This window comes from Hyla sarda, chromosome 2 (genome assembly GCF_029499605.1).
Source record: "Hyla sarda isolate aHylSar1 chromosome 2, aHylSar1.hap1, whole genome shotgun sequence".
Taxonomy (NCBI): Eukaryota; Metazoa; Chordata; class Amphibia; order Anura; family Hylidae; genus Hyla; species Hyla sarda.
The window spans coordinates 513,158,543-513,230,631 of record NC_079190.1 but is presented as its reverse complement, the minus strand read 5'-3'; the positions used below and the strand labels follow the sequence as shown (position 1 = coordinate 513,230,631).

At 45.8% G+C, this 72,089-nt stretch overlaps 1 protein-coding gene across 2 annotated transcripts; it reads right to left on the bottom strand.

Annotated features, from left to right (window-relative positions):
• Window positions 1–28,823: 28,823 nt before the first annotated feature.
• On the bottom strand, window positions 28,824–64,962 carry NAA50 (N-alpha-acetyltransferase 50, NatE catalytic subunit). 2 transcript variants are annotated; one of them, XM_056559947.1, is made up of 5 exons: window positions 64,643–64,962; window positions 46,523–46,656; window positions 45,004–45,123; window positions 31,693–31,759; window positions 28,824–29,385 (listed from the first exon to the last, which is right to left on the bottom strand). In XM_056559947.1, exons 1-5 carry the CDS (start codon window positions 64,648–64,650, stop codon window positions 29,205–29,207), a joined length of 510 nt encoding a protein of 169 aa, XP_056415922.1. In that variant the 5' UTR covers window positions 64,651–64,962; the 3' UTR covers window positions 28,824–29,204. The 2 variants fall into 2 exon arrangements, with proteins under 2 accessions (XP_056415922.1, XP_056415921.1); XM_056559946.1 differs by having other exon boundaries at window positions 28,826–29,385; window positions 46,523–46,659; window positions 64,643–64,959.
• Window positions 64,963–72,089: the final 7,127 nt, after the last annotated feature.

Sequence of the window (72,089 nt, the reverse complement as noted above, 5' to 3'; positions counted from 1 at the left end):
AGATCTCTGTGGAGAAACATGTCCTGGTCAAATGGATCCAAATCTCTGTGGAGAAACATGTCCTGGTCAGATGGATCCAGATCTCTATAGAGAAACATGACCTGGTCAGATGGATCCAGATCTCTATAGAGAAACATGACCTGGTCAGATGGATCCAGATCTCTATAGAGAAACATGTCCTGGTAAGATGGATCCAGATCTCTGTGAAGAAACATGTCCTGGTCAGATGAATCCAGATCTCTATAGAGAAACATGACCTGGTCCGCTGGATCCAGATCTCTATAGAGAAACATGACCTGGTCAGATGGATCCAGATCTCTATAGAGAAACATGTCCTGGTGAGATGGATCCAGATCTCTGTGGAAAAACATGTCCTGGTCAGATGGATCCAGATCTCTATAGAGAAACATGGCCTAGTCCAATGGATCCAGATCTCTATAGAGAAACATGTCCTGGTCAGATGGATCCACATCTCTATAGAGAAACATGACCTGGTCAGATGGATCCAGATCTCTATAGAGGAACATGGCCTGGTCAGATGGATCCAGATCTCTATAGAGAAACATGGCCTGGTCGGATGGATCCAGATCTCTATAGAGAAACATGTCCTGGTGAGATGGATCCAGATCTCTGTGGAGAAACATGTCCTGGTGAGATGGATCCAGATCTCTATAGAGAAACATGTCCTGGTGAGATGGATCCAGATCTCTATAGAGAAACATGGCCTGGTCAGGTGGATTCAGATCTCCGTAGAGAAACATGGCCTGGTCAGATGGATCCAAATCTCTATAGAGAAACATGTCCTGGTGAGATGGATCCAGATCTCTATAGAGAAACATGTCCGGGTCAGATGGATCCAGATCTCTATAGAGAAACATGACCTGGTCAGATGGATCCAGATCTCTATAGAGAAACATGTCCTGGTCAGATGGATCCAGATCTCTATAGAGAAACATGACCTGGTCAGATGGATCCAGATCTCTATAGAGAAATATGTCCTGGTCAGATGGATCCAGATCTCTACAGAGAAACATGGCCTGGTCAGATGGATCCAGATCTCTATAGAGAAACATGGCCTGGTCAGATGGATCTAGATCTCTATAGAGAAACATGGCCTGGCCAGATGGATCCAGATCTCTATAGAGAAACATGGCCTGGTCAGATGGATCCAGATCTCTATAGAGAAACATGGCCTGGTCAGATGGATCCAAATCTCTGTGGAGAAACATGGCCTGGTTCAATGGATCCAGATCTCTATGGAGAAACATGGTCTGGTCAGATGGATCCAGATCTCTATAGAGAAACATGGCCTGGTCAGATGGATCCAGATCTCTATAGAGAAACATGGCCTGGCCAGATGGATCCAGATCTCTATAGAGAAACATGGCCTGGTCAAATGGGTCCAGATCTCTATAGAGAAACATGGTCTGGTCAAATGGGTCCAGATCTCTATAGAGAAACATGACCTGGTCAGATGGATCCAGATCTGTATAGAGAAACATGGCCTGGTCAGATAGATTCAGATCTCTATAGAGAAACATGGCCTGATTAGATAGATCCAGATCTCTATAGATAAACATGTCCTGGTCAGATGGATCCAGATCTCTGTGTAGAAACATGACCTGGTCCAATGGATCCAGATCTCTATAGAGAAACATGTCCTGGTCAGATGGATCCAGATCTCTATAGAGAAACATGGCCTGATTAGATAGATCCAGATCTCTATAGAGAAACATGGCCTGATTAGATAGATCCAGATCTCTATAGATAAACATGTCCTGGTCAGATGGATCCAGATCTCTGTGTAGAAACATGACCTGGTCCAATGGATCCAGATCTCTATAGAGAAACATGTCCTGGTCAGATGGATCCAGATCTCTATAGAGAAACATGGCCTGATTAGATAGATCCAGATCTCTATAGAGAAACATGGCCTGGTCAGATGGATCCAGATCTCTATAGAGAAACATGGCCTGGTCAGATGGATCCAGATCTCTATAGAGAAACATGGCCTGGTCAGATGGATCTAGATCTCTATAGAGAAACATGGCTTGGCCAGATGGATCCAGATCTCTATAGAGAAACATGGCCTGGTCAGATGGATCCAGATCTCTATAGAGAAACATGGCCTGGTCAGATGGATCCAGATCTTTGTGGAGAAACATGGCCTGGTTCAATGGATCCAGATCTCTATGGAGAAACATGGCCTGGTCAGATGAATCCAGATCTCTATAGAGAAACATGGCCTGGTCAGATGGATCCAGATCTCTATAGAGAAACATGACCTGGTCAGATGGATCCAGATCTCTATAGAGAAACATGTCCTGGTAAGATGGATCCAGATCTCTGTGAAGAAACATGTCCTGGTCAGATGAATCCAGATCTCTATAGAGAAACATGACCTGGTCAGATGGATCCAGATCTCTATGGAGAAACATGGCCTGGTCAGATAGATCCAGATCTCTATAGAGAAACATGACCTGGTCAGATGGATCCAGATCTCTATAGAGAAACATGGCCTAATCAGATAGATCCAGATCTCTATAGAGAAACATGTCCTGGTCAGATGGATCCAGATCTCTATGGAGAAACATGACCTGGTCAGATGGATCCTGATCTCTATAGAGAAACATGGCCTGGTCAGATGGATCCAGATCTCTATAGAGAAACATGGCCTGGTCAGATGGATCCAGATCTCTATAGAGAAACATGTCCTGGTGAGATGGATCCAGATCTCTGTGGAGAAACATGACCTGGTCCAATGGATCCAGATCTCTATAGAGAAACATGTCCTGGTCAGATGGATCCAGATCTCTATAGAGAAACATGGCCTGATTAGATAGATCCAGATCTCTATAGAGAAACATGGCCTGATTAGATAGATCCAGATCTCTATAGATAAACATGTCCTGGTCAGATGGATCCAGATCTCTGTGTAGAAACATGACCTGGTCCAATAGATCCAGATCTCTATAGAGAAACATGACCTGGTCAGATGGATCCAGATCTCTATAGAGAAACATGTCCTGGTCAGATGGATCCAGATCTCTATAGAGAAACATGGCCTGGTCAGATGGATCCAGATCTCTATAGAGAAACATGGCCTGGTCAGATGGATCCAGATCTCTATAGAGAAACATGGCCTGGTCAGATGGATCTAGATCTCTATAGAGAAACATGGCTTGGCCAGATGGATCCAGATCTCTATAGAGAAACATGGCCTGGTCAGATGGATCCAGATCTCTATAGATAAACATGGTCTGGTCAGATGGATCCAGATCTCTGTGGAGAAACATGGCCTGGTTCAATGGATCCAGATCTCTATGGAGAAACATGGCCTGGTCAGATGGATCCAGATCTCTATAGAGAAACATGGCCTGGTCAGATGGATCCAGATCTCTATAGAGAAACATGACCTGGTCAGATGGATCCAGATCTCTATAGAGAAACATGTCCTGGAAAGATGGATCCAGATCTCTGTGAAGAAACATGTCCTGGTCAGATGAATCCAGATCTCTATAGAGAAACATGACCTGGTCAGATGGATCCAGATCTCTATGGAGAAACATGGCCTGGTCAGATAGATCCAGATCTCTATAGAGAAACATGACCTGGTCAGATGGATCCAGATCTCTATAGAGAAACATGGCCTGGTCAGATAGATCCAGATCTCTATAGAGAAACATGTCCTGGTCAGATGGATCCAGATCTCTATGGAGAAACATGACCTGGTCAGATGGATCCTGATCTCTATAGAGAAACATGGCCTGGTCAGATGGATCCAGATCTCTATAGAGAAACATGTCCTGGTCAGATGGATCCAGATCTCTATAGAGAAACATGTCCTGGTGAGATGGATCCAGATCTCTGTGAAGAAACATGTCCTGGTCAGATGGATCCAGATCTCTATAGAGAAACATGACCTGGTCAGATGGATCCAGATCTCTATAGAGAAACATGTCCTGGTCAGATGGATCCAGATCTCTATAGAGAAACATGCCCTGGTCAGATGGATCCAGATCTCTATAGAGAAACATGACCTGGTCAGATGGATCCAGATCTCTATAGAGAAACATGGCCTGGTCAGATGGATCCAGATCTCTGTGGAGAAACCTGTCCTGGTCAGATGGATCCAGATCTCTGTGGAGAAACATGGCCTGGTCAGATGGATCCAGATCTCTATAGAGAAACATGGCCTGGTCAGATGGATCCAGATTTCTATAGAGAAACATGGCCTGGTCAGATGTATCCAGATCTCTATGGAGAAACATGACCTGGTCAGATGGATCCAGATCTCTATAGAGAAACATGGCCTGGTCAGATGGATCCAGATCTCTATAGAGAAACATGGCCTGGTCAGATGGATCCAGATCTCTATAGAAAAACATGGCCTGGTCAGATGGATCCAGATCTCTATAGAGAAACATGGCCTGGTCAGATGGATCTAGTTCTCTATGGAGAAACATGACCTGGTCAGATGGATCCCGATCTCTATAGAGAAACATGGCCTGGTCAGATGGATCCAGATCTCTATAGAGAAACATGACCTGGTCAGATGGATCCAGATCTCTATAGATGCGCGTTCTGTGCCCATGGCAGAGGTCACAGAATAGAAAATCAGATACTCATCTGGCGCTCGCAGGATCCGTCCAGGTGGTCAATAAGGTAAAAGACTACAGGTGTGGTAAAGAGTTCAGTCTTTATTTCTTCATAAAGGACAGACATTTATGAAGAAATAAAGACTGAACTCTTTACCACACCTGTAGTCTTTTACCTTATTGACCACCTGGACGGATCCTGCGAGCGCCAGATGAGTATCTGATTTTCTATTCTGTGACCTCTGCCATGGGCACAGAACGCGCATCTTGACAAAACCGCCTCGACTATCTCGAGAAACGGAAGGATACAGGCTGCCGCGGATCGCACTATTTCGATACCAAGCCCACAACGGTGTCGCGCTCGCAGCGCGATGCAATAAGGTGAGCAACTTCCCACCCCCATTTCTTCTCTTGTCCCCACGAGGTAACGGCACAGGGTGCGCTGGTCTTTTGTTCCCTTTTTCTCCTCCCTTTCTACAGATCTCTATAGAGAAACATGACCTGATCAGATGGATCCAGATCTCTATAGAGGAACATGGCCTGGTCAGATGGATCCAGATCTCTATAGAGAAACATGTCCTGGTCAGATGGACCCAGATCTCTATAGAGAAACATGGCCTGGTCAGATAGATCCAGATCTATAGAGAAACATGGCCTGGTCAGATGTATCCAGATCTCTATAGAGAAACATGTCCTGGTCAGATGGATCCAGATCTCTATAGAGAAACAAGTCCTGGTCAGATGGATCCAGATCTCTATAGAGAAACATGTCCTGGTCAGATGGATCCAGATCTCTATGGAGAAACATGACCTGGTCAGATGGATCCAGATCTCTATGGAGAAACATGACCTGGTCAGATGGATCCAGATCTCTATAGAGAAACATGACCTGGTCAGATGGATCCAGATCTCTATAGAGAAACATGACCTGGTCAGATGGATCCAGATCTCTATAGAGAAACATGACCTGGTCAGATGGATCCCGATCTCTATAGAGAAACATGACCTGGTCAGATGGATCCAGATCTCTATAGAAAAACATGACCTGTCAGATGGATCCAGATCTCTATAGAGAAACATGTCCTGGTCAGATGGATCCAGATCTCTATAGAGAAACATGACCTGGTCAGATGGATCCAGATCTCTATGGAGAAACATGGCCTGTCAGATAGATCCAGATCTCTATAGAGAAACATGACCTGGTCAGATGGATCCAGATCTCTATAGAGAATCATGGCCTGGTCAGATAGATCCAGATCTCTATAGAGAAACATGTCCTGGTCAGATGGATCCAGATCTCTATGGAGAAACATGACCTGGTCAGATGGATCCAGATCTCTATAGAGAAACATGGCCTGGTCAGATGGATCCAGATCTCTATAGAGAAACATGGCCTGGTCAGATGGATCCAGATCTCTATAGAGAAACATGGCCTGGTCAGATGGATCCAGATCTCTATAGAGAAACATGGCCTGGTCAGATGGATCCAGATCTCTGTGGAGAAACATGGCCTGGTTCAATGGATCCAGATCTCTGTGGAGAAACATGGCCTGGTCAGATGGATCCAGATCTCTATAGAGAAACATGGCCTGGTCAGATGGATCCAGATCTCTATAGAGAAACATGACCTGGTCAGATGGATCCAGATCTCTATAGAGAAACATGTCCTGGTAAGATGGATCCAGATCTCTGTGAAGAAACATGTCCTGGTCAGATGAATCCAGATCTCTATAGAGAAACATGACCTGGTCCGATGGATCCAGATCTCTATGGAGAAACATGGCCTGGTCAGATAGATCCAGATCTCTATAGAGAAACATGACCTGGTCAGATGGATCCTGATCTCTATAGAGAAACATGGCCTGGTCAGATGGATCCAGATCTCTATAGAGAAACATAGCCTGGTCAGATGGATCCAGATCTCTATAGAGAAACATGTCCTGGTGAGATGGATCCAGATCTCTGTGGAGAAACATGTCCTGGTCAGATGGATCCAGATCTCTGTGGAGAAACATGGCCTGGTCAGATGGATCCAGATCTCTATAGAGAAACATGGCCTGGTCAGATGGATCCAGATTTCTATAGAGAAACATGCCCTGGTCAGATGTATCCAGATTTCTATGGAGAAACATGACCTGGTCAGATGGATCCAGATCTCTATAGAGAAACATGGCCTGGTCAGATGGATCCAGGTCTCTATAGAGAAACATGGCCTGGTCAGATGGATCCAGATCTCTATAGAAAAACATGGCCTGGTCAGATGGATCCAGATCTCTATAGAGAAACATGGCCTGGTCAGATGGATCTAGTTCTCTATGGAGAAACATTACCTGGTCAGATGGATCCAGATCTCTATAGAGAAACATGGCCTGGTCAGATGGATCCAGATCTCTATAGAGAAACATGACCTGGTCCGATGTATCCAGATCTCTATTGAGAAACATGGCCTGGTCAGATGGATCCAGATCTCTATAGAGAAACATGGCCTGGTCAGATGGATCCAGATATCTGTAGAGAAACATGGCCTGGTCAGATGGATCCAGATCTGTATAGAGAAACATGTCCTGGTCAGATAGATCAGGATCTCTATAGAGAAACATGTCCTGGTCAGATGGACCCAGATCTCTATAGAGAAACATGTCCTGGTCAGATGGATCCAGATCTATAGAGAAACATGTCCTGGTCAGATGGATCCAGATCTCTGTAGAGAAACATGGCCTGGTCAGATGGATCCAGATCTATATAGAGAAACATGGCCTGGTCAGATGAATCCAGATCTCTATAGAGAAACATGGCCTGGTCAGATGGATCCAGATCTCTGTAGAGAAACATGTCCTGGTCAGATGGATCCAGATCTATATAGAGAAACATGGCCTGGTCAGATGGATCCAGATCTCTATAGAGAAACATGACCTGGTCAGATGGATCCAGATCTCTATAGATGCGCGTTCTGTGCCCATGGCAGAGGTCACAGAATAGAAAATCAGATACTCATCTGGCGCTCGCAGGATCCGTCCAGGTGGTCAATAAGGTAAAAGACTACAGGTGTGGTAAAGAGTTCAGTCTTTATTTCTTCATAAATGTCTGTCCTTTATGAAGAAATAAAGACTGAACTCTTTACCACACCTGTAGTCTTTTACCTTATTGACCACCTGGACGGATCCTGCGAGTGCCAGATGAGTATCTGATTTTCTATTCTGTGACCTCTGCCATTGGCACAGAACGCGCATCTTGACAAAACCGCCTCGACTATCTCGAGAAACGGAAAGATACAGGCTGCGGCGGATCGCACTATTTCGATACCAAGCCCACAACGGTGTCGCGCTCGCAGCGCGACGCAATAAGGTGAGCAACTTCCCACCCCCATTTCTTCTCTTGTCCCCACGAGGTAACGGCACAGGGTGCGCTGGTCTTTTGTTCCCTTTTTCTCCTCCCTTTCTACAGATCTCTATAGAGAAACATGACCTGATCAGATGGATCCAGATCTCTATAGAGGAACATGGCCTGGTCAGATGGATCCAGATCTCTATAGAGAAACATGTCCTGGTCAGATGGACCCAGATCTCTATAGAGAAACATGGCCTGGTCAGATAGATCCAGATCTATAGAGAAACATGGCCTGGTCAGATGTATCCAGATCTCTATAGAGAAACATGTCCTGGTCAGATGGATCCAGATCTCTATAGAGAAACAAGTCCTGGTCAGATGGATCCAGATCTCTATAGAGAAACATGTCCTGGTCAGATGGATCCAGATCTCTATAGAGAAACATGTCCTGGTCAGATGGATCCAGATCTCTATAGAGAAACATGTCCTGGTCAGATAGATCCAGATCTCTATAGAGAAACATGTCCTGGTCAGATAGATCCAGATCTATAGAGAAACATGGCCTGGTCAGATGTATCCAGATCTCTATAGAGAAACATGTCCTGGTCAGATGGATCCAGATCTCTATAGAGAAACAAGTCCTGGTCAGATGGATCCAGATCTCTATAGAGAAACATGTCCTGGTCAGATGGATCCAGATCTCTATGGAGAAACATGACCTGGTCAGATGGATCCAGATCTCTATGGAGAAACATGACCTGGTCAGATGGATCCAGATCTCTATAGAGAAACATGACCTGGTCAGATGGATCCAGATCTCTATAGAGAAACATGACCTGGTCAGATGGATCCAGATCTCTATAGAGAAACATGACCTGGTCAGATGGATCCCGATCTCTATAGAGAAACATGACCTGGTCAGATGGATCCAGATCTCTATAGAGAAACATGACCTGTCAGATGGATCCAGATCTCTATAGAGAAACATGTCCTGGTCAGATGGATCCAGATCTCTATGGAGAAACATGGCCTGGTCAGATAGATCCATATCTCTATAGAGAAACATGACCTGGTCAGATGGATCCAGATCTCTATAGAGAAACATGGCCTGGTCAGATAGATCCAGATCTCTATAGAGAAACATGTCCTGGTCAGATGGATCCAGATCTCTATGGAGAAACATGACCTGGTCAGATGGATCCAGATCTCTATAGAGAAACATGGCCTGGTCAGATGGATCCAGATCTCTATAGAGAAACATGGCCTGGTCAGATGGATCCAGATCTCTATAGAGAAACATGTCCTGGTGAGATGGATCCAGATCTCTGTGGAGAAACATGTCCTGGTCAGATGGATCCAGATCTCTATAGAGAAACATGACCTGGTCAGATTGATCCAGATCTCTATAGATAAACATGTCCTGGTCAGATGGATCCAGATCTCTATAGAGAAACATGCCCTGGTCAGATGGATCCAGATCTCTATAGAGAAACATGACCTGGTCAGATGGATCCAGATCTCTATAGAGAAACATGGCCTGGTCAGATGGATCCAGATCTCTGTGGAGAAACATGTCCTGGTCAGATGGATCCAGATCTCTGTGGAGAAACATGGCCTGGTCAGATGGATCCAGATCTCTATAGAGAAACATGGCCTGGTCAGATGGATCCAGATTTCTATAGAGAAACATGGCCTGGTCAGATGTATCCAGATCTCTATGGAGAAACATGACCTGGTCAGATGGATCCAGATCTCTATAGAGAAACATGGCCTGGTCAGATGGATCCAGATCTCTATAGAGAAACATAGCCTGGTCAGATGGATCCAGATCTCTATAGAGAAACATGTCCTGGTGAGATGGATCCAGATCTCTATAGAGAAACATGACCTGGTCAGATGGATCCAGATCTCTATAGAGAAACATGTTCTGGTCAGATGGATCCAGATCTCTATAGAAAAACATGAACTGGTCAGATGGCTCCAGATCTCTATAGAGAAACATGACCTGGTCAGATGGATCCAGATCTCTATAGAGAAACATGACCTGGTCAGATGGATCCCGATCTCTATAGAGAAACATGACCTGGTCAGATGGATCCAGATCTCTATAGAGAAACATGACCTGTCAGATGGATCCAGATCTCTATAGAGAAACATGTCCTGGTCAGATGGATCCAGATCTCTATAGAGAAACATGACCTGGTCAGATGGATCCAGATCTCTATGGAGAAACATGGCCTGGTCAGATAGATCCAGATCTCTATAGAGAAACATGACCTGGTCAGAGAGATCCAGATGTCTATAGAGAAACATGGCCTGGTCAGATAGATCCAGATCTCTATAGAGAAACATGTCCTGGTCAGATGGATCCAGATCTCTATGGAGAAACATGACCTGGTCAGATGGATCCAGATCTCTGTAGAGAAACATGGCCTGGTCAGATGGATCCAGATCTCTATAGAGAAACATGGCCTGGTCAGATGGATCCAGATCTCTATAGAGAAACATGTCCTGGTGAGATGGATCCAGATCTCTGTGGAGAAACATGTCCTGGTCAGATGGATCCAGATCTCTATAGAGAAACATGACCTGGTCAGATTGATCCAGATCTCTATAGAGAAACATGTCCTGGTCAGATGGATCCAGATCTCTATAGAGAAACATGTCCTGGTGAAATGGATCCAGATCTCTGTGGAGAAACATGACCTGGTCAGATGGATCCAGATCTCTATGGAGAAACATGACCTGGTCAGATGGATCCAGATCTCTATAGAGAAACATGAACTGGTTAGATGGATCCAGATCTCTATAGAGAAACATGACCTGGTCAGATGGATCCAGATCTCTATAGAGAAACATGACCTGGTCAGATGGATCCCGATCTCTATAGAGAAACATGACCTGGTCAGATGGATCCATATCTCTATAGAGAAACATGACCTGTCAGATGGATCCAGATCTCTATAGAGAAACATGTCCTGGTTAGATGGATCCAGATCTCTATAGAGAAACATGACCTGGTCAGATGGATCCAGATCTCTATGGAGAAACATGGCCTGGTCAGATAGATCCAGATCTCTATAGAGAAACATGACCTGGTCAGATGGATCCAGATCTCTATAGAGAAACATGAACTGGTCAGATAAATCCAGATCTCTGTGGAGAAACATGTCCTGGTCAGATGGATCCAGATCTCTATAGAGAAACATGACCTGGTCAGATGGATCCCGATCTCTATAGAGAAACATGACCTGGTCAGATGGATCCAGATCTCTATAGAGAAACATGTCCTGTTCAGATGGATCCAGATCTCTATAGAGAAACATGACCTGGTCAGATGGATCCAGATCTCTATGGAGAAACATGGCCTGGTCAGATAGATCCAGATCTCTATAGAGAAACATGACCTGGTCAGATGGATCCAGATCTCTATAGAGAAACATGACCTGGTCAGATGGATCCAGATCTCTATAGAGAAACATGGCCTGGTCAGATAGATCCAGATCTCTATAGAGAAACATGTCCTGGTCAGATGGATCCAGATCTCTATGGAGAAACATGACCTGGTCAGATGGATCCAGATCTCTATAGAGAAACATGGCCTGGTCAGATCGATCCAGATCTCTATAGAGAAACATGGCCTGGTCAGATGGATCCAGATCTCTATAGAGAAACATGTCCTGGCGAGATGGATCCAGATCTCTGTGGAGAAACATGTCCTGGTCAGATGGATCCAGATCTCTATAGAGAAACATGACCTGGTCAGATTGATCCAGATCTCTATAGAGAAACATGTCCTGGTCAGATGGATCCAGATCTCTATACAGAAACATGCCCTGGTCAGATGGATCCAGATCTCTATAGAGAAACATGACCTGGTCAGATGGATCCAGATCTCTATAGAGAAACATGGCCTGGTCAGATGGATCCAGATCTCTGTGGAGAAACATGGCCTTGTCAGATGGATCCAGATCTCTATAGAGAAACATGGCCTGGTCAGATGGATCCAGATTTCTATAGAGAAACATGGCCTGGTCAGATGTATCCAGATCTCTATGGAGAAACATGACCTGGTCAGATGGATCCAGATCTCTATAGAGAAACATGGCCTGGTCAGATGGATCCAGATCTCTATAGAGAAACATGGCCTGGTCAGATGGATCCAGATCTCTATAGAAAAACATGGCCTGGTCAGATGGATCCAGATCTCTAAAGAGAAACATGGCCCGGTCAGATGGATCCAGATCTCTATAGAAAAACATGGCCTGGTCAGATGGATCCAGATCTCTATAGAGAAACATGACCTGGTCAGATGGATCCAGATCTCTGTGGAGAAACATGTCCTGGTCAGATGGATCCAGATCTCTGTGGAGAAACATGTCCTGGTCAGATGGATCCAGATCTCTATAGAGAAACATGACCTGGTCAGATGGATCCAGATCTCTATAGAGAAACATGACCTGGTCAGATGGATCCAGATCTCTATAGAGAAACATGTCCTGGTAAGATGGATCCAGATCTCTGTGAAGAAACATGTCCTGGTCAGATGAATCCAGATCTCTATAGAGAAACATGACCTGGTCCGATGGATCCAGATCTCTATAGAGAAACATGACCTGGTCAGATGGATCCAGATCTCTATAGAGAAACATGTCCTGGTGAGATGGATCCAGATCTCTGTGGAGAAACATGTCCTGGTCAGATGGATCCAGATCTTTAAAGAGAAAGATGGCCTAGTCCAATGGATCCAGATCTCTATAGAGAAACATGTCCTGGTCAGATGGATCCAGATCTCTATAGAGAAACATGACCTGGTCAGATGGATCCAGATCTCTATAGAGGAACATGGCCTGGTCAGATGGATCCAGATCTCTATAGAGAAACATGGCCTGGTCAGATGGATCCAGATCTCTATAGAGAAACATGTCCTGGTGAGATGGATACAGATCTCTGTGGAGAAACATGTCCTGGTGAGATGGATCCAGATCTCTATAGAGAAACATGTCCTGGTGAGATGGATCCAGATCTCTATAGAGAAACATGGCCTGGTCAGGTGGATTCAGATCTCTATAGAGAAACATGGCCTGGTCAGATGGATCCAGATCTCTATAGAGAAACATGTCCTGGTGAGATGGATCCAGATCTCTATAGAGAAACATGTCCTGGTCAGATGGATCCAGATCTCTATAGAGAAACATGACCTGGTCAGATGGATCCAGATCTCTATAGAGAAACATGTCCTGGTCAGATGGATCCAGATCTCTATAGAGAAACATGACCTGGTCAGATGGATCCAGATCTCTATAGAGAAACATGTCCTGGTCAGATGGATCCAGATCTCTATAGAGAAACATGTCCTGGTGAGATGGATCCAGATCTCTGTGGAGAAACATGTCCTGGTCAGATGGATCCAGATCTCTATAGAGAAACATGGCCTAGTCCAATGGATCCAGATCTCTATAGAGAAACATGTCCTGGTCAGATGGATCCAGATCTCTATAGAGAAACATGACCTGGTCAGATGGATCCAGATCTCTATAGAGGAACATGGCCTGGTCAGATGGATCCAGATCTCTGTGGAGAAACATGTCCTGGTGAGATGGATCCAGATCTCTATAGAGAAACATGTCCTGGTGAGATGGATCCAGATCTCTATAGAGAAACATGGCCTGGTCAGGTGGATTCAGATCTCTATAGAGAAACATGGCCTGGTCAGATGGATCCAGATCTCTATAGAGAAACATGTCCTGGTGAGATGGATCCAGATCTCTATAGAGAAACATGTCCTGGTCAGATGGATCCAGATCTCTATAGAGAAATATGACCTGGTCAGATGGATCCAGATCTCTATAGAGAAACATGTCCTGGTCAGATGGATCCAGATCTCTATAGAGAAACATGACCTGGTCAGATGGATCCAGATCTCTATAGAGAAACATGACCTGGTCAGAGAGATCCAGATGTCTATAGAGAAACATGGCCTGGTCAGATAGATCCAGATCTCTATAGAGAAACATGTCCTGGTCAGATGGATCCAGATCTCTATGGAGAAACATGACCTGGTCAGATGGATCCAGATCTCTGTAGAGAAACATGGCCTGGTCAGATGGATCCAGATCTCTATAGAGAAACATGGCCTGGTCAGATGGATCCAGATCTCTGTGGAGAAACATGTCCTGGTCAGATGGATCCAGATCTCTGTGGAGAAACATGTCCTGGTCAGATGGATCCAGATCTCTATAGAGAAACATGACCTGGTCAGATGGATCCAGATCTCTATAGAGAAACATGACCTGGTCAGATGGATCCAGATCTCTATAGAGAAACATGTCCTGGTAAGATGGATCCAGATCTCTGTGAAGAAACATGTCCTGGTCAGATGAATCCAGATCTCTATAGAGAAACATGACCTGGTCCGATGGATCCAGATCTCTATAGAGAAACATGACCTGGTCAGATGGATCCAGATCTCTATAGAGAAACATGTCCTGGAGAGATGGATCCAGATCTCTGTGGAGAAACATGTCCTGGTCAGATGGATCCAGATCTTTAAAGAGAAAGATGGCCTAGTCCAATGGATCCAGATCTCTATAGAGAAACATGTCCTGGTCAGATGGATCCAGATCTCTATAGAGAAACATGACCTGGTCAGATGGATCCAGATCTCTATAGAGGAACATGGCCTGGTCAGATGGATCCAGATCTCTATAGAGAAACATGGCCTGGTCAGATGGATCCAGATCTCTATAGAGAAACATGTCCTGGTGAGATGGATACAGATCTCTGTGGAGAAACATGTCCTGGTGAGATGGATCCAGATCTCTATAGAGAAACATGTCCTGGTGAGATGGATCCAGATCTCTATAGAGAAACATGGCCTGGTCAGGTGGATTCAGATCTCTATAGAGAAACATGGCCTGGTCAGATGGATCCAGATCTCTATAGAGAAACATGTCCTGGTGAGATGGATCCAGATCTCTATAGAGAAACATGTCCTGGTCAGATGGATCCAGATCTCTATAGAGAAACATGACCTGGTCAGATGGATCCAGATCTCTATAGAGAAACATGTCCTGGTCAGATGGATCCAGATCTCTATAGAGAAACATGACCTGGTCAGATGGATCCAGATCTCTATAGAGAAACATGTCCTGGTCAGATGGATCCAGATCTCTATAGAGAAACATGTCCTGGTGAGATGGATCCAGATCTCTGTGGAGAAACATGTCCTGGTCAGATGGATCCAGATCTCTATAGAGAAACATGGCCTAGTCCAATGGATCCAGATCTCTATAGAGAAACATGTCCTGGTCAGATGGATCCAGATCTCTATAGAGAAACATGACCTGGTCAGATGGATCCAGATCTCTATAGAAAAACATGAACTGGTCAGATGGCTCCAGATCTCTATAGAGAAACATGACCTGGTCAGATGGATCCAGATCTCTATAGAGAAACATGACCTGGTCAGATGGATCCCGATCTCTATAGAGAAACATGACCTGGTCAGATGGATCCAGATCTCTATGGAGAAACATGTCCTGGTGAGATGGATCCAGATCTCTATAGAGAAACATGTCCTGGTGAGATGGATCCAGATCTCTATAGAGAAACATGGCCTGGTCAGGTGGATTCAGATCTCTATAGAGAAACATGGCCTGGTCAGATGGATCCAGATCTCTATAGAGAAACATGTCCTGGTGAGATGGATCCAGATCTCTATAGAGAAACATGTCCTGGTCAGATGGATCCAGATCTCTATAGAGAAATATGACCTGGTCAGATGGATCCAGATCTCTATAGAGAAACATGTCCTGGTCAGATGGATCCAGATCTCTATAGAGAAACATGACCTGGTCAGATGGATCCAGATCTCTATAGAGAAACATGACCTGGTCAGAGAGATCCAGATGTCTATAGAGAAACATGGCCTGGTCAGATAGATCCAGATCTCTATAGAGAAACATGTCCTGGTCAGATGGATCCAGATCTCTATGGAGAAACATGACCTGGTCAGATGGATCCAGATCTCTGTAGAGAAACATGGCCTGGTCAGATGGATCCAGATCTCTATAGAGAAACATGGCCTGGTCAGATGGATCCAGATCTCTATAGAGAAACATGTCCTGGTGAGATGGATCCAGATCTCTGTGGAGAAACATGTCCTGGTCAGATGGATCCAGATCTCTATAGAGAAACATGACCTGGTCAGATTGATCCAGATCTCTATAGAGAAACATGTCCTGGTCAGATGGATCCAGATCTCTATAGAGAAACATGTCCTGGTGAAATGGATCCAGATCTCTGTGGAGAAACATGACCTGGTCAGATGGATCCAGATCTCTATGGAGAAACATGACCTGGTCAGATGGATCCAGATCTCTATAGAGAAACATGAACTGGTTAGATGGATCCAGATCTCTATAGAGAAACATGACCTGGTCAGATGGATCCAGATCTCTATAGAGAAACATGACCTGGTCAGATGGATCCCGATCTCTATAGAGAAACATGACCTGGTCAGATGGATCCATATCTCTATAGAGAAACATGACCTGTCAGATGGATCCAGATCTCTATAGAGAAACATGTCCTGGTTAGATGGATCCAGATCTCTATAGAGAAACATGACCTGGTCAGATGGATCCAGATCTCTATGGAGAAACATGGCCTGGTCAGATAGATCCAGATCTCTATAGAGAAACATGACCTGGTCAGATGGATCCAGATCTCTATAGAGAAACATGAACTGGTCAGATAAATCCAGATCTCTGTGGAGAAACATGTCCTGGTCAGATGGATCCAGATCTCTATAGAGAAACATGACCTGGTCAGATGGATCCCGATCTCTATAGAGAAACATGACCTGGTCAGATGGATCCAGATCTCTATAGAGAAACATGTCCTGTTCAGATGGATCCAGATCTCTATAGAGAAACATGACCTGGTCAGATGGATCCAGATCTCTATGGAGAAACATGGCCTGGTCAGATAGATCCAGATCTCTATAGAGAAACATGACCTGGTCAGATGGATCCAGATCTCTATAGAGAAACATGACCTGGTCAGATGGATCCAGATCTCTATAGAGAAACATGGCCTGGTCAGATAGATCCAGATCTCTATAGAGAAACATGTCCTGGTCAGATGGATCCAGATCTCTATGGAGAAACATGACCTGGTCAGATGGATCCAGATCTCTATAGAGAAACATGGCCTGGTCAGATCGATCCAGATCTCTATAGAGAAACATGGCCTGGTCAGATGGATCCAGATCTCTATAGAGAAACATGTCCTGGTGAGATGGATCCAGATCTCTGTGGAGAAACATGTCCTGGTCAGATGGATCCAGATCTCTATAGAGAAACATGACCTGGTCAGATTGATCCAGATCTCTATAGAGAAACATGTCCTGGTCAGATGGATCCAGATCTCTATACAGAAACATGCCCTGGTCAGATGGATCCAGATCTCTATAGAGAAACATGACCTGGTCAGATGGATCCAGATCTCTATAGAGAAACATGGCCTGGTCAGATGGATCCAGATCTCTGTGGAGAAACATGGCCTTGTCAGATGGATCCAGATCTCTATAGAGAAACATGGCCTGGTCAGATGGATCCAGATTTCTATAGAGAAACATGGCCTGGTCAGATGTATCCAGATCTCTATGGAGAAACATGACCTGGTCAGATGGATCCAGATCTCTATAGAGAAACATGGCCTGGTCAGATGGATCCAGATCTCTATAGAGAAACATGGCCTGGTCAGATGGATCCAGATCTCTATAGAAAAACATGGCCTGGTCAGATGGATCCAGATCTCTAAAGAGAAACATGGCCCGGTCAGATGGATCCAGATCTCTATAGAAAAACATGGCCTGGTCAGATGGATCCAGATCTCTATAGAGAAACATGGCCTGGTCAGATGGATCCAGATCTCTGTGGAGAAACATGTCCTGGTCAGATGGATCCAGATCTCTGTGGAGAAACATGTCCTGGTCAGATGGATCCAGATCTCTATAGAGAAACATGACCTGGTCAGATGGATCCAGATCTCTATAGAGAAACATGACCTGGTCAGATGGATCCAGATCTCTATAGAGAAACATGTCCTGGTAAGATGGATCCAGATCTCTGTGAAGAAACATGTCCTGGTCAGATGAATCCAGATCTCTATAGAGAAACATGACCTGGTCCGATGGATCCAGATCTCTATAGAGAAACATGACCTGGTCAGATGGATCCAGATCTCTATAGAGAAACATGTCCTGGTGAGATGGATCCAGATCTCTGTGGAGAAACATGTCCTGGTCAGATGGATCCAGATCTTTAAAGAGAAAGATGGCCTAGTCCAATGGATCCAGATCTCTATAGAGAAACATGTCCTGGTCAGATGGATCCAGATCTCTTTAGAGAAACATGACCTGGTCAGATGGATCCAGATCTCTATAGAGGAACATGGCCTGGTCAGATGGATCCAGATCTCTATAGAGAAACATGGCCTGGTCAGATGGATCCAGATCTCTATAGAGAAACATGTCCTGGTGAGATGGATACAGATCTCTGTGGAGAAACATGTCCTGGTGAGATGGATCCAGATCTCTATAGAGAAACATGTCCTGGTGAGATGGATCCAGATCTCTATAGAGAAACATGTCCTGGTGAGATGGATCCAGATCTCTATAGAGAAACATGGCCTGGTCAGGTGGATTCAGATCTCTATAGAGAAACATGGCCTGGTCAGATGGATCCAGATCTCTATAGAGAAACATGTCCTGGTGAGATGGATCCAGATCTCTATAGAGAAACATGTCCTGGTCAGATGGATCCAGATCTCTATAGAGAAACATGACCTGGTCAGATGGATCCAGATCTCTATAGAGAAACATGTCCTGGTCAGATGGATCCAGATCTCTATAGAGAAACATGACCTGGTCAGATGGATCCAGATCTCTATAGAGAAACATGTCCTGGTCAGATGGATCCAGATCTCTATAGAGAAACATGTCCTGGTGAGATGGATCCAGATCTCTGTGGAGAAACATGTCCTGGTCAGATGGATCCAGATCTCTATAGAGAAACATGGCCTAGTCCAATGGATCCAGATCTCTATAGAGAAACATGTCCTGGTCAGATGGATCCAGATCTCTATAGAGAAACATGACCTGGTCAGATGGATCCAGATCTCTATAGAGGAACATGGCCTGGTCAGATGGATCCAGATCTCTGTGGAGAAACATGTCCTGGTGAGATGGATCCAGATCTCTATAGAGAAACATGTCCTGGTGAGATGGATCCAGATCTCTATAGAGAAACATGGCCTGGTCAGGTGGATTCAGATCTCTATAGAGAAACATGGCCTGGTCAGATGGATCCAGATCTCTACAGAGAAACATGTCCTGGTGAGATGGATCCAGATCTCTATAGAGAAACATGTCCTGGTCAGATGGATCCAGATCTCTATAGAGAAATATGACCTGGTCAGATGGATCCAGATCTCTATAGAGAAACATGTCCTGGTCAGATGGATCCAGATCTCTATAGAGAAACATGACCTGGTCAGATGGATCCAGATCTCTATAGAGAAACATGTCCTGGTCAGATGGATCCAGATCTCTATAGAGAAACATGTCCTGGTCAGATGGATCCAGATCTCTATAGAGAAACATGGCCTGGTCAGATGGATCTAGATCTCTATAGAGAAACATGGCCTGGTCAGCTGGATCTAGATCTCTATAGAGAAACATGGCCTGGCCAGATGGATCCAGATCTCTATAGAGAAACATGGCCTGGTCAGATGGATCCAGATCTCTATAGAGAAACATGGCCTGCTCAGATGGATCCAGATCTCTGTGGAGAAACATGGCCTGGTTCAATGGATCCAGATCTCTATGGAGAAACATGGCCTGGTCAGATGGATCCAGATCTCTATAGAGAAACATGGCCTGGTCAGATGGATCCAGATCTCTATAGAGAAACATGGCCTGGCCAGATGGATCCAGATCTCTATAGAGAAACATGGCCTGGTCAAATGGGTCCAGATCTCTATAGAGAAACATGGCCTGGTCAAATGGGTCCAGATCTCTATAGAGAAACATGACCTGGTCCAATGGATCCAGATCTCTATAGAGAAACATGGCCTGGTCCAATGGATCCAGATCTCTATAGAGAAACATGACCTGGTCAGATAGATCCAGATCTCTATAGAGAAACATGACCTGGTCAGATGGATCCAGATCTCTATAGAGAAACATGGCCTGGTCAGATGGATCCAGATCTCTATAGAGAAACATGGCCCGGTCAGATGGGTCCATTTGGCACAAGCAGCATGAATCAATTAAGCCTTCCTGTCAAGTGTGAACAGTAGTTCAGGCTGGTGGAGGAAGTAATAATACTCACTGACAGTAGCGGGACACAAGATGACAGTGGGAGGATTTTTCCTCCAGCTCTGAGCCCTGCACTCACAGCTGTCAGTCAAGGAAGTGTGTCCATGACATAGGTGATGACGCATGGACACAGCAGGACTAGTAAGTGTCCAAGCAGGCGGGGGCAGTTTGACAGACATTTTCAGTATGAATTATTGAAAATTTTGTAATGAAAGCAATTGCAAAACCTATTGGTTATACATGCTTTACACCATATCAAAAGTTTTTGAATCTAACAGTGCCCATTTAAGGGGTTAAATGTCTTTCTAAATGACGGAATACTGTTCTGTACTCACTCCAGAGTGTAATTACCTACAAAACACGATAAAATAGCTAAATATAAATAAATCGTTTTGCACTGTAATAAGGCTTTAAAAAAAAAATCTTAATATAATTAAATTAGGAAAAGTAATGCTAAATCATTCCCCCCGAAATACCAAATCATTCCCTCATCCCCCTGTTCTGCTTACATCTTTCCTGGCCAGCAGGCAGTGACAAGTGACGCTCCTCTGCGCTTCACTTAATGAGGGCAGCGGCGGCTGCCAGCAGTGACGAATGACGCTGCAGCCGCTGCTCACGGTCGTCACTGTCCTCATGGAGTGAAGCGCAGAGGAGCGTCACCCATCACTGCCTGCTGGTCAGGTAAGAAGAACAGGGGGATGAGGGGATGGGGTCCAGGGCCCCCTGGGAACCCGAGCAACTTACTGGGGTATTGGCTGTACCCCCTGACGGTGGTCCTGTGTACAAGGTAGGGTGGCACATAAACTGGTTGACCCCCCCCCCTAGTGGGAGTGTTTTGTCCCCTATTGGGTGTGTCCACAATAGCTATTGGGAATGTCCTCTATTCGGAGGGTGCAAATACATTAAAGGGTTACTCCGCTGCTCAGCGTTTGGAACAAACTGTTCCGAACGCTGAAGCTGAGAGCTTGTGACGTCAAGCCCCGCCCCCTCGATGCAAGTCTATGGGAGGGGGGCGTGACGGCCGTCACGCCCCCTCCCATAGACTTGCATTGAGAGGGCGGGGCTATGCCGTTACGAGCTCCCGACACTGGCTCCAGTGTTGGGAACAGTTTGTTCCAAACGCTGAGCAGCGGAGTACCCCTTTAAGTCCTATGGGACTCTGCCGGAGAATTAAAAACTGTCCCCTAAGGGAGATTTCACTATATATATATATATATATATATATATATATATAAAATATATCCTGATAGCTTTATTCTCAGCTAAGTATCGGCTACAAAGTCAGCAGGAGATTTAAAAGGGTACTCCACTGCAACGGCTTTCGGAACATTTCGTTCCGAACGCTGGGTGCGGGTGCCAGGGGTAGTGATGTCACGGCCATGCCCCCTTGTGACATCACACCCCTCAATGCAACTCTATGGGAGGGGCGTGATGTCCGCCACGCCCCCTCCCATAGACTTGCATTGAGGAGGTGTGGCGTGATGTCACAAGGGGCCATGGCCGGGACGATATGTAAATTACTTCTATTTAAAAATCTTAATCCTTCCAGTACTTATCAGCTGCTGTATAATACAGAGGAAATTATTTTCTTTTTGAATTTCCCTTCTGTCTGACCACAGTGCTCTCTGCTGACTCCTCTGTCCATGTCAGGAACTGTCCAGAGCAGGAGAGGTTTGCTATGGGGATTTGCTCCTACTCTGGACAGTTCCTGACATGGACAGAGGTGTCAGCAGAGAGCACTGTGGTCAGACAGAAATGAACTTCCTGTGGAGCATACAGCAGCTGATAAATACTGGAAGGATTAAGATTTTTAAATAGAAGTAATTTACAAATGAGCTTGTCCAAATTTGTCCGCTAGCCTGGATACAAGATGACAAACAGTGGGTATAAATGGAGGACCCTGTTTTGGGGACCTCAGTGCTGGATACAAGATGAGATGTGATTGGTATATGTGGAGAGGCTCGGGTACCCTGTTGGGCATCTATAGCCTGGATCAGTGCTTCCCAGCCAGGGTGCCTCCAGCTGGTGCAAAACTACAACTCCCAGCAAGCCCGGACAGCCAAAGGCCGTCCGGGCTTGCTGGGAGTTGTAGTTTTGAAACAGCTGGAGGCACCCTGGCTGGGAAGCACTGGCCTGGATACAAGATGAGATACCTAGAGGCTCTAGGACCCTGTTAGGCACCTCTAGCCTGAATACAAGATGAGATACATAGAGGCTCTAGGACCCTGTTAGGCACCACTAGCCTGAATACAAGATGAGATACGGTGGGGATACATAGAGGCTCTAGGACTCTGTTAAGCACTCTAGCATGAATACAAGATGAGATACGGGGGGGGGGGGGGATACATAGAGGCTCTAGGACCCTGTTAGGCACCTCTAGCCTGAATACAAGATGAGATACGGGGGGATACATAGAGGCTCTAGGACCCTGTTAGGCACCTCTAGCCTGAATACAAGATGAGATACGGTGGGGATGCATAGAGGCTCTAGGACCCTGTTAGGCACCTCTAGCCTGAATACAAGATGAGATACGGTGGGGATACTTAGAGGCTCTTGGACCCTGTTAGGCAACTCTAGCCTGAATATAAGATGAGATACGGTGGGGGATACACAGAGGCTCTAGGACCCTGTTAGGCACCTCTAGCCTGAATACAAGATGAGATACGGTGGGGATACTTAGAGGCTCTTGGACCCTGTTAGGCAACTCTAGCCTGAATATAAGATGAGATACGGTGGGGGATACACAGAGGCTCTAGGACCCTGTTAGGCACCTCTAGCCTGAATACAAGATGAGATACGGGGGGGGGGGGGGGGGGGATACATAGAGGCTCCTAGGACCCTGTTAGGCACCTCTAGCCTGAATACAAGATGAGATACGGTTGGGGATACATAGAGGCTCTAGGACCCTGTTAGGCACCTCTAGCCTCAATACAAGAGGAGATACGGGGGGGGGGGGGGGGGATACATAGAGGTTCTAGGACCCTGTTAGGCACCTCTAGCCTGAATACAAGATGAGATATGGGGGGGGGGGGGGGAACATAGAGGCTCTAGGACCCTGTTAGGCACCTCTAGCCTGAATACAAGAGGAGATACGGTTGGGGATACATAGAGGCTCTAGGACCCTGTTAGGCACCTCTAGCCTGAATACAAGAGGAGATACGGTTGGGGATACATAGAGGCTCTTGGACACTGTTGGGCCCCTATAGTTATAGTACATATCTCATGCACAACATTAAAGAAAAACTTACCACAAGTTATAGATTGCGGATCCGAGCGCTGTGGCCCCCCGCGATTGTACTGCCACCACGCGCCTCCATGTATCTCTATGGGAGAGCCAACGATTGCCAAACACCACAGGGCTCAGACCCCCCGCAATCTAAAACTTATCCCCTATCCGCAGGGCATGAGACTTTCTTTAAAGGGGTACTCCACTGGAAAACATTTTTATTTTTTTTTTAAATCAACTGGTGCCAGAAAGTTAAACAGATTTGTAAAATTACTTCTATTTAAGACTATTAACCCTTCCAGTACTTATCAGCTGCTGGAACAGTCTGGAGCAGGAGAGGTTTGCTATGGGGGATTTGCTTCTACTCTGTACAGTTCCTGACATGGACAGAGGTGTCAGCAGAGAGCACTTTGGTCAGAGAAAGAAAATTCAAAAAGCAAAGAACTTCCTGTGGAGCATTTAACAGCTGATAAGTACTGGAAGGATTAAGATTTTTAAATAGAAGAAATTTACAAATCTGTTAAACTTTCTGGCACCAGTTGATTTAGGAAAAGAAAAAAAAAGTTTTCCAGTGGAGTACCCCTTTAAGATGAGGTACAGTGGGATACATGGAGGCTCTAGGACCCTGTTGGGCACCTACAGCTAAGGCTTCTTTCACACTACAGTAATTCATATCCGTTCCTGCAGAATAACGGGTGAATTACTGTAGTGTGAAAGAAGCCTTAGATGAGATACAGTTGGGATATGTGGAGGCTCTAGAGCCGTGTTGGGCACCTCTAGCCTATATATACAAGATGAGAGACGTGGAGGCACACGCTCCGGCGCACGGCACTAAATTGTCTGTCCAGAACCCATACTCATAGGTAACTATGAATGCAGGAGTATACATGGCACCGGAAGTGATAAGTGTTTGACCCTGCCCCCTCTATGCAAGTCTATGGGAGGGGGCTTGACGTCACGATACTCCGGCCCCTTGGTCAGCACCAGGCAGTTTGTGAGCTGGCAGCGCGGCGTGCAGCTCAAAGAGGTGGGTGCCGAATGCAAGATTGCGGGGGACCCCTGCGATGAGATATCTTATCCCCTATCCTTTAGATAAGGGGGCTAAGATGTCTTAGGGCCGGAATACCCCTTTAAGCCAAGCACCCCTGAGGAAGTCACTTGGAGTGACATTTATGCAGCTGCTATTTACCGTGTAATATTGTACTTATCTTATTATGCATAGGGGTTTATTGGTCTTCAGGGATTGTCTCTAGAGATGAGTGAACTTACAGTAAATTCGATTAGTCAAGAATTTCTCGGCTCGGCAGTTGATGACTTTTCCTGCTTAAATTAGTTCAGCTTTCCCGTGCTCCGGTGGGCAGGAAAAGGTGGATACAGTCCTAAGAAAGAGTCTCCTCGGACTGTATCCACCTTTTCCAGCCCACGGGAGCACCAGAAAGCTGAACTAATTTATGCAGGAAAAGCCATCAACTGCCGAGCAGAGACGTTCGTGACGAATCGAATTTACTGTAAGTTCGCTCATCTCTAATTGTGTTCATTGTATTATTGAGATTAGGCAGGTGACCCTTGGTCGAGGGTTCCCCTTTGTGGCTTAGGGGGGGCTGAGAGTCATCTGCCCCCCCTTGTTTTAAGTGTTTATAACTGTGAGGCTATTTATGTGAGTAGAGATGAGCGAACTTACAGTAAATTCGATTCGTCACGAACTTCTCGGCTCGGCAGTTGATGACTTATCCTGCATAAATGAGTTCAGCTTTCAGGTGCTCCCGTGGGCTGGAAAAGGTGGATACAGTCCTAGGAGAATCTTTCCTAGGACTGTATCCACCTTTTCCAGCCCACCGGAGCACCTGAACTAATTTATGCAGGAAAAGTCAGCAACTGCCGAGCCGAGAAGTTCATGACGAATCGTATTTACTGTAAGTTCGCTCATCTCTATGTGTGATGTATTTCAGTAAAGTATTGATGAGATTATATGGGTGTGCACTTTTGCTGCTTTATTATGTTACATGGAGGCACTAGGACCCTGCTGGGTGCATCTTGCCTGGCTGAGATACGATTAGGATACATGGAAGATGCAGGTCCCACATGGCGTCCTGCAGCCCATTAGGCCACAGACATTACAGTGGGGCCTGTAGACCTCATAGGCTGGTGACGCTGGCGCCATAAAAGCTGGAATGGTAAATAATCTAATAGTCGTGTAGGATAAGAGACAGGGGGAGTGAAGGGGACACAAATGTCTGGATAGTGGACAGGTAAACTGTGGGAGCTGCTCTGTGTCATCTGATCACATGATCCTCCCTACTGCTGATCTGACCGGCCTATATGTGCCCTCACGTGACCTCTGATCCCAACACATTCTCACATAACAGCTTAGTCAGGATAACCTAGATGTCAGCAATTCATCAATATGACCATCCCGCTTTTCACATCCTATGATGCACCCCCTCTCAAAGTCTGCCAATAAAACAAGTGTCACAGAAGCATTGCTAACAATCAATGATCTGTCACAGCGAGGTACAATACCTAAAAGCAGCCTTAGGTTCACACTACGGAATTCTGAGTGCGCCGACTGAATCAGCGCTTGGACCGTGCGGACACGGCAGTCTAAAATAGACTGCAATGTGTTCTGCGAGTATTGAGCAACGCCATTCTTCAGGCGGAAATTTCCAAGCGGATTTTCCGCTCACAAATTCTGCTTCATAAATTCCGAAGTGTGAATTTGTGAACGGAAAACCATTCACCACACTATGCATTTTAGTAAGCGGAATTTCTGCCATTAATTTCAAAGCGGAATTGCAGGTGGAAATTCCGTAGCGTGAACCTAGCCTTAGAGTTATTTTTTCCTCCAAATAGGGCGCACGTTTCACAAGACCAAGGGGGAGATTTATCAAAACCTGTGCAGAGAAAAAGTTGACCAGTTGCCCATAGCAACCAATCAGATCGCTTCTTTCATTTTTCACAGGCCTCAATGAAAATGAAAGAAGCAATCTGATTGGTTGCTATGGGCAACTGGGCAAGTTTTCCTCTGCACACGTTTTGCTAAATCTCCCCCCAAGTGTCTAATTCTTTGTTTCTAGACCAGGGAGCCTCCAGAGGTTGCAAAACTACAACTCTCAGCATTATGGGAGCTGTAGTTTTGCAACAGCTGGAGGCTCCCTGGTTGTGAAACACTGGACAATATCTGTAATCCTTTACATATTTGCTTACAGAGTTCTGCAGGAATCTGACATTTCTATCAGGGTGCATTATTTTTTCCTCAATGAGTATATAGCAACACTGTACATCTGAACGTACCCTAAAAAGGATTTTACTGTGTCTGCTGCATATTTTAATTTCAATTGGTAACAAAATCAGATGCAGAAAATATGCAGCAGATAGAGAGGAGCGAACTTACAGTAAATTCGATTCGTCACGAACTTCTCAGCTCGGCGGTTGCTGACTTTTCCTGCATACATTAGTTCAGCTTTCCGGTGCTCCGGTGGGCTGGAAAAGGTGGATACAGTCCAAGGAAAGAGTCTCCTAGGACTTTATCCACCTTTTCCATCCCACCGGAGCACCTGAATGCTGAACTAATTTATGCAGGAAAAGTCATTAACTGCCGAGCCGAGAAGTTCGTGACGAATCTAATTTACTGTAATTTCGCTCATCTCTAGCAGCAGATACTCTTCACGTGAACAAACCCTTACAGCCCATTCACATGAGCGAGTTTGATTGCTTTTCCCGCAGCAAGTTTGAATCAGGGCAGGCTATTTGCAGCAGATTTTTTAGGAGTTCGAAAATTCAGCTGCTGAAAATATACCACGCAGACCCCCACCACAATGCAAACTTGCAGTGGGAAACACTATCTGGCAATTAAATCTGCCTGTGTGAACAGACCCTTGTCTGTGTATTCACATGTACAGTATCATATGCATATCTGAAGCTGTAGATTTCAATGTAAAATCTGTAGCGTACAATCTGCAGCATCAAATAAGCAGAGGATACACCCAGGGGTTATGTTCACACGTGCATATATTTTTTGTGCAGAACTGCTGCAGATTTTGCTGCCCATTGACTTCAATGGGCAGCAAAATCTGCTGAAGCAGATCTGCAACAGAAAATACGCACGTGTGAACGCACCCCTAAGGGTGCGTTAACACGTGCGTATTTTTGCTGCAGATCTGCTACAGATTTGATGCTGCAGATTTTGCACACGTGCATATTTTCTGCTGCAGATTTGAGCCATTGAAGTCCATGAGCAGCAAATACGAAAGTGTGAACGTACTCTAAGAGCTCGTTCACACAAGCAGATTTTTTTTGTGGATTTTCCGCAACTGATCTGCTGCTTTTTACAACACGCAAGCAGCAGAAAAAAAGATTTAGAAAATAAGCAGCTGAAAATCAGCAGCAAAATCTGCACTAAAATCCACAGCAAAATCGGAGCCCTTAGGGTGCAGTCACACGTGCGTATTTTTGCTGAAGATTGATTTTTAATGGGCAACAAAATCTGCAGAAGCAAATCTGCAGCAAAAATACGCACGTGTGATCGCACCGGTGAAAACCTTTTTTCTTTTAAAATCAACTGGTGGCAGAAAGTTAAACATATTTGTTAATTACTTCTATTAAAAAATCTTAATCCTTCCTGTACTTATAAGCTGCTGAATACTACAGAGGAAATTCTTTTCTTTTTGGAATGCTCTCTGATGACATCACAAGCACAGTTCTCTCTGCTGACGTTATTATAATAATAATAACGCTTTATTTATTGTTTTCCTTAGTGGGATTTGAACCCAAGTCCCCAGCACTGCAAGGCAACAGTGCTAACCACTGAGCCACCATGCTGCCCTTAGCATACATCCGCTATGCATGGTTACTAAAATGGACAGAGATGTCAGCAGAGAGCACTGTGCTTGTGAGGTCATCAGTGTTCCAAAAAGAAAGGAAATTCCTCTGCAGCATTCAGCAGCTAATAAGTACTGGAAGGATTAAGATTTTTTAAATAGAAGTAATTTACAAATATGTTTAACTTTCTGCCACCAGTTGATTTAAAAGAAAAAAAGGTTTTCACCGGAGTACCCCTTTAAGCATTATGACTGTACAGTATGTGTTATGGAAATAAATTCACTTGTAAGTGAAGAAACCCACTAGAAAGAGGTTAAAATGTAACTTCAAATACAACAATTCTCAGGATGATTCTGGTCTTCTATAAAGCAGGATTTTCACATATGGAGGATGATCACATACTGGAATATTATGCAATTTTTATAAAAACGTCACAGAAAAAAAAAACTGCAATGAGGTTAGAAAAAGAATGCTAAAAAGAAATTATATTTTATTTAAAGACTATTATTTCAGACTGATAGAAGCCACCCAACTCTTCCAACCAAAAACGGGAAAAGCCTGAAAGAAAAAAAAAAAAAGAAAAAAAAAAAAATCCGTAACTTCCCCGCTTGGATCATCTCCACACATGGGAAACATTTCAGAGTTCAACCAGACAATATACATACGAGATTGTACAGCTCTTTTGAGAAGCATTCAACACTTTTTTTTTAAAAATTATTTTTTTTTTTCAAGTGGAGAAGGAAGAAGAGATATTAGAAGTGTGCGCTCAGTAAAACTCAACGGGTCTCTTATCCGTATTTGGCGACAAGCAAGTGCAAGAAAAAAAAAGTTTCGTCCAGGTCTCAGTTTAGTTTTCACTCTTTTGCACTTCTGCGTTCGGTGCGGGAGAAGAGAGCTTCAGGTTTTTCTGCAGCACGTGAGCGTCGGCGGGCTCTATCCTCTTGTAGTAATTCTTCTTTGTTTCAATGATCTCAAAGCCAAACTTTCTGTAGAAGTCTATAGCGGATTCATTGCTGATCTGGACATGCCTGTGGTCAAATAAAGAGAGAGCAAGTTATTCTAGATAGATTACATACAGTTTATAGGCCCAGAGATAGTAACACACTGGAAGAACAGACTCTCCTCGCATGATATTCTATGTACGCACATGGGGGACGGATACATTCACCCTGTGCAGTTTGTCTCCTGCCTTACTGCCCCCTTGTAATGAGGCAGCTGCCTGACCTTTGTCTGCCCTGGGGATACTAGTCAACATCAGCGAGTGTCGGCTGCAGAGTCACACATTGGGTGCCTAGTGATGTCTATATGAAAGGGAGTTTAGTGTTATACAGTATAAGTTCAGTTTGTCCTATGTATTAAAGTGGCACCAGGTCTTGGAGCCGGGTATCACTCTATTGCTATAACAGGAATGCTCAGCCAACCTGAAATTATCCCTTTAACGACCACGGAGTTTTAAAGGGGTACTCCGCCCCTAGACATCGTATCCCCTATCCAAAGGATAGGGGGGATAAGATGTCAGATCGCGGGGGTCCCGCTGCTGGGGACCCCCGGGATCTACCATGCAGCACCCACCTTTTGCAGCTTCCGGAACCGCTGGAGGTCCTCAGGCTGAGTCCATCTCGACCACGAGGACTGAGCGTAGTGACGTCACAGCTCCGCCCCCGTGTGATGTCACGCTCCGTCCCCTCAATGCAAGTCTATTGGAGGGGTGTGAAGCTCCAGGGACTGATTCTAACGGGGTGCGGCGTGGAAGATCACGGGGGTCCCCAGCGGCGGGACCACCGCAATCAGGCATCTTATCCCCTATCCTTTGGATAGGGGATAAGATGTCTTAGCGCCGGAGTACCCCTTTAAGTCCGTGGCCAGCTCCCGTTATGTGAAGCTCGCTGAGGAGCTGATCGTGCTTCATACCTGGTGGGTCCCGGTTGCTATCAGCAGCCAGGACCCGCGGCTAATACCGGACATCACCAATCGGGCTGATGTCCGGTATTAACCCTTTAAAACGGGAGAAAACAATTGCCGGTTAGCTCAGCGGGCTGTGCGGGACTGCGGCGGTGAAATCGTGGCATCCCGAACAGCTGAGAGGACAGCAGGAAGCTTTACCTTGCTCCTCGCTGCCGGATCGGTGATCTATTGCTCCAAGCCTGCCATGCCATAACACTGATCAATGTGCATTGTTATAGGTCCCTATGGGATAACAATGATCAATATAAAAGATCAGTGTTATAGTCTCCTATGGGATAACAATGATCAGTATAAGAGATCAGTGTGTGCAGTGTTATAGGTCCCTATGGGATAACAATGATCAGTATAAGAGATCAGTGTGTGCAGTGTTATAGGTCCCTATGGGATAATAATGATCAGTATAAGAGATCAGTGTGTGCAGTGTTATAGGTCCCTATGGGATAACAATGATCAGTATAAGAAATCATTGTGTGCAGTGTTATAGGTCCCTATGGGAGCTATAACATTGCAAATAAAAAGTGGGGAAAAAAAGTGAATAAAGATCATTTAACCTCTTCCCTAATAAAAGTTTGAATCACCCTCCTTTTTCCCATAAAAAAAAAAAAAAAAAAAGTAAAAATAAACATATGTGGTATTGCTGCGTGCGGAAATGTCGGCATTATAAAAATATATCGTTAATTAAACCGCACGGTCAATGGCGTATGCGCAAATTAATTTCAAAGTCCAAAATAGTGTATTTTTGGTCACATTTTATATAATGAAAAAATGAATATAAAGCGATCAAAAAGTCTGATAAATACAAAAATGGTACCACTAAAAACTTCAGATCAAGGCACAAAAAAACGAGCCCTCATACCGCCCCATACGAGGAAAAATAAAGTTATAGGGGTCAGAAGATGACAATTTTAAACATATAAATTGTCCTGCATGTAGTTATGATTTTTTCCAGGAGTCCGACAAAATCAAACCTATACAAGTAGGGGATCATTGTAATCGTATGGACCTACAGAATGAAGAGAAGGTGTCATTTTTACCGAGAAATGTACTGTGTAGAAGCCCCCAAAAGTTACAAAATGGCGTTTTTTTTTTCTTCAATTTTGTGTCTCAATTATTTTTTTTCCTGTTTCTTCGTCGAATTTTGGGTAAAATGACTGACGTCATTACAAAGGTAAGGAGGAAAAAATGAAAGTGCAAAAACAGAAAAACCCCGGGTCCTTAAGGGGTTAATGTGGGAGCTGGGGGGGGGGGGGGGGGGTAGAGGCTGTCAGCAGAATCATTGTCTATAGAAAGCTTTACCCTTCCACCAGAATCTGCTGACAGGGCACAGAAAACAAAGGAGGTAAAGCAAAAAAAAAAAAAAAAAGACTTACAGATAGATGTTGTCGAAGGTGCCGTCCTTTTCACAAATGTTTAAAACGTGGTTCAGCATCTTTGTTCCTGAGGATACAGAACACACAAAAATTTAGATGTGGATTGATCTGGACCCATCACACAGTCTGATGATAGCTGAGGAAATTCTACAAGGCTGCTGTAAGAGAAAACCGTATGAGACGAGCGGTGTCTGAAGGGCGAGAGCAGACTTGTATCCTGCCCCACATCGGCCTTGGGGGGCCGACGTGGGGCAGGAAACAAGTCTGCTCTCGCTGATCGGTGCTCACTTGCTGCACTTTAACAAGGCTCAATTATTTAATCGCTGGATTGTTCACGGAGACATTCAACTTCATGGCTGCACCTTCCAGTTTGAGAGGTCAATGTCTGGCAGACCTTAAAGGGGTACTCCGCCCCTAGACATCTTCTCCCCTATCCTTTGGAGCAGTGATCAGTAGACAGTTCCTGCAGCTTAAAATTAAAGAGGATACAATGTCTGATCGAGGGGTCCCACCACTGGGGACCCCAACGATTTCCCTGCTGCACCTGGCATTTGTTTAGAGCGTCGGTTGCAGCACCAGAGGCTCGTGATGTCACTGCCATGACATCACGAGCCTCCACCCCGCATCCGCATCAGTCATCCAGCACGGAGCGAAGTTCACTCAGTGCATCGGATGTCTGGGATGCCGCAGCCAGGATCGCGGGGGTCCCCAGCAGCGGGACCCCCACAATCAGACATCTTATCCCCTTTAATTTTAAGCTGCAAGAACTAAGTCTACTGATCGCTGCCCCTTTTACACAGGCCTACTATCGGCATAAAGCGTACATAGCGCTCATCAGCCACTGTAAGAAGGGGGGGGGGGGGAAACTTGACACGTCAGGGACATAAAAAAGTTAATTTTTTTGTTTTTCTTTTCCAGTCGAGTTCTGAATGTTCATACCCTGACTGATCAGAAGAACAATCCCGGAGAAATGTCCGCTTAGTTCTCTCCCGACTGTCACATGACCAGGACAGACTCAATATGCAAGTCAATGGGGCCGTCCTAGTGTCAGACACAGCAGTGCGCTTCTCTTTTCATTTATTCTTGTGATGTTTGGACCAGACAGGAAAAAAAAAAAAAAATTTATATATATACATATATATATATATATATATATATAAATTGTCACATGTCCCTAGGACACTTTAACCTTTGTTGGACTCCTGCGCATGTACAACAGTAAGCAAGTCATGAATAAGGGTGGCCGACACCTGAAACCATTACTTTTGTACCTCACTGTTCATTGTTTTATTAAATAAAAGACAAAAATCTGCACTAGACAAGCGTTGTGTTAGGAGTGAGAAAGTCACGTGATAATGGTGCAGTGGAGATTTATAGTTTACAGCATCTTCCGTGTGCACGAGGGGATTACTTACGGGTTTTCATAAGCCCATGACAGCATTTCCTAGAGAGGACATCCCTCCGGAGGACAACCTGAGAAGATAAAAGCAGGAGACTCCTCTCCAACACTCAGTTTTTTGTTACTATTCTTAACCCAACAAAACCCATGTGGGGATTTGGTGGGGTGTAAGGGTACGTTCATACGGTGGAATCTCCGCTCGCAGAATTCCACCTTGCGCAAACAATACTTGAGCGGTAGGACCGCGCGGCACTGCTCCGTCCCCATCGATGGCTATGCAATGCTCACGGACTTCTGCGCAAAAAATGAACATGTTCCTTCTTTGCGCAGAACAATTTAAGTGGCGGAATTGTGATGTTCACTGTGTGGAATTCCACGGGAATTCCACAGTATGAACATACCCTAAGAGTGAGGGCTGCTGTCATAGGCTAATGAAAACCCAATTACCGGTAAGTAATCCTCTTTTACTCGCACACCTATGACAGCCGCTAGGAGCTTAATTTAGGGTCTACTGCTTGGGGAACCTTGAGCCCAAACAGTCGCAGACTATAGTGTCTAAGGGTCTTTGTACACTACCGAATTTCTGCCCGATTCCGAGGGCAGCCGGCGTCAGCTGAATCAGATGTTCATTGTTCACTCTTTTGGCAGATACATTTTAGAGACGGAAAGAACCACAGCTGAAATTCCGTAGTGTGCACCGGAATTCAGCTTGGAGATTCTGTAGTGTGCACCGGTCCTTAAAGGTATTGCAGCCTCCTGGAGTCTGGTCCATGCCTTTAAGGGCCCATGCACACTACAGAATCTCCAAGCTGAATTCCAGTGAAATAGAATCCTATTGCCGTCAATGGAATTCAGGTGCAGAGGGCAGTAGGGGACTCTGCGCAGGAGGTAGATTATGCTCTTGGACTGAGAAGAACGCCAGAGTTTCCTGATCTGGACTCTTAGGTTGGGGACATTGCTTGTGTGATCCATCTACTAACACATCTTGCTGGCTGATTTACCAGTTTTTTTTCCCCCCCGTGAAAACTGAATGAAAAAGGTTCAGTGAGAAACGAAATTCCTTACTAACATCGGGATTTCGGATTTAACACCTTCGAACGTTTAGTCCTATGGAAAACTGTCACAAAGCAATGGTAAAATTCTGCAAGATTGCAAAATTCTAGGACAACTTTAGGCAGGGAAGGAAGAGGAGGACACATACCCCTTTATTCCAGAATTTGGGTATAGCAGGGGAAGGCTGATAAAGCTTGGAGCTCCCCAGCCCTGCAGACTTTTGTAATGGCTAAAAAGGACATCAATTTGTTAACTCAGAGCATCTTGATGGATAGAAAATGAATAGGTTCGAAAAGGAGGGCATGTCCTGGCGTTCACACTAGACTGAGGTCCAAGGGAGGAACCATCATTATCTCTGGGGGCTTCAGTCTGACAGCAGCAGTAAATGTCTTGACTAGAGTCTTTTCAGTTCTCTGAATTCTTTAATCCTCAACTTCCTACAAACAGTTTTGGTTAATTTCAGATGTCAGGCTGAGAAACTGGGTCTTGTCTATCCATACTGAATCTTAAAGGCTTTCCAGACCCTTAAATATATGTTAAACTTCTTTTCATTCGGCCATCAAGGTACTGATAACCAAGATCTCTCTGGAAGGATCCACGGTGGACTTACTGACATGTCCTCAGACAGGTGAACCATTGTCTTCTGGCCCATCAAAATTACAGATACTCCATCCTGTTTGATCTTCTTTATGACCCTTTGGCATTAGGGAGAATGGTGGAAAGATGCAACTTCTCTTCCTCCAGAATTAAAAGAAGGTGACTACAGAGGAGGGGGCAAGTCTGCAGGATTGAGAGGGAAGAATCTCCGAAGCTCTCTTCTTTTTGGATGTGAACATGTCTTCCAACATCTCCATGATAATAGAGAACACTTCTTGGTTCAGAGAATGTCCTGTCCAACTGACTGGTATGCTTCGGCACCTTTCGTATATATATAGTGCATACATATATATGACCTGATCCCTTCCTTACAGGGATTCCCACGCTAATACAGTGAGTACATCCCATGCAACTATAAGTGAAGCTATTGCTGGGACGGGGTAAGGTCATTCATTGCTACTATATATTTGCTTCCTTGCAGGGACTTCAGACATTGACAAGGGAATGCCTGCGTGGATGACAGCCACCTGTAGCCATTACATATAACCTGCAATGCATATTACTATAAGGGTACGTTCACACTGACAAATATGTGCAAGGAATTTGCGCTGAAAAAAATCCGCTCAGAAATTAAAAAAATTTTCTGCACAGAATCTGCACGGAATTCCGCACAGAACTCAGTGTGCAATTCAACGCGGCATAGGAGACATTGTTTAAAAAATTTATTTTTTACGCGGGAATTCGACGCGAAAGTGTGGTGGACTGAGAAAAAAATTTACATTCAGTTCTATGAGGTTAGGACGCGAATTCCGCATGAAGAACATGTTCATTCTTCATGCGGAACGGAATTCAGGGACAGAATTCCGCTAGCGGAAATTCCTCAGTGTGAAATTGAATTTCATACTATGGGGTTTTTCACTGCTGAATGAATTGGAGAGGAATAAACAAGTAGAATTACTAGCGGAAATTCCTCTCCAAACCTTCAGTGTGAACATAACCTAACTTAGACGCATGTTTGTTTTTTTAACTTTTCTCGGGAGCTACATTTGCAAAGGTTCCCCTGAGGAAGTCTCCGTGCATACAAAAAAAAGCATGCGGACAGAAACGCGTTGGGAATATATGTAAATGATACTACAAATGTGGTTATTATATGGTGAAACTTTGCAGTCTTATACATTTGGGGGAAAAAGTCCCATGTTTACCCTACACCTTTTGGTATCCACTTTTCTGGTGGCTTTTAACGCGATTCATAAATTTGATACTTTTAGCGTCACCCCTTTCATCAACTATTGCCTTGATGTACTTTTGATTACCAACAGAGTTGTGAACAGATTTTCTTTCATCTTTAGATGGATTTCCAAAAGGGAAGACAACTGGTTCTCCGTCATAAGAAACATTTGAGAAGAAGATCGTTCTAGGGGGAACACTGGACCTTTTGCGCCCCGCTTGTTTTGATATGCTACTGTAGTGGTGTTGTCTGTATATATGTTCAAGTTATTACCGATATTTGTGGAATCCACCATTGTAGAGATAGAAGGACCTCATACTTCTCTGTAATAGGAGGATGGGCTTCGATGTTGAGTCTAGAGATGAGCAAACTTACAGTTAATTCGATCCGTCACGAACTTCTCGGCTCGGCAGTTGATGACTTTTCCTGCATAAATTAGTTCAGTTTTCAGGTGCTCCGGTGGGCTGGAAAAGGTGGATACAGTCCTAGGAGACTCTTTCCTAGGAATGTATCCACCTTTTCCAGCCCACCGGAGCACCTGAAGGCTGAACTAATTTACGCAGGATAAGTCATCAACTGCCGAGCCGAGAAGTTCGTGACGAATCGAATTTACTGTAAGTTCGCTCATCTCTAGTTGAGTCCATTGGCCTTGTAGAGCTCAACACCATGGGCTTGCACCGGTCGCCATGTGGACCACTGAACCTCTGGAGATACCGACTGTTCAACCAACAGAAGAGACAGCCTTACCTAAGAAGATAGTGTTAGATTTCGAATTAAGGATCCCGATCCGCCATCCCATTTTTGTAGGACGTCTCACTGTGCCTACTTTACTGCCATAATGCAAGATGTCCGGACCATTGTACTAACACTGCTTTCCTGAAGTACTTATGTGGGAAAGGAAAAGCCAGATACTCTCACTAGATGATGCTCTACCAAGGTGGAATCTAAGAGAACTTCTAGAACAGTGTTTCCCAACCAGGATGCCTCCAGCTGTTGCAAAACTACAACTCCCAGCATGCCCGGACAGCCTTTGGCTGTCCGGGCATGCTGGGAGTTGTAGTTTTGCAACAGCTGGAGGCATCCTGGTTGGGAAACACTGTCCTAGAAGATTTTCTGCTACTATCTTTATGAAAACTCTCAGGGCCTGTGAAATCCTAAAATGAAGAGCCTAAAGGTGAAAACAACAATTCGCAAAGCAAACCACACAACTTCTGATGGGACGGATGGATCGGTACATTGTAAATGTCCTCCAGATAGATTAAGGCCATCACACAAGCCGTGAACAGCAGATTTTTGTTTAATTTTAGCATCTTTTCCTGTAGGAAAGAAACTGATTAAGGCTGGGTTCACATTACGTTTTCAGCAATACGGGACCGTATACGGCTTGGGGGAGCGAAAACCGGGCGCTCACGTATCCCAGCCGTATGCAATTCATATCAGTGAGCCGACCGGAGTGAAACGCCGACTCCTGTCAACTCATTTTTGCCCCATATGAGGTTTTCCCACAGGACCTAAAACCCTAGTGTACCACGGTTTTTGGTCCAGGGGGAAAACCACATGCAAAGCAAAAATGAGCCGACCAGAGTCAGCGTTTCACTCCGGTCGGCTCACTGAAATGAATTACATACGGGCCACATATGGCTGGGATGCGGGAGTGGCCGGTTTTTGCTCCCTCCAGCCGTATACGTCCCCTTATTCCTGAAAACCTAATTGTGAACCCAGCCTTATCCCTGTAAATTTATGAGAGAGTAGTACATCACTGCTCCCTCCGGAGGATGGACTGGGTGAAGAACTTTTTTGGGAGGAGAGAAAACTTGTCACGGTAGATTGTTTTAAAGGTCCCACCTTTACCCCAGTGCGAAGAAACCTATCCCCCCGATAGAGACATGAACTACATGACCTGTCCTGATGGTGCTGAGAACCCAAGGACTGGAGGAAAAACTCTGCAGGCTTTGGCCAGGACAGGCAGGCATCCTCCCATTGGAAACATAGCTGGGAATCTGTGGAATCTCTGCTGGGGTTACAGCGGAATCCATACCTTTGTTGTAGACCCTGAACTTCTTGTTTTCCTGCAAAGATTGGTTAGTCTTCCTGAAATACTTTTTTATTTTGAACAGACCTCGTCTTTCCTTAAAAAAGGAACTTAAAATAGAAGCCTTCTCCAGGAGGGCGAACATTCTGTGACAAGTTCTCTCCTCCAAATAAAAAGTCCTGAGTCCTATCACTGCCACCGCACCAAGCCCCCCGCTCCCCCCACCGTCGCACCGCTCCGCGCCCCCTACCGCCCCACCGCACCGCCCCAGCCCAATTACCTCCCCCATCCACGGTTTTATAATTACTTGTTCCAGGGGTCCACTCTACATCTGGCTCCGGTGGCGTCCTACTGAGCTGTCACTGTGCGCACTGACGGTGACGTCACGTCGCGTCACTCGTCATTGCGCACAGCGTAACGCAGGACGCAGCAGGAGCCTGAAGTAGCGTGGACCCCATGCCCCAGGAACAGGTTATTATAAAACCGGGGATGGGGGAGGCCATGGGGCCGGGGCAACGCGGTGCGGTGGGGCATTATCGGCAAGGTAATTGCCGATACCGATAATGCCCAAAATCATGATTATCGGCCAAACCGATAATCGGTCGATCCCTATACGTTACCCTCCTCATGAATACTTTATTCCCCTGAGAATATAACAGAGCCCTAAGAGCAACTAGAAAAAGAGGTACAGTATATACTCGAGTATATACGGTACTAAAAACTTCTACACAGACAATCTTCTTCATGCTGTTTGCCAAGGCTAAAAAATCCTGAGCCACAATGTTATCCCCGTATGCAGGACAGATTGTTCTAGGAGTCTTTTATGGTCAGCGCACTCCATGTGATACGTCTTAGATGCTTAGAGCGTTATTTAGAAATGAACAGACCCCTAAGAGCATGTTCTAATGGTAGTTAAATGCGTGAAATGTCCATCCGGGATACACGGGGCTGATATTCCGCACATTTGAAAGTTCTGTCGGGCACTAGGACCATTTTGAAATGAGCCGTCTCATAGATGACAATGCATTCCTGAGCGAACGCCGCAGAAAATAGACAGGTTTTATTTTTTTTAGGATGCTGGAATCAGGATTTCCACGGCAATAACATCCGCCGCAGAAATTTCATCATGTGCACAGTGCAGCAGAATCCCATTGAAATCAATGGGGCTCTGATGCAGCAGAACGTGCGGAATAATCCGGTGGAATTCTGCACGGTCATTCCATAGTTGAATCATACCCATTGAAAGAATCAGGCCCCCCCCCCCCCCATTACTAAAAAATAGACCGTTCACCAGAAGGCGGCCACAAATCCCTTTCCTAGGTACCAGGCTGGAGCCTCAAGAGCCTCGTCAGAGCCTTGTTCACCCTCCTGCTGGTAAGGTTGGAGTGAAGGTTTTCCATCACTATTAGTCCATAGGAAAAGGAAAAAGATTCCTGCTTGGCCAAGTCACAAAACTAAATCCACTTAATCATATCCACACCAAGGAGAAGGAGCTGATAAGACCCAACGGGTTCCGGTCACTTGGATCCTAGTCATAGATCTAGTCCTTGTACTAGTGTGCACTGGTTTTTGCTTTTTACATCACTATGGAGGGCTGGCTAGAGATGATCCGGTGTCCAGACTTCAGGTTCCAAAAGAGTCTAATGCTTTGCCCCATTCCTGCCATTTCAAGCTAGGGTGCCCAGATGTGGAAGGTGAGAAGTGGATATCTTCAGGGAGAAAACCCCCTAGGCTCCCTATCCTCAGAACAGGGTGCCTCAAGTAAGGAGTGTCCTGCGTTCATCTTCACAGGGTTCCCATTAGTTGCCTCATTCATTTCAGCGCAGCATTCGGCTCATTACTGCTACGTTATGGCGTAATGCTGGTAAATGTGCACTGAACAGGCTGTGCGATGATTTACACAGGACACTACTAATAGCATGTTGAGGGGAAAAAGGGTTACAATAATGTACCGGGCAAGGTATTGTGCAAGCAGAAATGCAAGAAACACCAGTAGCAACAAAAGGGTTACACTAATGTACAGTGACCCCCCCCAACCTACGATGGCCCCAACATATGATTATTTCAACATACAATGGCCTCTCAGAGGCAGCATCAACATACAATGCTTTCCGCATAAACGGCTCTCTGGCAGCGCAGACTGCTTCAGCTGCCCCCGGATAGCCCCCGTGTGGTCCGCTGACGATCACTTACCTGTCCTCAGCGCTCCAGCGCATCCTCTTCGGGATCCCCTGCATTGTCGGCACTCTCCATAGTCATCATCACGTCGCTGCGCTCGCCGTCCAGTCATCCAATAGGAGCGACGGAGAGAGAAGATGACACGGAAGCAGAGGCCTTGCCGGAGTGTCGGGGACACCCCGGGGATGCGGCGACAGCGATGGAAGGCGACATCCAGGGCAGCGGTGACGGTCCGGAGCGGCGGGGACACGTGAGTATAACCTCCAATACAAGTGGTCTTCAACCTGTGGACCTCCAGATGTTGCAAAACTACAACTCCCAGCATGCCCGGACAGCCGTTGGCTGTCCGGGCATGCTGGGTGTTGTAGTTTTGCAACATCTGGAGGTCCGCAAGTTGTAGACCACTGTCTTATACTTTACATTGCACGGATCCCTCAACATACGATGGTCCATTTGGAACGGATTACCATCGTGTGTTGAGGGACCACTGTACCGGGCAAGGTATTGTGTAAGCAGCAATGCAAGAAACACCAGTAGCAACAAAAGGGTTACACTAGCTACTGCTGAGAAGCTGAATTGGGGGAGGGATTACACTGCAGCACTGTGGGCATACAGCAGTAGGTACATTGGTATTTGCTCAGGGGACAGCTGCCCCAAGCTTTATATGGGTGGTCAGGGTATGAGAAGAAAGCCTTGACTTGTCTGGATCATCTTAAGCCGACAGATTGGCTCAGCGAACAGGCACCGAGTCCGGGCGCTCTCTCCCTCTCATGCACCTAGTACATGCCCTGCCCCCACCTGCTGTGTTTTGTCCTGGGTCTCTGTGTTACTAAGACAGAAATCCCTCAACAAAAGGCAGAGGACAGCAGATTGCAAAAGGGGGGAGATGCCTAACAGCCAAGACTTTAGGGCCGTTATTATCTAGATTTGTCACCAATCAAGTTTTTATAGCTGAAAGAGGGAAACTGCACTATATGACTAATGAATGATATTTAGACAAATACATAGGTTGGTGAGAGGGAAAGGATGGGCTATGGGTTTAGTTCCCCGGAGTACCCCTTTAAGTTTTCAGTAGCCCAAGGGTATTCTAACATGGCATATTGTTGTGAATAATGACATGAAATATATGGTAGAAATTTTGAAGAGAATCTGACACATGTTCACCTGCGCTTAACCCAGTAAAGTGTGTTATAGTGCGGGTAAACAGCTATACACAGAGGACATAAATCCATTGAGTATATGCAGAATTCTGTCACTAAACTGCTATCCAGCTCCCCTGCCACCTCCATATTCGGCCCCCTTCATTAATATGCTAATGAATGCCGCAGGTGAGCACAGAAAGCACTTAAAGGGGTACTCCGCCCCTAGACATCTTATCCCCCATCCAAAGGATAGGGGATAAGATGTCAGATCGCCGTGGTCCCGCTGCTGGGGAGCCCCGGGATCCCCGCTGCGGCACTGCGCTATCATTACTGCACAGAGCGAGTTCGCTCTGCACGTAATGACGGGCAGTACAGGGGCCGTAGCATCGTTACGACACGGCTCCGCCCCTCGTGACATCACAGCCCGCCCCTTTCAATACAAGTCTATGGGAGGGGGCGTGGCAGTAGTCACGCCCCCTCCCATAGACTTGCATTAAGGGGATGGGCCGTGATGTCACGCTGCTCCGTCCCCCGTATCGCCCGTCATTACGCACAGAGCGAACTCGCTCTGTGCTGTAATGAGAGCAGAGTGCCGCAGCGGCAATCCCAGGGGTCCCCAGCAGCGGGACCGCAGCGATCTGACATCTTATCCCCTATCCTTTGGATGGGGGATAACATGTCTAGGGGCGGAGTACCCCTTTAACTGTGGCCTTAGTTAGAATTGTAATGAAGGGGTGGGGCCGATGGACAATATGGAGGAGGTAGAGATGTGATCCCTCTTTGTAAAGCTGTTCACCCGCACTATAACACAGTATATTGGGTTTAGTGCTGGTGAACATTTGACTCTACAGAAGTGGAGTTTTAGATGCCAATCAGACCCTTTCAATAGGGCTAATTGATGGCCAGCACTTCTGGACTGCTTTCCTGAGGCGCATTCTCAGAATAGGCGACATGTCACATATCTAATACATATCAATGCATACGCAAAACAACAAAACAAAACACCACATGTGGCAGTTTAGTGTGAGTGAAAATTGTTAGGCTGCTTTCACACTGAGCATTCATTCGTTATTAAATGTCCGTCTTCTCTGTAAAAACGTACGTTTAAAAACGGATGAAATAAAGGGTGCTAACGGCTGAATAAATATAACGCTAAATGTCTGCCCCCTCCCCCCCCCCCCAGTACTTCTATATACATATCCCCCTGCTGCCATATGAATGAAAGGTATTTCTATTAGCAGCGCAGAGAGTCGGCACTATAATCTGCTAATAGAAATACTTTTCATTCATACGGCGGTAGGGGCATATGTATATAGAAGCGCTGCGAGGGCACATATACATGCGCTGCAGGGGTAGATATTTAATGCGCTGGCGAGGGGTATATATTTAATGCGCTGGCGAGGGGCTAGATATATAGGCTATGTGTCTGCCCCCTCTGCAGCACTATATATCTTGCCCCCCACAGTGCTTTTAACCCCTTAAGGACTCAGGGTTTTTCCGTTTTTGCACTTTCGTTTTTTCCTCCTTACCTTTTAAAAATCATAACCCTTTCAATTTTCCACCTAAAAATCCATATTATGGCTTATTTTTTGCGTCGCCAATTCTACTTTGCAGTGACATTAGTCATTTTACCCAAAAATGCACGGCGAAACGGAAAAAAAAAAATCATTGTGCGACAAAAATCGAAAAAATACGCCATTTTGTAACTTTTGGGGGCTTCTGTTTCTACGCAGTGCATATTTCGGTAAAAATTACACATTATCATTCTGTAGGTCCATACGGTTATAATGATCTACTTATATAGGTTTGATTTTGTCGCACTTCTGGAAAAAATCATAACTACATGCAGGAAAATTTATACGTTTAAAAATGTCATCTTCTGACCCCTATAACTTTTTTATTTTTCCACATACAGGGCGGTATGAGGGCTCATTTTTTGCGCTGTGATCTGAAATTTTTATCGGTATGATTTTTGTTTTTATCGGACTTTTTGATCACTTTTTATTCATTTTTTAATGGTATAAAAAGTGACCAAAATACTCTTTTTTGGACTTTGGAATTTTTTTTGCACGTACGCCATTGACCGTGCGGTTTAATTAATTATATATTTTTATAGTTCGGACATTTACGCACGCGGCGATACCACATTTTTTTTTTTTTTTTTTACACGGTTTTATTTTTTTTATGGGAAAAGGGGGGTGATTCAAACTTTTATTAGGGAAGGGGTTAAATGACCTATATTAACACTTTTTTTTTTGCAGTGTTATAGGTCCCATAGGGACCTATAACACTGCACACACTGATCTCCTATGCTGATCACTGGCGTGTATTAACACGCCTGTGATCAGCGTTATCGGCGCTTGACTGCTCCTGCCTGGATCTCAGGCACGGAGCAGTCATTCGTCGATCGGACACCGAGGAGGCAGGTAAGGGCCCTCCCGGTGTCCGGTCAGCTGTTCGGGACGCCGCGATTTCACCGCGGCGGTCCCGAACAGCCCGAATGAGCAGCCGGGTCACTTTCACTTTAGAAGCGGCGGTCAGCTTTGACCGCCGCTTCTAAAGGGTTAATACCGCACATAGCCGCGATCGGCGATGTGTGGTATTAGCCGTGGGTCGTTGATGAGCGCCGGGACCGACGCGATATGATGCGGGATTGCGGCGCGATCCCGCTTCATATCGCGGGAGCAGGGGTTAATATAGATATGGCCTCTGCTACTCACAAAGTTCATTTTTCAACCTCTCACTGGGAGCCCTGATTGGCTCCTCAGTACCGGCCATTCAGGGCTCCCGTGGGGGATTCAAAAATGAAAGCTAAAACGCACTGATGCATCGCAGGGTTGCAGAGCTTGCCGCCCGCTCCCCTGCTCAATAACTTCAGATCAATCCCTCAGCCCCTGTACTACAACCCACATCATGGAACAGACTATTCCATGATGGGGGTTGTAGTACAAACACTAATGTAGCCTCCCCAGCTGTCTGCAGACTCCCACAGCTAGGGAATTACTACTCCCATCATGGAAAGAAGTCTGTTCCATGATGGGAGTAGTAGTCCTCCCTCAGCACTGCAGGAGTCTGCTGATGTCACCTCTTCTGAGCATGCTCAGAAGTAATAACGGATATAATAAACTGTGTGCAAACGGATGACATAAAGGCTCATCCGTCAGCCATAGACTTCAATGTTAAAAATAACGGCCGTTAATTTACCTGTTTCTTGTGACGGAAGAAAAATTAGTGCATGTCCCGTTATTTCTTCCGTCACAACTAACGGCCGTTATTCATGACTGACTATAACGGGTCATAACGGGTAATAAAAAAAATCCCATAGACTTGAATGGAGTTGTTTAACGTCCGTTTAACAGGGGTTTTCTAACGGATGTTTGTAACGGATGAATTTTTATAGTGTGAAAGCAGCCGTACAGTGAAAAAAAAAAAATAATTTGTGTAATACAATTATGGCCAGATTAGAAAAAAAAATTTAAAAAAAATTAAAAATTAAAAACAACATCTTGCACCAACTTCATAGCACCAGCGCAGAACCAAGGAATTAAAAATAAAATTTATATATCAATGAATGGAAGAGTTTAATAAAAGGAGGAATCAATCAGTACAACCATAAACAGATTTTTTGGGATTTAGTCCACCTCTTATTTTAACAGATGTGTGAGGAAGAAGCCATACATACCTATTCCTAGCCTGCGGTACGGTGCCAGACAGCCGAGGGTCATGATATAAAGTCTCTTCTGATTCTGAGAGTGGTCGACTCGACAACAAACGGCCCCAACCGCAATGTCATTGAAATAGGCTGCAGAAGGAAGACACAAGAACATTACTATCTGTCAGAGATTCTTTACTGTAAGAGCAGTGAGACTATGGAACTCTCTGCTACATGATGTTGTGAGGTCTGACTCAATAAACAAGTTCAGGAGGATGTTTTTCTAGAAAGTAATATTACAGGTTATGGATAGTAGATTTATGGGGATAGAACGTTGATCCAGGGATTTATTCTGATCGCCATATTGGGGCCAGGAAGGAATTTTTCTTGTGTCATGGGGCAGTTTTGCCTTCCTCTGGATCAACACAGCAGGGTTTTAGGTTGAACTCTATGGACTTTTGCCTTTTTTCGACCTTACAAAACTATGTTACTATGTTACCAGGGATAGGCTGCCCCTATAACTGATCAGGAGACTAAAGTATGACCACATATTATCTAAAATATATTATATAAAACAAAACAAAATACAGTGACCCCTCGACTTACGATGGCCCCGACATACGATAATTTCAGCATGCGATGGCCTCTCAGAGGCCATCGCATGGTGAAGGCAGCATCAACATACGATGCTTTTGTATGTCGGGGCCATCGCATAAACGGCTATCCGGCAGCGCAGACTGCTTCAGCTGCCACCGGATAGACGTTTACGGTGCCCCGTGAGCTCCGGTGACGATCACTTACCTGTCCTCGGGGCTCCGGCTCGTCCTCTTCGGGATCCCCTGCATCGTCGGCGCTCTCCATCGACGTCATCCCGTCATCCAATAGGAGCGGTGTGCATAGCGACGTGATGGCGGCGACAGAGTGCGCAGAGGCCTTACCGGAGCGTCGGGGACACCTTGGGGACGTGGCGACATGCAGGGCAGCGGTGACGGTCCAGAACAGCGGGGACACGTGAGTACAACTTCCTCTAACAGTGGTCTTCAACCTGAGGACCTTCAGATGTTGCAAAACTTCAACACCCAGCATGCCCGGACAGCCAACGGCTGTCCGGACATGCTGGGTGTTGTAGTTTTGCAACATCTGGAGGTCCTCAGGTTGTAGACCACTGTCCTATACTTTACATTGCACGGATCCCTCAACATACGATGGTTTCAACAAACGATGGTCCATTTGGAACGGATTACCATCATATGTTGAGGGATCACTGTATATAAAATACATACATATTATATAAAATACACATAGATGCTGGTCATCTCCCTCCCCCTCCCCCAGATGCGTGCATGCTCAGCCCAGCTAAGTGTGCATGCATGTGGAGAAAGGGATCAGCTGAAATATAATAGTTGCTATTTTTTTTTCCCCCTCCGCTAACATCAAAAGGTGAGTGAGGAGACCCTGGAAAATTATAATTTGTACTACCAGTTTTAGACAATGGTTTAGTTGACTTCTTACATTACCTCCCCCCGTGTTTCCACCATCATTTCCTTACCAAGTTTTGCCAGCTCCCCAACCTCCAAGACGTCTTTGTAGAACTTGTCATTGTAACTGACTGGGAAGATGACCTGGTTCAAGCGCTTCAGCTGCTTAATGTTATGAGGAGTCACGTCTCCCAACTCGATCCGGCTACTGGAACAAAGCAAGAGATCCTTAACAATCATCCCACATTCTGAGGAAAGAACATTCTTAGTGCAGACTGGTTACTACAAGATGCCACAAGACTGAGGTTGTGTAATGAAGACAACGTTAACAGAAGTAAATAGCAAAATTAAATTGATAAGAATCTGAGATCTGCATTTATCAGACATATATATAACTCCCATATTAAAAAGGGAATGTGTTGGTTATTTTTCACAGATGAGAGAAAGATACTGAAACATAATACTTTTATTTCTAAATTTTTTCTACACTGCTCAAAAAAATAAAGAGAACTCTAAGATAACACGTCCTCGATCTGAATGAATGAACTAATCGTATGAAATACTTTCCTCTTTACATAGTTGAATGCGCTGACAACAAAATCACACAAAAATTATCAATGGAAATCATCAACCCATGGAGGTCTGGATATGGAGTCACCCTCAAAATCACAGAGGAAAACCCCACTACAGGCCGATCCAACTTTATGTAATGTCCTTAATACAAGTCCCAATGAGGCTCAGTAGTGTGTGTGGCCTCCACGTGCCTGTATGACCTCCCTACAACGCCTGGGCATGCTCCTGATGAGGTGGGGGATGGTCTCCTGAGGGATGTCCTCCCAGACCTGGACTAAAGCATCCGCCAACTCCTGGACAGTCTGTGGTGGATGGAGCGAGACGTCCCAGATGTGCTCAATCGGATTCAGGGGAACGGGCGGCCAGTCCATAGCATCAATGCCTTCCTCTTGTAAGAACTGCTGAGACACTCCAGCCACATGAGGTCTAGTATTGTCTTGTATTAGGAGGAACCCAGGGCCAACCGCACCAGCATATGGTCTCACAAGGGGTCTGAGGGTCTCATCTCTGTACCTAATGGCAATCAGGCTACCGCTGGCAAGCACATGGAGGGCTGTGCGGCCCCCCAAAGAAATGCCACACCACACCATTACTGACCCACCGCCAAACCGGTCATGCTGGAGGATGTTGCAGGCAGCAGAATGTTCTCCACGGCGTCTCCAGACTGTCACATGTGCTCAGTGTGAACCTGCTTTCATCTGTGAAGAGCACAAGGCCCCAGCAGAGAATTTGCCAATCTTGGTGTTCTCTGGCAAATGCCAAACATCCTGCACGGTGTTGGGCTGTAAGCAAAACCCCCACCTGTGGATGTCGGGGCCTCATACTATCCTCATGGAGTCTGTTTCTGACTGTTTGAGTGGACACATGCACATTTGTGTCCTGCTGGAGGTCATTTTGCAGGGCTCTGGCAGTGCTCCTCCTGCTCCTCCTTGCCCATAGGTGGAGGTAGCGGTCCTGCTGCTAGGTTGTTGTCCTCCTACGGCCTCCTCCACGTCTCCTGATGTACTGGCCTGTCTCCTGGTAGCACCTCCATGCTCTGGACACTACGCTGACAGACAAGGCAAACCTTCTTGCCACAGCTCGCATTGATGTGCCATCCTGGATGAGCTGCACTACCTGAGCCACTTGTGTGGGTTGTAGACTCCGTCTCATGCTACCACTAGAGTGAAAGCACCACCAGCATTCAAAAGTGACCAAAACATCAGCCAGGAAGCATAAGAACTGAGAAGTGGTCTGTGGTCACGACCTGCAGAACCACTCTTTTATGGGGGGTGTCTTGCTAAGTGGACAGTGTGATTTCACAGAAGTGTCATTGACTTGGAGTCACATTGTGTTGTTTACGTGTTCTTTATTTTTTTGAGCAATATTATGGGGGAGGCCATCTTGTGGGAGACTTATCACGGGCACACCGGAGACATCACAATTGCACAAGCTCCTAAAGACTTCCAGTGGTCCTATCCTTCTGTAAAGACCTCCAGCAATAAACTAGTCTTACTGGGGTTAATAAAAAACCTATTCCCTGCCATCAGTTCAGTATTTGGGCAAGAGGACAGATCACCAGTTCTTATCTATGGGGGTCTGGCCGCTTGGAACTCCATCAATAGCTACAGCTTTGGCTTCTCTTGGGAAAGGTGATGACAGGCGCTAGACCATCATCACGAGAAGTCAGGTTTCCTATAACTAAAGATAAGTCTAAGCCAGTGTTTACTAAGCAGTGGTTGCAATCTATAAAACAACCTTTAAGGGGTTACCCCCTTGCAAGGAAAGCCCTTACTAGAACCCCCTCCTAAAATAGTATCTTTATTGATATATATTTTAAAATTATACCCCACAAAAACATTTACAATTCCAGCGGGGCTTGGGTGGTGTATATATAGTGAGTAACTGACATTTACTTTGTAGGGGACGTATGTTTTGGTCCAGAATGTTGCTTATAAACTGTGTGCTTGCTGTACAGCACCCCTTCTGGTACCAAGTTCTTCTCCTATTAATACCACCCTATATATCCGCTGTGTTAAAACAGTCAACTACTCGCCTCCTCGACGTTTCGCTGAACGAATCAGCTTTGTCAAGGGTCTTTGTCAAGCCTCGCTACCTTTGACAAAGCTGATTTGTTCAGCAAAACGTCGGGGAGGCTAGTAGTTGACTATTTTAACACAGCGGATCTATAGGGTGGAATTAATAGAGGGACTTTGTACCAGAAGCTAAGGGGTGCTGTACAGCAAGCACACAGTTTATAAGCAACATTCTGGACCAAAACATATTCCCCCATACAAAGAAATCTGCAGAAGAAGAGAGGGAAAAAAAAAAAGGGAGAGGACAGCGCCTTGTGTATTATCCTAGGCACCAGGGTCCCAGCCGGGACTGGAGTGGTGAAGTCTCTTTAAATTAGTCGCTCACCTGATAAAGAATAAAAAACAGGTATATCACCCCTTTGGGGTACTTGAAGTGGAGAGGGAGTGAACTGCAAAGCCCAAGGTCCAATGAGAGAGGATTAAGTCTTCTCCCATGCAAGTACAGAGAGGGACAGGGAAAAAAACGGAACCTTATGGAGGCGCTGATCGCAGAATCCAGACCATTGAAACACAAATGTGTCAGAGAAAAGTGCCAGGAGGCACTATATTAACAAACTTCCAATGACGCGTTTTGGAGGGTATTTCCTCCATCAGATTGCCAATCTGATGAAGGAGGAAATACCATCCAAAATGCGTCATTGGAAGTTTGTTAATAAATATAGTGCCTCCTGGCACTTTTCTGACACATTTGTGTTTCAATGGTCTGGATTCTGCGATCAGAATTATTATTATATTATATATATTATATATTTTATATATTTTATATATATTTTATATATATTTTATATATTTTATATATATTTTATATATTTTATATATTTTATATTTTATATATTATATATTATATATATATACATACATACACACACCGCTGGAATTTTAAACGTTTGTTTGGGGTATAATTTTAAAATATATATCAATAAAGATTCTATTTAAGGGGGGGGGGGGGGTTCTAGTAAGGGCTTTCCACGCAAGAGGGTAACCCCTTAAAGGTTGTTATAGACTGTTTGCCATGTAACCTCCAGGGACCTCTTTTGTGATTTAGTTTATGCCCAGCTGTTGCAAAACTACGACTCCCAGCATGCCCGGCCAGATTTTGGCTGTCCAGGCATGCTGGGAGTTGTAGTTTTGCAACAGCTGTAGGTCCACAGTTCGGAGATAACTGAGCTATAATAATACTTGTACATTGGAGGGGCTCATTCTATCACACTGGGGGCAGAACAATGGCTATATGACTACTAGGCCCTCCAACTGTTGTAACACTACAGCTCCGGGCATGCCGGAAGTTGTAGTTTTACAGCAGCTGGAGGCACCATGGTTGAGAAACACTGGTCTAAGCAATGCAGCACCCATAATAAAACACTCATCTGTGGCACCACCTATGGGAATATTCCAGTTGTGTCAGCAGAACACACATGCAGTAAAGCAGTGTTTCCCCAACCTGTGGCCACCCAGCAATTCCAATCAAGCTCTGACAGCTGAAGGTTGTCAGGAACATGATGATAGGGGTTGTAGTTTTGCAGCAGCTGAAGAGCCGTAGGTTGACCTTTAGCTGTCAAGACATAAGAGTTGTAGTTTTGCAGCCGCTAGAGAGGAACGGGTTTTGGAACACTGAAAAAAGAAAAAAAAAAAAAAAAAAAAAAAAAAGGGTTCTCTATAAAAACTGGTTTAGTTTCCTCGCTATAGTGCTATTAGGGTGTCCATGTCCAACCCCAACATTATACAGATGATGAATGACATCCATCCTCCTGTACACCATCTACCCTACTACCCTGTCTATGCAAGTATTCATCAATGGCCTCTTGTATCTAATCTGTATACCAGGATGAACAAAGCTATAGAAGCCTCTCAAAAGGAAGAAAACAGTGTCCCTATTACAGGACACTCTTCAGCACAGCACCGAATTCTGGAGGCACACGAGCTGGTACTTGGCATATGATGGGTCACGCATTCCCTGCACTGGAAGCAGATTAGCTTCCTGGGCCAAGTTCAATGATCTCTCGTAGACCCTGGGTAAACCTAGGCCCAGAAGAGACAGACACAAAGCAACGTAATCCATTGTCAGAATGGGAAGCGCTAGGAGTCGGTAAGACATCGTCTTTCACACTCACCAGAACGCAGAGACGGTTCCATTGCTCATTGCTATAAATAGTCTCTGACCGTCCTAAGGAGGAATGTGCAGGCCTGAAACGGATCCCAGTGCAGATCGCTCCACCAAGCACAAAATCTATTTACGGCTATCGCTTGTTTAAATTTAGTCCGACAAATACGTCCATCGCACCCACATGGGCTCGGCTGGGTGCAAGATCCATGCAAAGAGACAACTTCATCAGTGCCCTACAGAAACCTCCACAAGAGGGCGCTGAAGGAGGACAATAAGTGAAGTAAATCGGATACACTGTACTTATTCACGTGTTTTAAAAGACATCTGCAGCGTGATTAACACTTATCCCCCCACAGGATAGGGGATAAGTGATCGCGGGGGGTCCGACCGCTGGGACCCCCTGTGATCTCCTGTATGGGACCGTGGCTGTCCCGTGCAGGGGGGCGTGCTGGTCGCAGCATGACGTTGCAGCCGGCACGCCTCCTCCATACATCTCTATGGGAGGCAGCGTTCGTGCCTCCCCGTCTCCCCATAGAACTGTATGGGGACAGGGAGGAGACGGGGCTACGTCACCATGAGCGCTAATGGCAGCGCCCCGTTAGGGAGATCGAGGGGAGTCCCAGCGGTCGGACCCCCCGCGATCAAACACTTATCCCCTATGTTGTAGATAGGGGATAGGTGTATATTGCGCTTAAGTTGTCCTTTAATGCCATACTTACTGCTGACCCATTTACCTGAAGGAGGGCATGGATACCCTTCGAGGTCGATGCCATTACCTCTGGCACCGGGTGACAAGAACAAGATTAAATGCAATATTAGAGTACAGGGAGGTGAATTGGCCCAAAGGTCAGTTCAGAGAAACACTCCCAAAAATGTTGACTCCTTTACAATATTTCCTATGTTGCTCCCTTTTCTCTGCAGGATATATTAAATATATTGGAAACGCAATCAATATCGTGTGTGTTTGGGGGGCTGAGGCTATCCCATTTGATCACATGAACAGGGGGTCCACTGAGCTCCTAGTAAATGAAGTAGCGACATGGGTGGTGGACCACATCTCCATTTACTCACTGTTTGTCTATCCATAGCAAGTGCAAGCTGCAGGTCAGCAGGACCGCTGTTGCTCCATTAGTGATCAGTCGGGGCCCCAGCAGTAGGACCCTACTCACATAGAGGCGTAACTATAGGGGGTGCAGAGATAGCAATCCAAATGGAGCCTTAGTGTCTAAGGGGTGCCCCCTAAGGTATATCTGCCCTATAGACAACAGAATTACTAATATATAGTAGACATAGGGTCATCAATATTTGAAAAAAATAATAATTAATATATATATATATATATATATATATATATATATATATATATATATATATATATATATATACACACACACACATATATACACACACACACACACGATCGACAGATATCGTTTTTTTAGGGCCGATAACTTATACAGATATAAGTTATCGCCAATTTATTTCCCCCCCCCCCCCCCCCCCGCGACACCGCTGCAGATCGTTGATTTAAGCGGGCGCTTTAAATCAATTCACTGCAGTGGCATTTGCGGTGCCTTAGGCCGCCGCCACCCGCTTCTCTCCCCCTCTGCCTGTCCGGGGGTCCTGAGACCTATCACCGCCACTGCCGTGCCGTGTAGGTCTATACAGTCACAAGGATACCCAATTTATGTAGGTTTTATTTTACTATTTAAAAAAAAATCCTAACTACAAGCACCAAAATTATTATGTTTAAAATTGTGATCTTCTGACCCCTATAACTTTATTTTTCAGCATACGGGGCGATATGAGGGCTCATTTTTTTCCATCGTGGTCAGTTTTTATTGGTACCATTTTGGTTTTGAAGGGACTTTTTGATCGCTTTTTATTAATATTTTAATAGTATATGAAGAGACCAAAAATGCGCAATTTGGGACTTTAGTATTTTTTTTTACGTGTACGCCATCGACCATGCGGTTTAGCTAACCTAATATTTTAAAAGTTCGGACACTTACGCATGCAGCTGTACCACATGATTTATATTTTTTTATTACATTATTTGATTTTTTTAAATGGGAAAAGGGGGGTCCGGGCATATTGGGAGTTGTAGATTTGCAACAGCTGGAGGCATCCTGGTTGGTAAACTCTGTCCTAAGGTCATTAAATTAGTCCCCAATCAGGACCCCCAGGTTATGAGTCAGTGCAGTACTGCTCTATGATAAGCCAAATCAAACATCCCCCCCCCCCACCCCAGATCCTACAGCCCAAACTACACTGCTCAAAAAAAATTAAAGGGAACACTTAAAGGGCTACTCCAGCCCTGAAATATCTTTTCCGCTATCCAAAAGATAGGGGATAAGATGTCTCACTGTGGGGGTACCGTCGCTGGGGACCCCCGCAATCTTGTATTCGCCACCCACCTGTGAGTTGCATGCCGCAGTGCCAGCTCACAAACATTCGGGTGGCGACCACGGGGCCGGAGTATCGTGACGTCACCCGCGCCCCCGCTATGCAAGTCTTTGGGAGGGGGCGTGACGGCCGTGTTCCCTTTATTTTTTTGAGCAGTGTAGTTTGGGCTGTAGGATCTGGGGGGTGGGAGTTTTATTTGGCTGACCATAGAGCAGTACTGCACTGACTCATAACCTGGGGGTCCTGATTGGCGACTAATTTAATGACCTCAGGGCAGTGTTTCCCAACCAGGGTGCCTCCAGCTGTTGCAAAACTACAAGTCCCAATTCTCACTCCTTCCTACTCTCACTAGATGCTGCTTTACCAAGGGTAAGAAGGAGGAATCTAAGAGAACTCCTAAAAGTGTTTCCCAACCAGGATGCCTCCAGCTGTTGCAAAACTACAACTCCCAGCATGCCCGGACAGCCAAAGGCTGTCCGGGCATTCTGGGAGTTGTAGTTTTGCAACAGCTGGAGGCACCCTGGTTGGGAAACACTACCTTAGGAGGTTGTATAGGACTGAAACTTGTGAAAAGTGACTTCATCGCTGATATCTGTGTGGACTTTTCTGCTTGACATTTATATTAGTGTAAGGGCCGAGCTGCAGAATGAGGAGACTCTTGCTTTGTAGGTTTTTGTGCGTTCTGCTAAATAGCGTTGTCCCTTCTTTCTGGAATAATCCTCCTCCTGCTTAACATTCAGAGGCTCTGGGAGAAGCGCTCGCCTGCTTTTCAGTCTCCTGCGTCCTATAAACTCTAGGATAGGAATGGTGATTGCAGAACGACTCTGAGCGTCTCTTGCGGCCAAGTATACCTTTCCCTCGAACTATGTGCTTTGACTTGGCAGAGCCTCGGAAAAAGTCCTACACATCTGTTCTTATTGTAGCTGGAACTCCTAGCAGGGTTATGGTTCTTCACAACGAAATGCTATATATATATATATATATATATATATATATAGATATATATATATATATATATATATATATATATATATATATATATATATATATATATATATATATGAGGCGCATAAGATATTGGAGGATTTTCAAAGTTAGAGAGCTCATCCAGTGGTGTACATAACTTTATAACAAAAAATAAATAAAAATAGAATGTTGTAGATCCTTCTGCAAGTTAAGTTCCGCCATGTTGGAAACTGTTCGGAGCAGGAGAGGTTTGCTATGGGCATTTTGCTCCTACTCTAAACAGTTCCTGACACGGAAAGGTGTAAGTAGAGAGCGTCGTGCAGCTCAAACAGGTGGGTAGTGAATACAAGATTGCAGGGGTCCCCAGCGGCGGGACCCCCGCGGTGAGACATCTTTATCCCCTATCCTTTGGATAGGGGATAAGATGTCTCCGGGCCAGAGTACCCCTTTAAACAACACAATGTAACTCCAAGTCACTGACACTTGTGTGAGATCCCACTGTCCACTCAGGAAGAACACTGATTGACAATCAATTTCACATGGAACAAACAACACGTGGAAATTATAGGCAATTAGCAAGACACCCCCAATAAAGGGGTGGTTCTGCAGGTGGTGACCACAGACCACTTAGTTCCTATGCTTCCTGGCTGATGTTTTGGTCACTTTTGAATGCTGGCGGTGCCTTCACTCTAGTGGTAGCATGAGACGCAGTCTACAACCGACACAAATGGCTCAGGTAGTGCAGCTCATCCAGGATGGCACATCAATGCGAGCTGTGGTAAGAAGGTTTGCTGTGTCTGTCAGCGTAGTGTCCAGAGCATGGAGGCGCTACCAGGAGACAGTCCAGTACATCAGGAGACGTGGAGGAGGCCGTAGGAGAGCAACAACCCAGCAGCAGGACCGATACCTCCGCCTTTGTGCAAGGAGGAGCAGGAGGAGCACTGCCAGAGCCCTGCAAAATGACCTCCAGCAGGACACAAATGTGCATGTGTCCACTCAAATGGTCAGAAACAGACTCCATGAGGGTGGTATGAGGGCCCGACGTCCACAGGAGGGGGTTGTGCTTACAGCCCAACACTGTGCAGGACGTTTGGCATTTGCCAGAGAACACCAAGATTGGCAAATTCACCACTGGAGCCACGTGCTTTCACAGATGAAAGCAGGTTCACACTGAGCACATGTGACAGTCTGGAGACGCCATGGAGAACGTTCTGCTGCCTGCAACATCCTCCAGCATGACCGGTTTGGCGGTGGGTCAGTAATGGTGTGGGGTGGTATTTCTTTGGGGGAGGCCACACAGCCCTCCATGTGCTTGCCAGAGGTAGCGTGACTGCCATTAGGTACCGAGATGAGATCCTCAGACCCCTTGTGAGACCATATGCTGGTGCGGTTGGCCCTGGGTTCCTCCTAATACAAGACAATGCTGGACCTCATGTGGCTGGAGTGTGTCAGCAGTAGGGATCGATCAATATCGTTTTTTTAGGGCCGATACCGATAATCGGTGGAGGATAGGGCCGATAGCCGATAACTTATACCAGAATATCGGTATAAGTTATCGGCTATTTATCCCCCCTCGACACCGCTGCAGATCATTGATTTAAAGCGGGCGCTTTAAATCAACGCACTGCAGTGGCTTTTGCGGTGCCATAGGCCGCCGCCACCATCCGCTTCTCTCCCCCTACCTGTCAGGGTGGTCCGGGCCATCCTGTCAGGGTGGGGCGGGGCATTATCGGCAAGGTAATTGCCGATACAGATAATGCCCAAAATCGTGATTATCGGCCGATAATATCGGCCATACCGATAATCGGTCAATCCCTAGTCAGCAATTCCTACAAGAGGAAGGCATTGATGCTATGGACTGGCCGCCCGTTCCCCTGAATCCGATTGAGCACATCTGGGACGTCTCGCTCCATCCTCCACAGACTGTCCAGGAGTTGGTGGATGCTTTAGTCCAGGTCTGGGAGGACATCCCTCAGGAGACCATCCCCCACCTCATCAGGAGCATGCCCAGGCGTTGTAGGGAGGTCATACGAGCACGTGGAGGCCACACACACTACTGAGCCTCATAGGGACTTATATTAAGGACATTACATAAAGTTGGATCAGCCTGTAGTGGGGTTTTCCACTGTGATTTTGAGTGTGACTCCATATAAAGACCTCCAGGGGTTGGAACATTTAATTTCCATTGATAATTTTTGTGGGATTTTGTTGTCAGCACATTCAACTATGTAAAGACGAAAGGATTTCATACGATTAGCTAATTCATTGAGATCTAGGATGTGTTCACTTTATTGTTTTGAGCAGTGTACTTTAAGATCCCTGCACTGCAGCAACTTTTTGGACATAATTATAGGTGACATCAGACTCTTTGTTATGGCTCTGTTCACACTTCACCATGACACAACTAGCTTTGGGCACAATGACCTGACTTGTGCCATAACAGTGTCTTTATGGCATACACAGGTCCAGTATGTTCTGGCATATCACCATAGAACAGTGGCCTCCAAACTGTGGCCCTTGTGAGGTTTCAAAATCTACAGCCATTAGCTATCAGAGCATCCTGGGAGTTTTAGTTCTGCAACATTTGCCAGTGTCTGCCATGCTTTTCCCTACCCTTGAAGCAGTGTTCTCCAACATGTGGCTCTCCAGCTGTTGCAAAACAAACTCCAACCATGCCCCGACAGCCTTCCGTTGCAAAAACTACCACCAGCAGGTACAAGACATACCAAATTACAACTCCCAGCATGTCCTAACAGCCTGTACCATTGCAAACCTACAACTCTGTGCTTCTCTATACAGAGGCATATAGCAAAGCAGTGTTAGCCAACCTCTGGTTCTCCAGCTGTTGCAGCATGGTGGCTCAGTGATTAGCACTGTAGCGTTGCAGCGCTGAGGTACTGGATTCAAATCCCACCAAGAATAACATCTGCAGAGTTTGTATGTTCTCTCCTTGTTTTCATGGGTTTCCTCTAGGGATCGACCGATCTCGTTTTTTTAGGGCCAATACCGATAATCGGTGGAGGTTAGGGCCGATAGCCGATAACTTATATCGATATTCCGGTATAAGTTATCGGCTATTTATCCCCCCGCGACACCGCCGCAGATCATTGATTTAAAGCGGGTGCTTTAAATCAATGCACTGCAGTGGTTTTTGCGGTACCATAGGCCGCCGCCACCACCACCCGCTTCTCTCCCCCTATCTGTCAGGGTGGTCCGGGCCATCCATCCTTCCTGTAGTGTCCGGCGGCATTCCGGGTGGAGGGTGAACCGGTCCGGGCTGTCCTTCTCCGGGGGTCATCTTCTCCACTCCGGGCAGGCTCCGGCCTAGTAACGCAGCATAGACGCCGCTGCGCAGTGACGCCCGTGCGCAGCGAGGCACCTGACGTCACGGCGTAGCGGCGTCTATGCAGCGTACTAGGCCGGAGCCTGCCCAGAGTGGAGAAGATGACCCCCGGAGAAGGACAGCCCGGAACGGTTCACCCTCCACCCGGAATGCCGCCGGACACTACAGGAAGGATGGATGGCCCGGTACACCCCCATTACGGGTAAGTTTAATTTTTTTTATTGACTCGGAGGGTGGGGGAGGGTCCCGACCGGTATAGCGGTATGGGCAAAAATCCATTCCGTGGGAGAAAAAAAAAAAAAAAACGTTATCCGATTCATACCGGTATACCGCCCAGCACTACGGTGGGGGGTGCGACACGGTGCGGCGGTCGCGGTGCGGCGGGTCGGGGGGCATTCGAATTGGGGGTGGGACATTATCGGCAAGGTAATTGCCGATACCGATAATGCCCAAAATCGTGATTATCATACGATAATCGGTCGATCCCTAGTTTCCTCCAGGTACTTAAGTCTTCTCCCACACTTCAAAACATTCCAATAGGTTTCTGTACAAATCAGCTGTGCTTCTCTATACAAAAGGAATACAGTAAAGCAGTGTGCTAACTGTTGCAAAACTATTATGCCCAACAGCCAAAGAAACGAGAAACAGGTTGGGAAACAGAGTAAGGAACAGAAACTTATACCAAGTGGCATACACCAAATTGGAAACTACTGGTGATGTATTGCCTTGTAGGGAATAAAGTGACTAAAATTGAAAGAAAAGACACTACGTGTGAACAGAGCCTAATGCATACAGCAAGACTGCACCCATCACATAAACATGTATACACTATTACATGCCGTCTTTAGATGGTCAATTTACTATTGTCACGTATGCTGAAAGTTTTGATCATTAGATCCTCAATAGTGTCCAAAAAGATGTCTCCATAAAAGACTAGACCAGTGTTCTCAAACCAGTGTGCCTTCAGCTGTTACATGGCTGTCCAGGCATGCTGGTAGTTGTAGTTTTCCAACATCTGGAGGTCCGCAGGTTGGAGACCACTAGTCTAGACAATGCAGATGGCACATAGGGCGACACCTGCCGATCCGATCCGTCAAGGGGAAACCCCAGCGGTCCTTGTTCTATAGATTGCACACCAGCTTCAGACCAGAGTCCCCCTTTAATGCTGTATGCGATCACATGGAGACTGTGCACAACAATGACTCCTTGTCGAACTCTTCCCTATACTTCCCATGTATACCCAGTAAGCTTGTGCACAAAATATGGCACTCCCTTTTCGTTGGTGCCAAAGTTGGAATCAAAAACCTCTTAATTATAAGAAAAAACTTGTCACTCAAAATGCAAGATGCAAAAAGGATTTCATGTTCACAGTCCATACATAATTGACGTTTCGGTCCCACCAGGACCTTCATCAGAATTTAACAGGACTGGTGCGGAGGAGAATATAAAAGAAGCGGCCAAGTGCCGTGCAAGCGGTGCAGTAAGAGTCCTCTGTGACTTTGGTCACACAACTTACTGCACCGCTTGCACGGCACTTGGTCGCTTCTTTTATATTCTCCTCCGCACCAGTCCTGTTAAATTCTGAGGAAAGTCCTGGTGGGACCGAAACGTCAATTATGTATGGACTGTGAACATGAAATCCTTTTTGTATCTTGCATTCTGAGTGCCAAGTTTTTTCTTATAATACCCAGTAAGCTTGTCATATTATTTGGTGACTAACCCATAATAAATTTAGACTTTCCCAACATGTCCAACCATTCCTACCTCACCTGGGCTGTAACTGATGAGTAGTTTCTGTATCAATCATGCAGCTTAAGAATCTACGGCACACTGCGCCAATGTTAGTTCCACCCCCATGAGTGAATGACAAGAGTGTAGGGCAACACAGCCAATACCGGAGTCATCCCTTTATATCCAGGAAAAGCAATAAGGTTCTAAACTGATAAAACTGCCTTTATATTTCGCAGCCAAGTGTCAGGGAGGTGGAGCCAAGAAGCTCAATACCACAGCCTGGTAAGCCTCCATGCTCGCCCTTGTTTACCAGCCCCTCCTTGACTGATGTACAGGGCACCTTTCATCAAAAAAACGTTTGATATATTATAGATTAATGTATGCAGAATAACATTTTATTAAAAAATATGCTTCTTTCCATTTAATGACAACTAGGGGTCTCCCTACCAGTCCTGGCAGCAAGTTTTTTGTTTATTTTTAATTATTTATTATTTTGTTATTAGTATTTATAATTTTTTTATTATAATTTTTTTATTATTATTTTTTATTATATTTATTATCTTATTATCATCATCATTATTATATATAGATTTCAGACTCATGCTGGGACACAGACAAGCTCAGCACTGCTCCCTAGCGAAACCACAGCCAAGGGAACGGGCTTGGCGGAATCAGTGGTCATTTTTTCAAAGTGGAAAATGAAATAGAAAGAAGCATATTTTTTAATAACATGCTATTGGAAAGTTATTCTGCATACATTAATCTATAATACATCGGAAGTTTTTTTGATGTAAGGTACCCTTTAAACATCGATCAGGGACTGGGATCTGAGGGCCAATGAGAAGGCGTGTCAGGCTGTGACACTTTAGCAGTTGGCTCTGCCACCTTGACACTTAGCTGAGGAATAAAAAGGGTACTTTTATAAGCTCTAGGAAAGTTAGTGCTTTTGTATCATTAAACAAGGGTTTCCCAACCAGGGTGCCTCCAGCTATTGCACAACTACAACTCCCAACATGCCCAGACAGCCAAAGGTATCTGCAGCTCTTATCACAGACCTGGCTTAGATGCCTCCATGTCATACTGGAGCGTATACTAAAGTATAATGTGAATGGCGCCCAGAGCATTGTGCTGTACTATACCACCTCCTGGCAAACAGGGGGCACAATAGGCTCAACACAGCACCCAGAATCCCTCCACCAAACTCCTTTTGCTCAATCACTTTATAAAGAGGTAACCTATTGTCAGACTATATATATATATATATATATATATATATATATATATATATATATATATATTCATCCGATAATGCCCCGCCCCCCGCACCCCCCCGGCCCCATTGCCTCCCCCCATCCCCGGTTTTATAATTACCTGCTCCCGGGGACCACGCTACTTCTGGCTTCTGCTGCGTCACGCTGTGCGCAATGACGAGTGACGCGACGCAACGTCACCATCAGTGCACACAGTGACCGCTCAGGAGGACGCCACCAAAGCCCGATGTAGAGTGGACCCCGGGAACAGGTAATTATAAAACTGGGGAGGCAATGGGGCCGAGGTGGTGCGGCGGGTCAGTGGGGGGGGGGGGGGGGGGGGGGGGGGCGATCGCGGTGATAGGACTCAGGAGGACCCCCGGACAGGCAGGGGGAGAGAAGCGGGTGGCGGCAGCGGTCTATGGCACCGCAAAAGCCACTGCAGTGAATTGATTTAAAGCACCCGCTTTAAATCAATGATCTGCAGCGGTGTCGCAGGGGGATAAATAGCCGATAACTTATACCGATATTCTGGTATAAGTTATCAGCTATCGGCCCTAACCTCCAAAAATTATCAGTATCGGCCCAAAAAAAAAACAATATCGCTCGATCCCTAATAATATATATATATATATATATATATATATATATATACACATATACACACACACACATACACATATATACACACACACACACACACACACACACGTACATTCTTCACCCGCAGTACATACCGTCGCTTTAGATTCAACTGCTGGGACCCCCCCCCCCCCACCATTCATTAAGTGATGGCCGTATCCCAGCTTTTTCTGGCTCTAAAAACATTGCCGGAAAAGCCGTCTGCTATATACGTAACGATTCCATCATGTCAACGTGTCGATGCCAATAACTAGACTCGGACGCAAAGGTTAAAGAAAAAAAAAAAATTAGTCATGAGACTACGGTCTCCCCAACCATCCAGGTCGTGAAGCCCACAAGTCATTACTAAGGGTTGCAACAGGTTACAGTCGTGCCGACACAGTTGACCATTTATTATACATAAAGGGAAGTGGTTTTGCAACAGCTGGAGATGTTGTCAGGACCTGCCAGAGCAGCGTTTCCCAGTCCCTTCACATGTAGCAAAACTACAACTGCCATACATCCGGAGAACACGCTGGGAGTTGTAGTGTTGTAAAAGTTGGGGGGACAATTGAGAAAACACTGAGCTGGAGCAATACAGGCTGCCCTACAGTAAAGTACTGTGCCCCCCCCCCCCAGGAAGCCCCCAAGCAGTAACCTCTATGCCCATGGTCACCTACAGCTGTTGCAAATCTACAACTACAAAGGATGCCCAGGAATTAGGGATCGACCGATATCGTTTTTTTAGGGCCGATACGATAATCGGTGGAGGTTAGGGCCGATAGCCGATAACTTATATTGGAATATCAGTATAAGTTATCGGCTATTTATCCCCCTGCGACAACGCTGCAGATCATTGATTTAAAGCCGTGGCTTTTGCAGTGCCATAGGCCGCCGCCACCTGCTTCTCTCCCCCTGCCTGTCCGGGGGTCCTATCACCGCCGCCCCCACCGCCGCGTTGCACCCCCGACCCGCATATGGCATAGTGGTCTTCATGCTGGGCGTTGTAGTTTCACAACAACTGGAGGTCCACAGTTTGAAGACCACTGATGAAGAACATGCAAAAGCGACAAGTTGAGTCTCTAGCACCCCCTATTGATTGGAGAAGTAGAGCGCGCTCTCCATTGACTTTTTACAGGTCCGATGGAGAGAGTTTACCGTGCCCACCTACCATGGCAGTCCCATCGTGAATGGCACATATAGGAATCCTATGATCAGCGGGGGTCCGACTGCCAAGACCCCCTCCAACTGAGCCAAATAAATGGATTGGTAGCCCGCGTGCTCAGCCATGGATGGAGCATTCACTTGATACTTATTCTCCTATCCTGCTGGTGATAAGCTGGAATCTCGGGACAGACATAGGGACTTTTAAGACCTTATTCCCACAGTGCAGTTTTGCAGCAGTTTCACCTACTGGTTATAAAAAAAAATGCAGCAAAGCGAGAACGGTGCCCCGAGGGATGGTCCCAAAATTAACTTTTACGACAGGTCCCGGCAGCTGCACCTCCTCCCCTTCCCCCCACCAATTCAGAGAATCAGCATTTTCGGGCCCCTGAATGGACTGCCACGTTATGGAAGTTAGTTTAGGGCCCTGACCTTTAATAATAACCCCGGCGTACACGTGGGGAGGGGTTGGAAGGACTAAACCCTGGTAGAGTTTGGAGATATACAGGGTGTCTCCTGCCGCCACACTGTATGTCCTCATGTCGTGGTTATACAGGTTCCAGGGCTGGGCATGAAAGGGAATGACTTCCTGTGATAAAAGGCGATGACAGCGCGTTATTCCGTGTACAGGTTCCTGGGCGGCAGCACAGACAAGGTGAAGGAGGATACATTTGGCCCCCGATTACTAGGATGACACCAAAAGTTCGGGGGAAGAGGCTCCAGTTTGCTAGTAACTTAATTACAGTTCTAAACCAGAGGTCTCCAAAGTGCGATACTCCAGCTGTTGCAAAACTACAACTCCCAGCATGCTGGGAGTTGTAGTTTTGCAACAGCTGGATGGCCACAGTATGGAGACCAATGTGCTAAACCAATAGTTTCTAACCTGACACAGAACTACAATTCCCAGCATGCCCCACAAAGCCTCAGTGACAAGACTACAACTCCCAGCATGCTCAGCCTGCCAGTGCAAAACTTCAATCCCTAGTGTGGGCATACTACCTGAGGCTATAGTACAACTCCCTGCATGCTCAGCCAGCGCAAAACTACAATCCTTAGTGTGGGCATACTGCCTGAGGCTACAGTACTACAACTCCCAGCATGATCAGCCTGCCAGTGCAAAACTACAATCCTTAGTGTGGGCATACTGCCTGAGGCTACAGTACTACAACTCCCAGCATGATCAGCCTGCCAGTGCAAAACTACAACCCCTAGTGTGCACATACTGCCTGATGCTACAGTACTACAACTCCCAGCATGCTCAGCCAGCACAAAACTACAACCCCTAGTGTGTGCATACTGCTTGAGGCTGCAGTACTACAACTCCCAGCATGCCCACACAGCCTGAGGATGCATGATGAGAGTTGTAGTTTTGAAAGCCCCAGAGATCTCCTAAGCCAGTGGTCTTCAACCTGCGGACCTCCGGATGTTGCAAAACCACAACTCCCAGCATGCTCGGACAGCCAACGGCTGTCCGGGCATGCTGGGAGTTGTAGTTTTGCAACATCCGGAGGTCCGCAGGTTGAAGACCACTGTCCTAAGCTATAATTATTAGTCAGCTATAGGAAAGTCTATACCCGAGGTCCCCAAATTGTAGACCTCCAGCTGTTGCACAACTACAACTCCCAGCATGTCCAAAACAGCCTGCAGGTGCAAGATTACAACTCTTGGTGTATCCAGACAGCCTGAGGAGGCAGTACTACAACTCCCAGCATGCCCATAGTTGTCATTTTACCTCAGCTGACTGTCCAGAGCACCTAATTTATACACCCGGGACCCAAATGTGTGTTCTAGGCCTGGAGCTGGGGTAGGGGCCCTCATACACAGCACAGGGGCCCATATACAGACACAGAAGTAATAAGTCTCCAGTCACACACAGTATACAGGCAGACAGCACGTGTCTATGAGGAGAGGCGGTACGCCCCTATACACACGGTGCAGCACACACGATGACAGCTCACCCCTTCATGATGGCAGCAGCGGCTGCGGCTCGAAGGCCCCGGCTGTCGGATGGTGGCAGCGGCGGCGGCGGCTCAGGGAGGAGGCTCAATCCCGGGTGTCGCTGGTGACAGTTCTCCCCCGTCTCTGAGGTAACCCGGGGTCTCTCTCTCCTCCCCCACCACGTGACCAGCCGCCCCACACTCCTCCGAATGGCGCGAAGGCTCCCAAGCCGGGCGGAACGGTGCACGCATGCGCAGAGCGCCCTCCAATCACTGCGCCCGAGACGAGCAGCGGAGATTCCGCGCCTGCGCACGGCCGAGGCCAATCGGAGCACGAAGCGGGCGGGAGGGGGAGGTGGGGAGAGAGATAACGCTTCTGCGCAGGCGCGTTGCGGAATGACGTGACAGCGGCCCAATAGTGGCGCGGCGCGCGTGCGTGTGGGAAGGTCGCGAGCCCGCGTAACGAGGGGGGGGGTCGCCGAAAGCGCGCATGCGTATTGCATTTTAGGGCTTTTACGTACCGTAGTAGATATAGGAGAGGCGTTTTTTTTTAGTTTTTATTTGAAGGTTTTTATTTCTAATGGTTTTAGATTCAATTAATAGTACGTTAATTACATTAATACATTAATTACAATATAACATCCTTTTCCACACGCAGTACAATTTTATTGACGCAATCCAATCGCGTTCACACCACGTTTTTTTGTCTACATTTCAGTCCGTTTAATTTTATTGTATGCAAAACCGTGGTTGACCGTGCTATTGTGTACGCCCCCAAATAAATAAAAGAACGCAAACATGATGGTTATTTATTTATTTTTAATAGCGTGAGTCAATGGGAAACTATGCTGTATGTCAGTTTTTAGCATCTGGTAATGCAAACCAGTGTTTTCCAACCAGTGTGCACCAGCTGTTGTAAAACTACAACTCCCAGCATGCCAAAGGCTGTCCGGGAATCCTGAGAGTTGTAGTTTTGCAACAGCTGGAGGCACACTGGTTGGGAACCACTTAAAGAAATATTCCAGCGAAAAATAACTTATCCTCTGTCCATAGGACAGGGGATAAGTAGCTGATCGCAGGGGGGTCCGACTGCTGGGGCCCCCGTGATCTCCAGGACAGATCCCCGGCGCTCTCAGTGAGGAGCTCTCAGACTCATGTCTTTTCGGGGCTCCCATAGAAACTAATGGAGCATGTGCAGACTGCAGCACCCGCTCAGGGCTGGCCCAAGACATAGTGCTGCCTGGGTCCAAGAGTGAAATGCAGTTTCCCCACATTAGGTAGCATAGTTTCCTCACATTAGGTAGCATAACTTCCCCACATTAGGTAGCATAGTTTCCCCACATTAGGTAGCATAGTTTCCACACATTAGGTAGCATAGTTTCCTTACATTAGGTAGCATAGTTTCCCCACATTAGGTAGCATAGTTTTGCGACATTAGGTACCATAGTTTTCTCACATTAGGTAGCATAGTTTCCCCACATTTGGTAGCATAGTTTCCCCACATTTAGTAGCATAGTTTCCCCACATTAGGTAGCATTTCCCCGCACATTAGCTAGAATAGTTTCCCCATATTAGGTAGCATAGTTTCCCCACATTAGGTAGCATAGTTTTGCGAAATTAGGTAGCATAGTTTCCCCACATTTGGTAGCATAGTTTCCCCCACATTAGGTAGCATTTCCCCCCACATTAGGTAGCATTTCCCCCACATTAGGTAGCAGTTTCCCACATTAGGTAGCATAGTTTCCCCATATTAAGTAGCATAGTTTTCCCCACATTAGGTAGCATAGTTTCCTCACATTAGGTAGCATAACTTCCCCACATTAGGTAGCATAGTTTCCCCACATTAGGTAGCATAGTTTCCACACATTAGGTAGCATAGCTTCCTTACATTAGGTAGCATAGTTCCCCCACATTAGGTAGCATAGTTTTGCGACATCTAGGTACCATAGTTTCCTCACATTAGGTAGCATAGTTTCCCCACATTTGGTAGCATAGTTTCCCCACATTAGGTAGCATTTTCCCCCACATTAGGTATCATTTCCCCCACATTAGGTAGCAGTTTCCCCACATTAGGTAGCATAGTTTCCCCATATTAGGTAGCATAGTTTCCCCACATTAGGTAGCATTTTCAGCATTATCAATTTTAAGCACTCCTTTAAAGGGGTACTCTGGTGGGGAAAAAAAATTCAAATCAACTGGTGCCAGAAAATTTTACAGATTAGTAAATTACTTCTATTAAAAACAAATCTTAATCCTTCTTGTACTTATCAGCTGCTGTATACTACAGAGGACGTTCTATATTTCTTTTTAGTCAGACTACAGTGCTCTCTGCTAAAACCTCTGTCCATGTCAGGGACTGTCCAAAGCAGGAGAGGTTTGCTATGGGGATTTGCTTGTGCTCTGGACAGTTCCTGACACAGACAGAGGTGTCAGCAGAGAGCACTGTGGTCAGACAGTAAAGAACAACATAACTTCCTCTGGAACATACAGCAGCTGATAAGTACTGGAAGGATTAAGATTTTTTAATAGAAGTCATTTACAAATCTGTTTAACTTTCTGAAGACAGTTGATATGGAACAAAAATTTTTTCCACCGGAGTACCCCTTTAATGTGACTACTATGTTTGGGTCATTGAAATGAATGGTGCCCGCTGCTGTTTGCCATAGTATACATTGGCAACCCGTTTTTGCAGAATGCTGATGGATATTTGATCTAGCCTAATGTATAGAATTAGAAAATTGGTACACCTCCCCAAACACATGCACTGAACTAGGGCCGACCCCTTCCTGTATAACCAGATATTGCCGTGTTTCCCTACTAGTGTGCCTCCAGCTGTTGCAAAAACTACAACTCTCAGCATGCCCGGACAGCCAAAGACTGTCCGGGCATGCTGGGAGTTGTAGTTTTGCAACAGCTGGAGACATCCTGGTTGAGAAACACTGAGATTGGGTATGTTCACACTGAGCTTTTTTTTTTTTTTTTGCATATTCTGATTAAGGGTAGGGTCACACGTAACTGATCATCTGCATATTTTACGCTGCAGAACCGCCGGTGACGACTCATATTGTGCCTCCAGTGTATATAGACATGTGTACGTGTACAGCCACGATGTCTGAGTATACTGCACATGCACGTGGTGACTCGCAGGCCCCTGTGTGGCTGCGGCGGATTTCCGCTACGAGCAGGCCAACAGCTGGAGGCACACTATAGGTCGGGTAACCGATGAATCCGTTACGTTTGACCCCACCCTTAAATTGGAAACCCACAACCATGAGCACTCGTGTTTTTTGACACAATTATTAAATCTGTTTCTCAAGAAATGAAACGTCAAGTGCCAGGACGGATGCTGTGCAGATTCTTCACGCCGAACAGTGGGAAATGGAAATCTGCACCAAATTCGCATCAAAATTTGGGACAGATCAGCATGTAAAAGTATGCAGGTTTTCCCAGTGGATTTTAGATGCAGATATCAGTAGAACTGCACATCAATGAATCAGCCACAATAAAACAAAAGTGTGAATATACCCTTATGCCCCCTAACTGCAACCTCACGGGAGTGAAAACACCACATTATTGTGCTGCTGTTGGGACTAAGGGAAAATATAATGGCCAGACAGCAGAAATACCTGGATGACCATTGTCTTCCCTGTTCAGATCATCTATGTGCAAGGAGCTGGATCCTATTGATCAGCCGATCAAATGGAAAAGATCTTCCCTTATGTTCCACAGCAGCACAATAATGGGGTGTTCATGCCCCTGTGAGCTAGAAGGACAATGGAACTTTTTTGGTTAGGTTCACACATAATGTATATGCAGCGTATTTTACACTGCACAACATCTGCTGCACAGCAGGAAATACGCTGCGTATTCTCCTACGAGCGGACGCATAAGGCTACCGGGTGGCAGCCCTGTGTGCACAGTGAGGTTTGGAGGCAGGCCCGCACATCACAGCTACATTGGCCCTGGCCCATTCCTGTGATTTTCATTAGGCATTATGGGATAGCCTCTCTATTGATCTCAAGAACAGACCACCATTATCCCTTCCAATGAGGGTTCTACTTTTTAAGTCCCGATTATTGTGCTGCTGGAGGACGTAAGGAAAAATTACATTTAGAATGTTAATGTGTTTTCCCTTAGTCCCAACAGCAGCACAGGCTTACCTCCCTATTGTATTGTATTACTAAGTTATCTGGATATATATATATATATATATATATATATATATATGGGGGTGAGTTCTTTCTGTCTCAATAAAAGTTCCAGTGTCCTGCCAGCTCAGAGGGGCGAGAACACCCCAGTATTGTGCGGCTGTTGGGACTAAGAAAAAAGTGTAATCTTTTCTGCTGCACTCCTGTTAGAATTTTTCCCTGCACAGCAGCGCCCGGCCACCAGCTTTTCAGGGAAATGCACCAGGAGCCAAGGCAAGGCTTTGCATGGGGTATTATCGCATGAATTACGTTAAAGGGGTACTCCAGTAAAAAAACTTTTTTTCTTTTTTAAATCAACTGGTGTCAGAAAGTTATACAGATTTGTAAATTTTAAAAATCTTAATCCTTCCACTACTTATCAGCTGCTGTATGCTCCACATGAAGTTGTATAGTTATTTTCTGTCTGACCACAGTGCTCTCTGCTGACACCTCTGTCCATGTCAGGAACTGTCAAGAGCAGAATAGGTTTGCTATGGGGATTTGCTCCTGCTCTGGTCAGTTCCTGATACGGACAGAGGTGTCAGCAGAGGGCAGTGTGGTCAGACTGGAAAGAACTACACAACTTCCTGTGGAGCATACAGCAGCTGATAAGTAATTGGAAGGGTTAAGATTTTTAAATAGAAGTAATTTACAAATCTGTATAACTTTCTGACATCAGTTGATTTCTGCCATGAAAATTCCAATTAAAGAATAAACATGTTAAATTCCACCCGATACTGCATTGCCATCCACGCGGTACTATCAGGTGGAAATTCTGTAGTGTGCACGGGCCCTAAGAATTCTCTTTTCCCTCACTGCTGCTGTTCAGGACTCTATGTATGTGTATTTTTTTATTTTAGAAAAATTGGAGCAAAAAGAAGCAATACAGGATGACTTTTGGGTCAAACAAACATTTCTGATGCACATTTTCTCTCAATCGCACAGATTTTTCCACCATTTTGGATGTGGATCTTCTACACTTGGTGTAGCGGGAGAAATGTAAGGCGGATGTATCTTCCCTGCTGCAAAATAAACTGACATCCGAGGGTTAAAAATCTTCCACCATCGTGTGTATATGTGGTGTCCTGGTACAGGACCTAGTCCTGTCCCTTGTGTTAAAGGAGAACTCCGTAATAGGAAAATTATGGTCCATACTGCAGGCAGTAAAAAAATAAACGGATACTTACCTTTCTTCGCTCCCCCGGTGCTCCGGCCTCCGCCGCGATCCTATTCCTGGTTGCCGGTGGTCAGCGAGTCATACTGCGCTCAGCCAATCACCGGCCGCAGTGAAGTCCCGACTCGGCCGGCGATAGGCTGAGCGGCAGTGTGAGAACTTTTCAAGACACACAATTCTTCACTACACCGGCACCTGCTGCCGGGGCCGAAAAGGTCACCCTGCCACTCAGCCTATCGCCGGCCGAGTCGGGACTTCACTGCGGCCGGTGATTGGCTGAGCGTAGTATGACTCGCCGACCACCGGCAACCAGGAAGAGGATCGCGGCAGAGGCCGGAGGCGGTTACCGGAGGCACCGGGGGAGCGAAGGAAGGTATGTACCTGTTTATTTTTTTACTGCCAGCAGTATGGACCATAATTTTCCTATTCCGGAGTTCTCCTTTAAGTTCCCTCATCTCCACAGGGCTCTCCTGCAGGGCTTGCCCCTTGGTCGCCTCATATAATTGTATTTACATATCTATTATTTAATGTATAGGTATAATAAATGTATAGGACCTTCCCAGGTCATGTGATCTAAAGTTGTGAATGTGCATATGTTTAAGGACCTTCCTGGGTCATGTGATGTACCCAGAGTTCACTGGGTTCAGGACCTACAGGTTTGCTGGCCAATAAGCTTAGTCCAGCCCCCTATTATATAAAGCGCTGTAGTCACTAAATTCTCTCTCTTGGTTCCTGCTCTTAGTTCCGGATTATCAAGCAAGCACAATCCGCAAATCAGCATCTCTTCAGTCATCTCAACTAGGCCAAAGCCTAAAGAACCAGCAGCCACCAAAACTGTGAGTTATAAAGCTCAAACCTACAAATCCTGTGTGACTACTATTCCACTCAAATCCTACAATTAGTAGCACAGTGGCCTGCATAAAGCTCATTACTACATGTCCCAGCAAAGCCTGTGAGGAACCTGCATCCCGGTTACCTCAAGAGAGACTGTTTAATTGTAAAGACTGTTGCATAAAAGTTCAAGTAAAAGTTTCCAGTCATCTCATAAATTTTGCTGTGGACATTTCATTTATTATCCCTGTAGTTTGTGGGCCGGTTGGTGGCAGGATCTCCTGTACTAAGCAAACCTCACCCTGGCGTCACGACAATTAAGGGTTAATACCACCAGACCCTTGATTCACCATTGCAACACCCCAGACACCACATATACATATCACCTGCAGACCTTTGTGTATATATTCAGTCATTCTGACTCCTAAGATTGGGTTCAAGCTGCGTTTATGCCGTACACCATTGGTATCTGTTGGCAACCTGCCACGAAAGGGATGGCGCTATATGCAGTGGTCCCTCAAGTTACTATATTAATTGGTTCTGGGACGACCATTGTATGTTGAAACCATTGTATGTTGAGACCAGAACTCTATGGAAACCTGGTAATTGGTTCTGAAGCCCCATAATGTCATCCAAAAAAAGGAAAAAGTGAGAATTACAGAAAAATAAGTAGATTACTAATATAGATATAGCAAGTCCTTACATATAAAAGTAAGAAAGAGCTGCTGGGAGCTGTAAATCACTGTCTATGTCAGTGTTTCCCAAGCAGGGAGCCTCCAGCTGTTGCAAAACTACAACTCCCAGCATGCCCGGACAGCCAAAGGCTGTCCGGGCATGCTGGGAGTTGTAGATTTGCAACAGCTGGGGGAACCCTGCTTGGGAAGCACTGGTCTATGTAGAGGACAGGAGCTTCTTCGGGGTCCGGTACAGTAAACACAGTGTCCTAAAAAAGTAACATGGAGTCACCCTCACCTGGTGTCCAAAGGAGCAGCTAATCCTGGTAGAGGTAAAGAGTACAGAACATGTAATACCTCCCTGTACTGTAGGAGGCGCTACCAGACACCAGTCAGTGCATACACTTCAGTAATACAGGTAAAGAGTACAGAACATGTAATACCTCCCTGTACTGTAGGAGGCGCTACCAGACATCAGTCAGTGGATACACTTCAGTAATACAGGTAAGGAGTACAGAACATGTAATACCTCCCTGTACTGTAGGGGGCGCTACCAGACACCAGGCAGTGCATACACTTCAGTAATACAGGTAAAGAGTACA

Coding starts and splice junctions, on each gene's coding strand:
- NAA50 (XM_056559946.1), bottom strand. Junction 45,124..46,522: donor TGGGGAGCTGGCAAAACTTG/GTAAGGAAATGA, acceptor TTCCTTCTGCAG/CCTATTTCAATGACATTGCG. Junction 31,760..45,003: donor GTACCGCAGGCTAGGAATAG/GTATGTATGGCT, acceptor CTGTATCCTCAG/GAACAAAGATGCTGAACCAC.